Genomic DNA, 72,089 nt, shown 5'->3' with positions numbered 1-72,089 from the left:
GGTTAGACTAGGCTAAACACGTTATCCGAAACCCTCCTCTCCCCTAGCTACACTCGTGAGTGCATTTGGGCAGTGTGGAAAGTGAATGCTGATGTTATAGGGGAAGGTCTGATACTTAAGTTCAGAGTAAGAGACTGTTGGAGTTTGATACATTCTTGATACAGAGGACTACATATTCGGTTCTACTGCAGCGCAGAGGCAGACAGATTGAAAGACAGACACATACCGTGAGAGAAACGACACAGACACACACCCCACCGCTGACAGAGCCAGGCCACACTCCCCACCCACTCTACCCACCCACACCATTGCCTGTCAGCGTGTGTAATCATCTAGAAAGGAGCAAACACAGGAGAGTGAAAGAAGTGGTGAGGGGAATTCATCAAATCTCCAGGCCGGCCTCCCGAGTGGCGCAGCGATCCCGGGCTGTGAGGCAGCTCACAATTAGGGGAGGGTTTGGCCGGCCGGGATGTCCTTGTCCCATCGCTCTCTAGCGACTCCTTGTGGCGGGACGGGCACAATGCACACTGACTTTGGTTGCCACCTGTAGGGTATGTTTCCTCTGACACACTGGTGCGGCTAGCTTCCGGGTTAAGCGAGCAGTGTGTCAAGAAGTAGAGCGGCTTGGCAGGGTCGTGTTTCGGAGGATGCATGGCTCTCGGCCTTCGCCTCTCCCAAGTCCGTATGGGAGTTGCAGCGATGGGACAAGACTGTAACTATCAATTGGATATCATGAAATTGGGGAGAAAAGGAGTCAAAAAAAATATAATCTCCAGCCCGGAGACACACGTCTTTCCCAAAACCACCTTACCATACTACTCTCAGCTCTCCAGAAGGAATGCAAAGATAACTTTGGGTGCTTTTCAAACCATTCTTGGCACTCGTTCCCCCCACAGCCTGACAATTCCTTTAATTGTTTTCCCTTGGCCAGAGTAGGGCTTCTTTGAACCTCCAGAGTAGGATTGAGGCCTAAATGCAGAAACTCGCTTGCTGGATTCTGGATCCTCCATATACTGTACTTAGGGGAATGATTGATCATTGGGACACAAACACCAGCATGTCACCTGCGGGCACACATACACTCGCAAATGCATGCACACATACAGTGCATACACATGCCAATCCCTGTTGCAGTACACGCAAATGCACATTCTACACATATGTGTGCACACAGGCATGCGCATGTACACACACACACACACACACACACACACACACACACACACACACACACACACACACACACACACACACACACACACACACTTCCTAGAGGCCTGAGGTTTGTCAGGTGACACCATCATAAATCAGTAGTGTATGACATCTATCATGGTCACCGGGGACCATGAGAGAGATTAGCTATCTCCCATGTCCAAAGTCACAAAGCCAGATACACACACACTGCTCCTGCATGCAAATGTTTTGCACCCCGGGGGAGACATTGGCGTGTGTGTGTGCATGCGTGCGTGCGTGAATGAGATGTTTTTATAAGCCTGCTCCTATTCTTGGCACTGGGTGGTCACACAGGAGTTGTAGAGGAAAGCAGAGAAAGACTCCCCTCTCTCCTTGTCTCTTTTAGTTTGAACATCGATGGTTCGCATGTTTACTTTGGTAGGGCTGACTCTGTTGCGCAGCGGGACACTGCTCTCGCCATACTGACGTCACCATCATTTTCCTCCTGAGAGAGTAGAGGCAGAAATAGCCGATCCCTCTGCGCCTGGACCCCGACACGTCAGCAAAATCTAACAGGTCCATCTTCATGTCTAACAGTGTCCGCTCAGAGTGGAATGAATGGTAAAGACCCGATATTCACAAGTCCAGAAGTACAGTATATACAGATCTTGAGTGGCGCAGTGGTCTTAGGCACTGCATCTCAGTGCTAGAGGCGTCACTACAGTCCCGGGTTCGATCTCAGGCTGCATCACAACCGGCTGTGATCGGGAGTCCCATAGGGCGGCACACAATTGGCCCAGGGTCGTCCAGGTTAGGGGAGGGTTTGGGTGGGGTAGGCCGTCATTGTAAATACAAACTTCTTCTTAACTGACTTGCCTTGTTAAATAAAGGTCAAATAAATACAGTAGGCTGTGCATGGATCACAGTTGATATTTGACTAGAAGATCCCTATTCCTAACACTGTAACTGTTCCACATTTTGTTGTGCTAATCATTCAAAAGACATTTTCAACTATCTACACACAATACCTCCGAATGACAAAGGGAAAACATGTTTTTAGAAATGATTGAACATTTATTGAAAATGAAACACAGAAATATCTAATTTGCCTAATTATTCACACCCCTTCGTCAATCATTTGTAGAAGCACCTTTGGCGTCGATTACAGCTTTGAGTCGTTTGGGTCTGTATAAGCGTTGCACATCTGGATTTGGGGATTTTTTTCCCCATTCTTCCTTGCAGATTTTCTCAAGCTCTGTTAATACAGTAGATGGGGAGCGGCGGTGAACAGCAATCTTCAAGTCTTTCCCAAGATTTTCAATAATGGATTAAAGTCTAGGCTTTGGCTGGTCCACTCAAGGACTTTCGCATTCTTGTTCTGAAGCCATTCCAGCATTGCTTTGGCTGTATGCTTGGGGTCATTGTCCTGTTGGAACATAAATCTTCACCCCAGTCTAAGGTCGTTTGCACTCTGAACAGGTTCTCATCAAGGATTTGCCTGTATTTGGCTTCATTCATTGTTCCCTCTGTCCTTACCAGTCTCGCAGTCCCTGCCGCTGAAAAGCATCCCCATAGCATGATGCTGCCACCACCATGCTTCACAGTAGAGGAGGTGGTAGACGAGTGATGAGATGTGCCTGGTTTTCTCTAGACATCGCTTTTTGTATTCAGGCCAAAAAGTAATTTCTTGGTCTCATTAGACCACAGACTTTTTTTGCATTGTGCTCTGAGAGTCTTTCACTTGCCTTTTTGAAAACTCCAGGAGTGCTGCCATGTGCCTTTTTCTCGGGAGTGGCTTCCGTCTGGCCACTCTCCCATAAAGCCCAGATTGTTGAAGTGCTGCAAAGACTGTTGTCCTTCTGGCAGGTTCTCCCATCTCAGCCAAGGAACTCGGTAGTTCTGTCATAGTGGTCATTGGGTTCTTGGTCACCTCCCTGGCCCAAGATCCTTCTTGCTCGGTTGCTCAGTTTGGTCGAACGGTCTGCTCTTGGCAGAGTCTGGGTAGTTCCACATTTATTTTCTTCTCTCAATGATGTAGACCACTGTGCTCGTGGAAATGTTTAGCACTCCAGAAATTGTTTTACACCGTTCCCCAGATATATGCCTCATCACAATTCTATCTCGGAGATCTACAGACAGTTTATTGGACTTCATGGCATAGTTTCTGCTCTGACATGCATTGTCGACTGTGGGACCTTATGTAGACAGGTGTGTTTCTTTATAAATCATGTCCAAACAATTTAATTGGCCACAAGTGGACTCAATCAAGTAGTAGTGACGTCTCAAGGATGATCAAAGGAAATGGAATGCTCCTGAGCTCAATTTGGAGTGTCACAGCAAAGGGGTGTGAATACATATGTAAATGAGATATTTCTGTATTTCATTTTCAATACATTTGCAAACATTTCTTATTAAAATATGTCTTCACTTTGCCATTTGTGTAGATGGGTGAAAAAACAACAACATTTAATACATGTTTTATTCAGGCTGTAACACAATAAAATGTGAGAATAAGGAGTGTCAATACTTTCCAAATGCACTGTATATATGCCGGTCAAGCATCCACTACCCTGAGAATTTGATGCAAAATAGATGCACAGACAGAATATTCAGTGCACATGTCCCCCCATGCAGGAATTGAACCCACAACCTTGGTGTTGCAAGCAGCATGGTTTAACCAACTGCGTCATCAGAACTAAGTCATAAGGCCCAGATTTGTTTTGCTGACCACACGGCCTAACCAGGAAAAACTCTGGTGGGGTCCTAGTCAACCATGCACCAAAGCAGGCAACCAACCTCCTGTAGGCTCACCAGCAAACCACTACCCTAGCAACACCTTGGCCGAACAGCAATGCTGCACAATGCTTTGCCAGTGGCTCTTGACTAACTGCTAGTAACGGAGTCATCAGAATCACTATGAGTAAAGGCTCTGAATTTTGGTCACCAAACCATTAGCCTAGCAACACTTTGACTGTGCAGCTATGCTAAGCTATTACACTGTCTCTTGGCTAATTGCTAACTGCGCCTCAGATCTGGTCATGGCTAGATGGGATACAGCTTATGTCAAACTGAAGTCAAAAGTTGCATGTTCGGGGAGAATCTTTGCTTTTTAGCTAACCCTAATCCTTTTCCTAACCTTAACCCAATTATCTTAACCTGCTATGTTAATTCTCCTGACCTGCTGCCTAAGTTCTCCTAATCTGCTACGAAAAGTCACTTTTGTATACCATCTAGTCAAAACCCTTAGACCCAGGTCACCAGCAAATGCTAGACTACCTTCTCACAGTTACTCTTGGCTAACTGCTCCTTAGTTACTCACTCCTTACCCAGAAAATATTGGTGGGGGCCCAATCAACCATACACCCAATCAGACAACCAACCTCCTTTAAGGTCATCAGCAAACTGCTAGCTTAGCAACACTTTGGCTGTATAGCAACTATGCTATCCTATTTCAATGGCTATTGGCTAACTGCTCCATGGTTCCTTACTAATTCTCTGCTTTTTTATGAGATGTAGCAAGCTAGCTAGTTGCTAGCCTAGCAAAATATTAACAGTACAGCAACTATGCTATATTACCTCAAAGTGGCGCTCGGCTAACTGATCCTTGATTCCGCACTCCTTCCCAGGAAAACATGTGTGGGGTCCCAGTCAACCATACCCAAGCAGACAACTAAATTCCTTATAAGGTCACAAAATCCCTAGCCTAGCATCACTTTGGCTGTAGAGCAACTATTCTGTGTCTCTTGGCTAACTTCTAACTGCTTATTTAACCAACTGAGTCAACAGAACCACCATAAGTAAGGCTCTGAATCTTTATCACCAAACCACTAGCCTAGCAACACTGTTCATATAGCAGCTATGCTACTTTATCCAGTGGAACTTGGCTAACTTATAACTCACTACTCCTTTCCTCACTTTTTTCTTTTTCATGAGATATAGCGGAGCTGCAGTGTCAGCGTGCTGCCTTAGCACCCTGCCTGTAGTTCACTGGGGGCACATTTGGTCAACACATGTTCTCCCCTAGGGCCTTGTTCCTCGCTGGGCTGGGGTGAGGCTGGAACCCGAATCATCAGGACCACAGACCACAACAACATGGCAGCTCAGGCAAAGGGCTTTGGTCAGCAAAATACAACGTAAACCTACCTAACTACCCCATTCGTCTTCATCTAATGAAATACTGTCAATCTGCGTTGTGTTTGTGTGTGTGTTTGTGTAGGTGTACGGGTGTGCATGTTTACAGATGTAATATACACTAAGTATACAAAACATTAAGAACTCCTGCTCTTTCCATGACCAGGTGAATCCAGGTGAAAAGCTATGATCCCTTATTGATGTCACCTGTTAAATCCACTTCAATCAGTGTAGATAAAGGGGTAGAGACAGGTTAAATAAGCTTTGGAACAATTTAATAAAATGATTGTGTACATTTGCCATTCAGAGGGTGAATGGGCAATACACGAGATTGGAGTGACTTTGAACGGGGTATGGTAGTAGGTGCTAGGCACAACGGTTTGTGTTAAGAACTGCAACGCAGGCTGGGTTTTTCATTCTTAACAGTTTCCCGTGTGTATCAAGAATGGTCCACCACCCAAAGAACGTTCAGCCAACTTTACACAACTGTGGGAAGCATTGGAATCAACATGGGCCAGCATCCCTGTGGAACACTTACGAAACCTTGTACAGGCCATAGCCCAACGGATTGAGGCTGTTCTGAGGGCAAAAGGATGGAGCGGGGTGCAACTCAATATTAGGAACGTGTTCCTAATATGTGGTATACTCAGTTATGAGAGAGATCTACATGAGTCGTCTTGATTATGCAATCAAAACCTGATTAATGCTGGCGAACCACCTGAGTCTAGAGTCTGGCATGTGGACAGTCAATCGCGCTGACATTTAGATTGAGACACTGAACTGCAAGTGTGAGCATCTGGTTTCAAACCCGGGTCTAATGTATGCCAGAAGAGTGCATGATTAGCCTGTGAGGTCAAACAATATGGCCTTGGGCATTGTTCAGGAGCCAATGTAACTCTGCAGGTCTTATCCAAGGTTACTCGCCATGTATGTGTGGTCAACAAATCACCTGGAGACACCTATACATCTTCACTCTTTACATGTTGTCATCACTAATTGATGTTGTGGGCACAGCGAAAGATTTTTCACCTTGTCGGCTCTGGTATTCGAACCGGCTGCTGGTTCTACCTGCTGCCACATATTATTCAAATCAAATCAAATTTATTTATATAGCCCTTCGTACATCAGCTGATATCTCAAAGTGCTGTACAGAAACCCAGCCTAAAACCCCAAACAGCAAGCAATGCAGGTGTAGAAGCATCATGTGTGTGTGGGGAGTGGTGGTGGATTGTGTGTGTGTGTATCTGTCCGCACATTTTTCTGTGCTTGCACTCACGTGGGTGCACATATGTGTGTATCCTGTGTGTGGTAGTGTACCACAGCTCTGCCAATAAAATATTCTCATTGCTCCTGGCTCTCATCAGAGAAGGAATATCTAATTGTGTGTGTGTTTTAGGTACCATTTCCTCTCCTCCATTCTAAATTACACTCACAAGTAATGACTCAGCTTTTAATTGTAGCAGCCACAGTAACTTCTACTATTAAAATAACATGTGTTTGAAACATGTATATGAATCTCCAAAAATGACTCATGATTAGAATAACTACTTCAACTCCTTCACTTCTAATTCCTGTGTCTTCAGCAATATCTGAAAATCCTATAACGACCTTGCAATTTCCTTTTCCATTCTCTGGTATCCTTTACATTAGCAGTTTGACTTTGATCACACTGTAACACTTTATATTAAGTTGTGGTGTAAAATGTGCCAACTGCCAACGGAAGACCTTTTCAATGATAGCGATATTTACTCTAATCAGATCCTTCTTAGAATTTGTTGTCCCGAAATAGTAACCTACTAGTTATATTGAATACAGGCCTCAAATTGATCATGCATGTGCAACTGAGTTGTGTTGGTTAAATTCACTCAGGTTGAAATATCCCCACACTCTCGAATTGCTAGGTTTTCGGTGGCACAGCTGGCTAAGGTGTATCAAGATGAAGGTCACGTGTGTTTCCAAGACAGAGGATCCGAAACCGACTCCCGGGTGAGCTCTTGTGGAAGGAAGCTATATACTGTTGAGCAGCAGAATGACGCTCGGTTTATTTGTTGATGTTATTAGGATCCCCATTAGCCGACAGTAATGTGTTAGAAATTCCAACTTGTTCACATAGTCAACTTATACACAACACTGACACACACACTTACCCCACCAGACATTCCAACAGGGGTCTTTTCACTGTCCCCAGGTCCAGAACAAATTCAAGGAATCAAACAGTAATATACAGAGCCATGATTGCAAGGGAACTACCTTCCATCTCAATGGCGACAGCCAGTCTTACTGGGTTCCAACACATAAAGCAAAACGACTTGACAAGACAAAATACTTCACAATTTAAAAATCATAAACATATAGTGCGCATGTTTGTGCATCTATCAGATCAGCACATGCACGTCAGCACATACATACAACAAGTAGGTCGATAGGGGAGAGGCATTGTGCCGTGAGGTGTTTTATTCGTTTAAAAAAAAAAACAGGTTTGCGGGTTACTTGCGCAATATTAGATGGAAGGGAGTTCAGTATGTTACTGTTTGTTTCCTTGAATTTGTTCTGGACTGTGATAAGACCCCTGTTGGAATGTCTGGTGGGGTACGTGTGTGTCAGTGTTGTGTATAAATTGACTATGTAAACAATTAGGAATTTCTAACACATTACTGTTTCTTATTAAAAAAAACAAGAAGTGACACAGTCAGTCTTTCCGCAACTCTTAGCCAAGAGAGACTGGCATGCAAAGTATTGATATTAGCCCTCTGGTTACAATGTACATTAAAACTTGTGGCTCTGTTCTGTGCCAACTGCAGTTTCACTACAGTAGGTCCTTCTTTGCAGCACTTGACCATATGACTGCACAATAATAAAGATAAGAACTAGAGCTTACTGGACTTGCTTTGTGGGGTGTGGTGTCAAAAAAGCAGAGCATTTCTTTATCATGGACAGACCTCTCCCCATCTTTACAACCATTAAATATAGGGGCGGCAGCGTAGCCTAGTGGTTAGAGTGTTGGACTAGTAACCGGAAGGTTGTGAGTTCAAACCCCTGAGCTGACAAGGTACAAATCTGTCGTTCTGCCCCTGAACAGGCCGTCATTGAAAATAAGAATATGTTCTTAACTGACTTGCCTGGTTAAATAAAGGTAAAAAATATATATATATTTATTTTTTAACCATGAAAGTTTACAATCTAAGGTAACATTAAGTCATTTAGTTTCTTCAACTTCTTCAACTTGTTCAACAGCCACACCATTCATTACCAGATTCAGAGGTCTAGAACTTAGAGAAATATTTGTACCAAATACAATGCTTTTGAGATGTTCAGGACCAGTTTATTACTGGCCACCCATTCCAAAACTGACTGCGACTATTTGTTAAGGGCTTCAGTCACCTCATTAGCAGTGGTTGCTGATGAGTATATGGTTGAATCATCACACACGAGCTTTGTTTAATGCCAGTAGAGGGCATAGAGAGCTTCCCTGTGGTACACCACACTTTACATGTTTGACATTAGAGAAGCTTCCATTATTAGACAGATCGCTCTGAATCCATAATATGACAGAGGTTGAAAAGCCATAACACATACGTTTTCTCAACAACATGTTATGGTCAATAATATCAAAGGCTGCACTTAAATCTAACAGTACAGCTCCAACAATCTTCTTATTATACATTTCTTTCAACCAATCATCAGTCATTTGTGTCAGTGCAGTACATGTTGAGTTCCCTTCTCTATAAGCATGCTGAAAGTCTGTTGTTAATTTGTTTACAGAAAAATAGCATTGTATTTGGTCCACCAAAAATCCAACAGTTTGCTTAAAGCTGGTAGCAGGCTGAGAGGCTCCCTCCAGGCCTGAGGAAAAACACCTTCCTCTAGGCTCAGATCAAAGATATATGACAGCTCGGAATGGCTATAGAGTCAGCTAACATCTTCACTAAGTTGTCAATGCCAGGAGGTTTGTCATTATTGATTGAAAACCAACAAAAATCCACCTCTCCCACAATAACCTCTCCCACAACAAAATTCAAATTTGCAATGCTTTTCTTTCTCTCTTTTATTCGTTTTTGGTATGCATAAATACAATGGCGCACTGCTCGTTTGTTAATTTTACTCACTTTGCCAATGAAGTAATCATTATAAATAATTGGCAACATCAAATTGTTTTGTGATGAATAAGCCATCTGATCTGAAGAAAGATGGAGTTGAATTTGTATTTCTGCCCATAATTTCATTCAAAGTACTCCCAAGTTAAAATATTGATCTAGGCTTCAAATTACAGTTACTTCTTCTTTTTGTTGCGTTTAGTCACATAATTTATGTTTGCAGTAAGTCAGCCAGTCAGATGTGCAGCCAGAGTTAATTGCCCTCCTTTTTTCCCGTCTCTTTCATCCATACTGTTTTTAAATTCCTCATCAATCCGTGGAGCCTTAAGAGTTCTAATAATCCGTTTCTTAACAGGTGCATGTTAATCAATAATTGGAAGGAGCATACTCGTAAATTCGTCATGTGCAGCGTCTGGATGCTCCTTATTAATCACATCAGACCAGCAAATACTTTAACAACATCCAGATAAGAGTCAGAGCAAAATCTTTTTTTTATGATCTCTTATATGTCATTTTAGGCCCAGCTTTCAGAACTTTGGCTTTCCTGTATATAACCACGATACTGTGATCACTGCATCAAATGGGTACGGATACAACTATAGAACAAAGTTCTACAGTATTACTAAAAACGTGATCGATACATGTGGATGATCTTGTTCCTGTAGTGTTTGTAAACACCCTGGTAGGTTGATTAATAACCTGAACCAGATTACAGGCACTGGTTACAGTGAGAACCTTCCTCTTGAGCGGACCGCTTGATGAAAGCAAGTCAATATTCTGGTCACCAAGAAAGTAGACTTCTTTATTTACATCACATACACTATCAGGAATTTCACACACGTTATTTATATACTGACTGCTAGCAAAATAATAGGCTTTAGGTGAGGCAGGTATACCTGCAACCACAACACTCCAATAACACTTGACATGAGATCTAGGGTTATGGCTCTTATATACGGCAACACCTCCCCCATAAGCACCTGTCTCTTCTATAGATGTTATATCCTTGTATTGCTACTGATAGACAACCAGTTATATCCTTGTATTGCCCACTATTGGCCTGGGCCTGTCACCTGGGCCGGCGATGGGTTTTCCAGTCCTGTGGGCGTGCGCCACCTCAATTTTCCTGTGGTCCATCTTCAGTTTCTCTTAGATAATTTCTCCTCAGAATCTGTCCACAGCAATGTTGTTCCACCTTAATTGTTCTCTGTTTAGCTAGCTAAAGACTTACTACTGACCTAGTAACCTTTTAGTTTTTTTGTTTGGGGATAGATCTGCTATGAAAATAGCAGACAGATTAGTTCATCTCAGCCTATGCTGCCCTTCAGTCCCTTGATTTCTTGGCCCTGACGGAGACATGAATCACCCCAGCTAACTCCAGCTGCTCTTTTTCATCTGACTACATTTCCTCTCATAGTCCGAGAGCATCTGGTCGCCACGTTGGGGGCACAGGTCTACTCATTTCTCCTAAGTGGAGATCTAGTTTCTCCCTCTCTTACCCATCCATCTCCTCATTTGAATTATATGCTGTCACTGTCACTTGTCTACTCAAGCTTAACATTATTGTCATCTATCGCCCACCAGGTGCCCTTGGAGAGTGCCTCAATGAGGATGACACATTAATAAGTTAATTTCCTGACGATGGCTCTTTGTACTTGGCGACTTCAACCTACCGAAGTCTGCCTTCGATTTCTCTCTCTCCCCTCCTTGCCTCTTTTGACCTCATCCTTTCCCAATCCCCTCCAACTCACAAGGCAGGCAATACGATTGACCTCATCTTTACTAGTGGCTGCTCACCTATTAATTTCACTGCAACCCAACTCCAGGTCTCTGATCACTACATTGTTTCCTTTTCTGTTTCCCTTTCCTCCAACCCTAACCACTCAGCCCCTACCCAGATGGTCATGTTCCCTTGCAATCTTCGCTCTCTCTCTCCCGCTACTTCTCCTCTTCTATCCTACCAACTCTTACTTCTGCTAAATCTTTCTCTTGATTCTGTCTCTCCTACTCTCCTCCTTTTCCGCATTCTATGCCTTGCACTGTCCCCTTCCCTCCCAGCCTGGTCAGCCCTCCCCTCCTGCTCCGTGGCTGAGTGACGAGATAACATTGCGAGATAACAGCGCAGGGCTGCAGGCAGCCGAGTGAAAATGGAGGAAATTGAATTCTGGAGCACCTATCATCTCGTCACTCCCCCCTCTCTACAATCTCTTCCTCTATATCCACTGCTAAAGCCACTATCTACCACTTTACAAGCTTCTGCCTCTAACCATAGGAAATAATTTTCCACCTTCTCCTCCCTCCTTAATTCTCCACCCCCTCCTTCCTCCCTCTCTGCGGATGACTTTGTCAACCACTTTGAAAAAATGGTTGACAACATCTGCTACTCATTCACTGAGCCCAATGAGTCCTCTGGTCTCATTCACACAGAACTACCCAACGCCTTGACCTCTTTCTCCCATCTCTCCAGATGACATCCTGCGATTAGTGAGGTCTGGTCGCCCGACAACCTGCCCGCTCGACCCCCTTCTCGCTTCTCTAGACCATCTCTGGAGACCTTCTCCCATTCCTCAATTCCCTCATCAACTCATCCCTGACCACTGGCTGCAGTGGTCAAAATGGCCTGAGTTGCTTCCCTCCTCAAGAAACCAACACTCGACTCATCAAACGTCAAAGACTATAGACCTGTATCCCTTGTTTATTTTCTTTCCAAAACACTTGAGCGTGCTGTCTCTGATAAACTTTCTCGTTAACTCTCTGAGAACGATCTTCTTGACCCTAAACAGTCAGGCTTCAAAACAGGTCACTGAACCGAGACTGCTCTTCTCTGTGTCATGGAGGCTGTCCGCACTGCACAAGCTGACTCTTTCTCCTCTGTTCTCATCTTACTAGATCTATCTGCTGCCTTTAACACCTTGAACCATCAGATCTTCCACTTCACCCTCTCAGGGCTGGGTGTCTCAGGGGCAGCACACTTTTGGATTGCATCTTACCTGGCAGGCCGCTCCTACCAGGTGACATGGAGAGGATCTGTGTCTGCACTGCGTACTCTCAATATTGGTGTCCCCCAGGGCTCGGTTCTAGGCCCTCTCCTCTTTTCTCTACATACCAAGTCACTTGGCTCTGTCATATCTTCACATGGTTGCTCTTATATTTGCTATGTGGATGACACTCAACTACTTTTCTCCTTCCCCCCTTCTGACACCCAGGTGGCGACACTTATCTCTGTGTGCCTGGCAGTTATCTCAACTTGGATGTCTGTCCACTACCTCAAGCGTACCCTCGACAAGACAGACCTGTTCTTCCTCCCATGGGAGGCCTGCCCGCTCAAAGACCTCTCCATTGCGGTTGACAACTCCACGGTGTCACCCTCCCAGAGTGAAAAGAAGTTTGTCGTGACCCTGGACAACACCCTGTTGTTCTCTGTAAACATCAAAGTAGTAAGCCACTCCTTTAGGTTCATGCTCTACAACATCCGTAGAGTACGACCTTACCTCACACAGGAATACGGCACAGGTCCTAATTAGGGCTGTTGCTTAGACCGTATTACCGCCACACCGGCGGTCATGATTCACAAAGTCAGTCAAATTCCACGTGACTGTTTAGTCACTGTAATTAGGCTTCTCCAAGCTCTGATAGCCTACCAAACTTGCTAACTGCCGGGCACTCAGCACTCTATTGTCCTTCTAATTACAAGGACATCAATGCAAATGTTTTCAAAAATCTAATCAAACACTTAATGAGAGCCCATGAGCTCATGTTGCGCAACATTTCTATAGTCTATGCAATTGCGCAAGAAAACAGAGTGATGGCCTCAGAGGATCCCATCAGCTTTCTATAGGTTAGGCCAACTATATTTATTTCTCAACTTTCCTAATATTAAGCACATTGTTTGTCTTGTAAACATTATAGAATACACAACCCTTCACATAATACCATAGAAGCAATGTTCTGATAATATAACAATGTACACCTTTCATCTTTCATTCCCAGCCGATACAAATACTGTGCCCATCTGCATGTTGTCTGTTGGTAATGGGGCTGCCTTGGCAAACATGTCAGAGTGGGCATACCTTCCTGTGTGGTGTCCTGTAATCAGCAGGAGTTCCTATACCCCAAGGTGTCTCCCTCCCCATATTGACTGATACCATTCAATTCAATAATTTAAAAAAGACAATACAAGTAAAAGTTGTTCCTAGTAAACCTTTTCTATTACCAATGGCAGTTAGGATAGGTATTATCTGACACACAAACAGGTACTATGTTGAATTTTGAACAGGTCAGATTAAACCTACCCAATTATGGTCTCCCCATCAAACGACTGAGCCTGCCGTGGAAAAAGCATCTCCAGTCCATCTGTATAAATAGGCAGAGTTCAACAGTGACAGATGAAATGAAAAGGATGTTGCTATTACTGGACATTTGTGATGTACTGTATTATTAGTAATCACCTCATTGTGGATGTGTTGAGTGCCAGTTCTCTCTGCATCTCATGCATCTTTGAAAACATATTCACACACACAGTCACTGTTCTATTACCAACAACAGACTTGTGTGTGTGTGTGTGTGTGTGTGTGTGTGTGTGTGTGTGTGTGTGTGTGTGTGTGTGTGTGTGTGTGTGTGTGTGTGTGTGTGTGTGTGTGTGTGTGTGTGTGTGTGTGTGTGTGTGTGTGTGTGTGTGTGTGTGTGTGTGTGTGTGTGTGTGTGAGAGACACTGCAGAGAGTTGTGATCAGACCCTAAAGGAGGAGTGGAGGTGTGAGGTGATAATGCAGGAAAAATCTGCTGTTTGTTCTACACACTCCCACTGGTTGGCCACTAACTCCCATAACTCCCCAAAGACACACTGTGTCAGCTTACTCGGTCTCCCACCTTTGATAGTGATAGCCTGAGAACCACTTGGGGGTGATTAGGAGCTAAACAACTCAGTTACTGTTTTTATTGGTCATCTGGTGAATGTAGGCCACATTTTCTGTTCATGATAGCCCCCCCACCCACATCTCTCTCTCTCTTTCTCCTCCTCTTTTTCTCCTCCTCTCTCCTATCTGCAGGATAATGCAAGACTGACTTTAACTAGCTGCAGCTGTTCACTCTCCAGGAAACTCCAGGGAGACTGAGCCCATGGAGGTGGGCACGACGCACCTCACCCAGAGGAATGTCAACGCCGCCGTCAACAGGGTCTCTGCTCCTACTGCGGGGAGTCGGACAATCCCAGGGACACCTGTCCCAGAAGGAGAACCAGGAAGCAACAGGCAGAGGAGCGCTCCTGCACCTTCCCAGGTAGGCGTGGAAGTTCCTTGCTCCTCTCTGTCCACCCAGTCTGTCCTCCTCCCTGTGACCTTCCCTGACTATCCTGGCCCACCACTGAGTCCTGACCCAGTGGACTCAGATGCTGCAGCCAATTTCCTAGACCGGTCAGTGGCCTTATCATTATGCATTCCTCTAGCCCCTTTACAACTCCCTATCCCAGTCCTTGCCCTAGCCAACCGTCCCCTAGGAACAGGACTGGTGCGCCAGACCACGATTCTCATTTTCCTCACAGTTACTCACAACCACCATGAACACATCCCTTTCCTCATCTTAGACTCTCCTGCACACCACGTAGTTCTAGGTTTCCTCTGGCTACAGTTGCATAACCCCAGTATATTATGGACAGAGAGGATGTTGTTGGGTTGGTTTTGACGCAGGATTGTCAGGGGAGGTGTCTCTGTGTCAGATCGGTGCCACCTCCGTGGAAAGTCCGGAGCAGGCCACCCATATCCCCATCCCGGAAGAGTACCGGCACCTACAGGTGGATTTTTCAGGCAGACTCGTGCCACGTGCTTGCCCCCTCATCGCCTTCTCATCGACCTACTGTCTGGTTCTATCCTCCTGCGGGGCACATCTACCTTCTCTCATGCAGAGATCTAAGCCAAGGAGGCCTACGTCCAGGGGGCGCTGGCCCAGAGATTAATCCGTCCGTCCACCTCTCCAGCCGCCTCCAGCTTCTTTTTCATGAAGAAGAGGAGGGTGGTCTCCGCCCCTGTATCGATTACCGGACACTGAATAAGGCTACTGTTAAATTCAGTTATCCCCTGCTTCTCATACCCACTGTGATCGAACAGATGCACAGTGCTAAGTACTTTCCTAATGATTGGTACCGAGAAGGTATGGAACACCGTCTCCAGCGTGTCGTCCTCCGGCAGAAGGCGCAGGCCAATCGTCACCTCGGTGTGGCTCCGGTATTTCACTCCGGTGACAGGGTCTGGCTTTCTAGGAAGGACTTGTCCCTCCACCTGCCCTGCCGGAAGCTGAGCCCGAAAAGCGGTGCTGGGTTCCTGTGCAGGATGTCCTGGATCGTTCTCTCATTCGGGACACCCACAGGCGGCGTCATGACCGACCGACTGGCCTGCACCGTGTCTCTGGGGTTGTCCCCAAGGTCGGGGGGACAACTGTCACTGTCTCACCAGCCTTCGCTTTGGCTCCCCCTCTTGTCCAGCTCAGTGTCAGGCCTTCAAGCTGCTGCCAAACCTACTGCTGGAAAATGCCCTTTACTCATCATCAACCCCGGACTTGTCTCGTCATCATTACACACACCTGGTTCCAATCCCCAATCTATCACTGTATATATACTCCCTCTGCCATTTGTCTTTGTCGGTCTTTGTAAATGTTACTTGTTTTCCTTAGAGTGATCTCTCCTACTATTTATTGAGTACTTTATGTTTTGCGCTTTGGGTTTGTCCTGTGCCTTTTTGTTTATGAATATATATACAGTGGGGCAAAAAAGTATTTAGTCAGCCACCAATTGTGCAAGTTCTCCCACTTAAAAAGATGAGAGAGGCCTGTAATTTTCATCATAGGTACACTTCAACTATGAAAGACAAAATTAGGGGAAAAAATCCAGAAAATCACATTGTAGGGTTTTTAATGAATTTATTTGCAAATTCTGATGGAAAATAAGTATTTGGTCAATAACAAAAGTTTATCTCAATACTTTGTTATATACCCATTGTTGGCAATGACAGAGGTCAAACGTTTTCTGTAAGTCTTCACAAGGTTTTCACACACCGTTGCTGGTATTTTGGCCCATTCCTCCATGCAGATCTCCTCTAGAGCAGTGATGTTTTGGGGCTGTTGCTGGGCAACACGGACTTTCAACTCCCTCCAAAGATTTTCTATGGGGTTAAGATCTGGAGACTGGCAAGGCCACTCCAGGACCTTGAAATGCTTCTTACGAAGCCACTCCTTCATTGCCCGGGCAGTGTGTTTGGGATCATTGTCATGCTGAAAGACCCAGCCACGTTTCATCTTAAATGCCCTTGCTGATGGAAGTAGGTTTTCACTCAAAATCTCACGATACATTGCCCCATTCATTCTTTCCTTTACACGGATCAGTCATCCTGGTCCCTTTGCAGAAAAACAGCCCCAAAGCATGATTTTTCCACCCCCATGCTTCACAGTAGGTATGGTGTTCTTTGGATGCAACTCAGCATTCTTTGTCCTCCAAACACGACGAGTTGAGTTAGTACCAAAAAATTTTATTTTGGTTTCATCTGACCATATGACATTCTCCCAATCTTCTTCTGGATCATCCAAATGCTCTCTAGCAAACTTCAGATGGGCCTGGATATGTACTGGCTTAAGCAGGGGGACACGTCTGGCACTGCAGGATTTGAGTCCCTGGCGGCTTAGTGTGTTACTGATGGTAGGCTTTGCTACTTTGGTCCCAGCTCTCTGCAGGTCATTCACTAGGTCCCCTGTGTGGTTCTGGGATTTTTGCTCACCGTTCTTGTGATCATTTTGACCCCACGGGGTGAGATCTTGCGTGGAGCCCCAGATCGAGGGAGATTATCAGTGGTCTTGTATGTCTTCCATTTCCTAAAAATTGCTCCCACAGTTGATTTTTTTGGGGATCTTGGCCATGTTCTGTTATAAACTCCACCCGGCACAGCCAGAAGAGGATTGGCCACCCCTCATATCCTGGTTCCTCTCTAGGTTTCTTCCTATGTTTTGGCCTTTCTAGGGAGTTTTCCTAGCCACCGTGCTTCTACACCTGCATTGCTTGCTGTTTGAGGTTTTAGGCTGGGTTTCTGTACAGCACTTTGAGATATCAGCTGATGTACGAAGTGCTATATAAATACATTTGATTTGATCTGATTTTTTTCAAACCAAGCTGCTTACCTATTGCAGATTCAGTCTTCCCAGCCTGGTGCAGGTCTACAATTTTGTTTGTGGTGTCCTTTGACAGCTCTTTGGTCTTGGCCATAGTGGAGTTTGGAGTGTAACTGTTTGAGGTTGTGGACAGGTGTCTTTTATACTGATAACAAGTTCAAACAGGTGCCATTAATACAGGTAATGAGTGGAGGACAGAGGAGCCTCTTAAAGAAGAAGTTGCAGGTCTGTGAGAGACAGAAATCTTGCTTGTTTGTAGGTGACCAAATACTTATTTTCCACCATAATTAGCAAATAAATTCATAAAAAATCCTACAATGTGATTTTCTGGATTTTTTTTCTCATTTTGTCTGTCATAGTTGAAGTGTACCTATGATGAGAATTACATGCCTGTCTCATCTTTTTAAGTGGGAGAACTTGCACAATTGGTGGCTGACTAAATCCTTTTTGCCCCACTGTATATATATTTTTCCTTTATATAACCAGGTAAACTAGTTGAGAACAAGTTCTCATTTACAACTGCGGCCTGGCCAAGAGAAAAAAGCAGTGCGACACAAAACAACAACACAGAGTTACACATGGAATAAACAAGCATCCAGTCAATAACACCAAAGAAACAAAAATAAAGTCTATATACAATGTGTGCAAGTGGCGTGAGGAGGTAAGGCAATAAATAGGCTGTGAAGTGAAGTAATTACAATTTGAGCAGATGGTGATGTGCAAGTAGAAATTCGGGTGTGCAAAAGAGCAGAAAAGTACATAAAAACAGTATGGGGATGAGGTAGGTATATTGGGTGGGCTATTTACAGATGCAGCGATCGGTTACCTGCTCAGATAGCTGATGTTTAAAGTTAGTGAGGGAAATATAAATCTCCAGCTTCAGCGATTTTTGCAATTCGTTTCAGTCATTGGCAGCAGAGAACTGGAAGGAAAGGCGGCCAAAGGAGGTGTTGGCTTTGGGGATGACCAGTGAGATATACCTGCTGGAGAGCGTGCTACGGGTGGGTGTTGCTTTATTGACCAGTGAGCTGAGATAAGGTGGAGCTTTACCTAGCATAGATTTATAGATGACCTGGAGCCAGTGGTCTGGCAACGAATATATATTTTGAGCACAACAGGGGTTGGGTTTCGTCCCGCTTTGTTCTATTGTGCTTAAATAAATGTAGTAGTTCTAAACCCTCGACTGCCTCCTGCCTACTCCTCTCTACACCAGTGACAACATCCCTTTTAGTGAGCATTTATCCAAGATAATCCATCCCCCTGACAGGTGTGGCATATCAAGTAGCTGATTAAAAATAATGTTCATTACACAGGCACACCTTACTGGGGACAATAGAAGACTATAATTTGCAGTTCTGTCACATAACACAATGCCAAGTCAAGTTGACGGAGCGTGCAGTTGGCATACTGACTTCAGGAATGTCCACCAGAGCTGTTTCCAGATAATTGAATGTTAATTTCTCTACTTCGTTTTAGAGAATTTGGCAATAGGTGCAAACGGCTTCACAACCACAATAATGCACCATTGAGCGAGCGGTTTGCTGATGTCAACGTTGTGAACAGACTGTAACTCAGTTGTACTGTAAAATCAATGAAATTGCTGCATGTTGTGTTTATATTTTTCTTCAGTATATATAGGGAAAATGGGAAACAGCAAAACACATTTTATAGAAAAGGTTTTATGCCTAGTTCCTCGTTTAGAGCACATGGTCCTGAGCTTCAGGCTGTTAGATTTGGGTGTCATTTTAGGCAAAACGTTTTTTTTTTAAATGGTCCGATCCCTAACAAGTTGAGGAGGCGGAACACACCTCAATTCAAACTGTTGTTAGAAAATCATTTGAAATTGACCATTTGAAACATAGCCTTTAGATAACTAGCAGGCAGCGTGCCTTGGTTTGAGGGCAGCATGGGTTAACTGTCTTGTTGCGTAACAATCACATTTTGGAACACTGAGTGTGTTCTGACATAACACGCATTAAAAAAAACTCATACTGGGGCAACCGTTAGAGATATTTGAAACTCAGGTGTGAAAAGGTAAAAAATAAGAATCATCTGTCCGAAGGATACAGACAGCTGAAGATGTATCCATAGATATGCAGAAAAATAGGCATGTTTTTACATGGAATTAAGCATACTGTACTGCTCTAGATTGCAGGAAAAAGCTGTTTTGGGTTTTTTGAAAAATACAGAATTCTCCAACCACCCCAAGCTATCCTCATTTACTTTGTGACTCCTCAGAATTTTGGGGTGCCCGACGCCCCTTATAATGACCATCGATTGATCCAATAAATCTTCAATATAAAACTACCATTTTACTCCTCTGTACCAAATGTTACAATACATCCTCAGTTACACTGTGGTGTTTCACTGAAGAAAATAAATCCTTTGAAATATTTTAATACTGGTTGGTTAACAATAGTCGCCCCATGAAATACAACTTGAGTCACGTGAGAAGAGTGGGTAACTGGGTAACTGAAAAGTGAGTAACTGAACATTATGCAGTCAGTCCGAACATGCTGCACTGTATTAGCCAACAACAAAGCTAGCGATAGCCTCTTGACGCTTTGGCTGAGGGATGAAGGAGAACAATACTGCCAGTTGCCTAAGCTGGGCTAATCCTCGCTCATAAAGTTGTCAGTCAGACTTCTGAGGGAGAGCTGGAGGGGAATCAAAGTCTCAAAGATCTGAGCATACAGAGTTGGTTTTGTACCCATTAGCTTTAGTGCTAGAGGGAGCACTGCATAGGCGGCTCCAGTTCTGTTGTCTTTAAAGTCAATTAAATTTCCCTAGCATTGCTGGCATGACGAAGCAAGGATTACAGCAGTTTGGCCAAATCGTGACACAGAAATGACAGAGAAATAACACAACATTATTTTCAACATAGCCAATGCATGTGAGGATAGGTGATATTTGATGCAATAATAAGCCTTTATTACTTGTACATCTTCTAACTAACTGAGATCCTCACAGCTGACCCATCCACTATAGGAGAGGGAGTTTGTGATGTGCTGTCATAGACACTGAATGCACACATGCATAAAGGGTCAGTATGGTATATGTCAGTCCTCGTCTCCCCTTTTCAGACATGCCTTCTATGGTCACTGATAAGGTATCTCCTATGCTATGTCAGTTTTAAAAACATTCGATTTTTGTACTGATACCAAATTCCCCCCTAATGATTCATCCATACCAGGCTATACTTAGATATAGTCTAACAGGAAATGTATGGAGTAAAAGTTAAAGACCAATTGGTTGTGATTTGTGCTATACTGTGTAAGCTCCCTTGACACTCACCTCTTGATTTATACTTGGTATGCACCTGTAGAGAGTTTGTACTGGGGAATTCAGTGATTATCAAAATACACCCAACGAAGCCAGTATTAATACCCAGAGAGAATTAGATCTTCAGGAATGATGAGCAAACACTAAATCGGTGCTCCGAGTTGTAGGGAGTTTTCTAAGATGTCTGCCCCCACACACACGTTCACCTTGTGATGGAACAGGAGGGTTGGCAGAAAGCCATGAGGTCAGATTTGAGTGTTATCCTGAGATAAAGTGGGATGAATCCTACATAGCTATGGTTCCTATCAAGAAGCTAGTTTCAACGTTGTTATTGAAGAGGCCCACCTTTCTAACATTGGATTCGGCAACGGATAATAACCAGTAAGGTTAATGACATTAAAATGAAACACTTGCAAAACATGCTGGGTATTATTCTAATAAGCTATGCCCCCAAACAAATAGAAATGTGGTCGGTCCGGAACAGATCCAAATCTGAAAGAATGAAAGACGTCTAGGCAACAGTGCAGTCGGAAAGTATTCAGAACCCTTGACGTTACAGCCTTTTTCTAAAATAGATTAAATTGTTTTTCCCCCCTCATTAATCTACACACAATACCTGATAATGGTAAAGCAAAAACAGGTTTGAAGTATTTCTTGCAAATGTTTTAAAAATGAAAAACAGAAATATTAAATTTACATAAGTATTTGGGATGGTGCCAGGTTTTGTCCAAATGTGACGCTTGGCATTCAGGCCAAAGAGTTCAATCTTGGTTTCCTCAGACCAGAGAATCTTATTTTTCATGGTATGAGAGTCCTTTAGGTGCCTTTTGGCAAACTCCAAGCAGGCTGTCATGTGCCTTTTACTGATAATATCACAACAACAACTTGATGGCAGTAGCTACCGTAGCTAAATAGCCGGTTAACCTCTAACTAGCCCGCAAGCTAGCTAGCAAAGTGAAAGGGATTGCAAACAGGTTAGCATAACTCTAGCCAAACATTTTGTTCCTAATAAGCTAGCCAGCTAGCATTTATGAAGCCAGCAAACACATTCCTCAAACACTAGGAACGTATTTCCTCCAATGTTTAAGGGAAAAAAAGATGCCTTTCGCTCCCAAAACACACGTTTTCTGGAGACTTGTGGGCAGAGTGCTGATGATGCAGCCCACTGTATGTGAAATCAGCACACAATGTGTCACTGACCACCTCCTGAAGTGGCCAGCCAGATCTGAACAAAATCCGACCACATTTCGACTTTTGTGTATCTAGACCTGTCTTTTCAATGCAATCTTTGTACTGTAATAGAAGAAGTTGAATGTAAGTGTCAAGTGCAGACACAGCGATGGATGTTTATGATTGGTTCTGAACCAATTATAGACGTCTATGTTTAAGCTAAATCAAGGTCAGTTCGGACCAAATCTGAACATCTGCAGTATGTTTGGGCCAAATACAGTTGAAGTCGGAAGTTTACATACACATAGGTTGGAGTCATTAAAACTCATTTTTCAACCACTCCACACATTTCTTGTTAACAAACTATAGTTTTGTAAAGTCGGTTAGGACATCTACTTTATGCATGACAAAATTAATTTTTACAACAATTGTTTACTGACAGATTATTTCACTATTTTATTTCGTAATTCACTGTATCACAATTCCAGTGGGTCAGAAGTTTACATACACTAAGATGACTGTGCCTTTAAACAGCTTGGGAAATTCCAGAAAATGATGTCATGGCTTTAGTAGTTTCTGAAAGGCTAATTGACATAATTTGAGTCCATTGGAGGTGTACCTGTGGATGTATTTCAAGACCTACCTTCAAACTCAGTGCCTCTTTGCTTGACATCATGGGAACATCTAAAGAAATCAGCCAAGACCTCTGAACAAAAAATTGTAGACCACAAGTTTGGTTCATCCTTGGGAGCACTTTCCAAACACCTGAAGGTACCACATTCATCTGTACAAACAATAGTATGCAAGTATAAACACCATGGGACCACGTAGCCGTCATACAGCTCAGGAAGGAGATGCGTTCTGTCTCCTAAAGATGAACGTACTTTGGTTCAAAAAAGTGCAAATCAATCCCAGAACAACAGCAAATGACCTTGTGAGATGCTGGAGGAAACAGGTACAAACACATCTACATCCACAGTAAAACGAGTCCTATATCGATGTAGCGGTCTTTACCACAGGAGAACCAAGAAATGAAGAGCGACACCACGGCTCTTTTTGTCTTTTATGTCGATCTGCAAATGTATTGTGAAAAGACAGGACAGGAACACATCAGTTTCCAATGCACCATCTGAAAAGTTGTTCGTTCTCTCTCAGGGTTTTCTCGGACTCACACAATCACATTCATACATAAAGCCATTAATGTATAGTATAAAATAATAACCAGTCCTTAATACAAAGAATGTATAATCTTAATTACTAGACAATAGAACCATACCTAGAATAGTATTATGAAAAGACAGGACAGGAGCATGAAGAAAGGTAAAACTCATATCCTGTCTCACATCCCCAACATATTCCTAGGTGCTTTCAGTGTTGACAGGACCAAAATACAACAACATTAATCTCGGGATGTTTTATTTATTTCACATTATGGACTTCTACAAAAGGAGTAATCTGCAACACATCCCTTTCTCTCAGTGTTTTCTCGGACTGAGGAGAATGGGAGCTACGGGTAGTACCAGGGTGTTAGTAGGTGACGCAAGCACCCAGATGAAATAAAATACATTTAAACAAAACCTGAAGAGGTTAACATCATTCAGCTACTGTAGCTGCCTACCTAACGTCAACAGGCAGCACCAGTAGCGCAGCAATTAAAAATAGACACTAAAAGTAAAGTTCCTGGCAATCATAGCGATCTGACGACCCACTTCTGTCTGAACTTGGAATATTTCTCTTCGCGGGTTTGGTCCACTGACCTCTTGATTGTTCTGTGTTGTGTACTATTCTAATAATTTGAGGTTTGATGGAATAACCTTTTTACTCTCCTATATCGACATAACCTGAAAGGCCGCTCAGCAAGGAAGAAGCCACTGCTACAAAACCGCCATAAAAAAGCAAGACTACAGTTTGCAACTGCAATGGGGACAAAGATTGTACTTTTGGGAGAAATGTCCTCTGGTCTGATGACAGAAAATTAGAACTGTTTGGCCATAATAACCATCGTTATGTTTGGAGGAAAAAGGGGGACGCTTACAAGCCGAAGAACACCATCCCAACCATGAAGCACGGGGGTTTGGCAGCATCATGTTGTGGGGCTGCTTTGCTGCAAGAGGGACTGGTGCACTTCACAAAATAGATGGCATCATGAGGATGGAAATTTATGTGGCTATATTGAAGCAAAATCTCAAGACATCAGTCAGGAAGTTAAAGCTTGGTCGCAAATGGGTCTTCCAAATGGACAATAACCCCAAGCATACTTCCAAAGTTGTGGCAAAATGGCTTAAGGACAACAAAGTCAAGGAATTGGAGTGGCCATCACAAAGCCCTGACCTCAATCCCATAGAAAATTTGTGGGCAGAACTGAAAAAACGTGTGCGAGCAAGGAGGCTTACAAACCTGACTCAGTTACACCAGCTCTATCAGGAGGAATGGGCCACAATTCACCCAACTTATTGTGGGAAGCTTGTGGAAGGCTACCTGAAACGTTTGACCCAAGGTAAACAATTTAAAGGCAATGCTACCAAATACTAATTGAGTGTATGTTAACTTCTGACCCACTGGGAAAGCTGAATTAAATCATCCTCACTACTATTATTTTGACATTTCACATTCTTAAAATAAAGTGGTGGCTAAATTGTGGCTAAGGCGTATGTAAACTTACAACTTCAACTGTACAGTTCGAACCGGACGTCATTGGATGTATAAGATTGGTTCAGATTTGGTTTGGACTGGAACAAAAATCTATGTCAGTGGATTTTGAAATCAAGGCCAGTCCGGACCATACCAAAAACAAAAACAAAATATGGAACTAAAATGATGGCAAATGCTTATTGGGTAAGCACTACTTGTCCTCTTCCAATCCTTGCAAAACAGAGAAGAGCGAAAAAAAGTAAACACAATCTTGTTTTTCTTTGTTCACACACACACACAATCCATTTCTGGGTCAGTCTGTGTTCGTTTGTTATAAAGATCCATGCTGCCCTCCAGTGGCAATGGATGCTAAAATAACACTTTTTGAGGAAGTTCAAGAAACACCATCCTCAGACATTCACTACATATTTAGTTGCCCATAAAGGCATGGCAGATTAAAATATTGTGTATATAGAGTCTTCATATTGTGGAAAATGCTTACTTCCTAACTTTGCATTCTGAACCATTAAGTCTCCCAAGTCTGCGCGTGTTCTGAGGCATTTGAACGTGTTAACCCTCTTAAGGCTGCCGGCCCAAACGGCATCCCGAAACGCATCCTCTGAGGAAGCGCAGACCAGCTGGCTGGTGTGTTTATGGACATATTCAATCTCTCCTTCTCCCAGTCTGCTGTCCCCACATGCTTCAAGATGGCCACCATTGTCCCTGTTCCCAAGAATGCAAAGGTAACAGAACTAAATGAAGATGGACCCGTAGCACTCACTTCTGTCATCATGAAGTGCTTTGAGAAACTAGTCAAGAATCCTATCACCTCCACCTTACCTGTCACCCTAGATCCACTCCAATATGCTTACCTCCCCAATAGGTCCACAGATGATTCAATCGTCATCACACTGCCCTATCTCATCTGGACAAAAGGAATACCTATATAAGAATGCTGTTCATTGACGATAGCTAAGCATTCAACACCATAGTACCCTCCAAGCTCATCATTAAGCTCAAGGCCCAAGGTCTGAATTAGAGATCGACTGATTATGATTTTTTTCAACGCCGATACCGATACCGATTATTGGAGGACCAAAAAAAAAGGGAGATACCGATTAATCAGACGATTTTTGTACATTTATTTGTAATCGTGATAATTACAACAATACTGAATGAACACTTATTTTAACTAAACATAATATATCAATAAAATCAATTTAGCCTCAAATAAATAATGACATGTTAACATGTTCAATTTGGTTTAAATAATGCAAAAACAAAGTGTTGGAGAAGAAAGTAAAAGTGCAATATGTGCCATGTAAGAAAGCTAATGTTTAAGTTCCTTGCTCAGAACATGAGAACATATGAAAGCTGGTGGTTCCTTTTAATTAACATGAGTCTTCAATTTTCCCAGGTAAGACGTTTTAGGTTGTAGTTATTATAGGAATTATAGGACTATTCTCTCTATACCATTTGTATTTCATTAACCTTTAACTATTGGATGTTCTTATATTCACTTTAGTATTGCCAGTGTAACAGTATAGCTTCCGTCACTCTCCTCGCTCCTCGCTCCTCCCTGGGCTCGAACCAGGAACACAACAACAGCCACCCTCGAAGCAGCGTTACCCATGCAGAGCAAGGGGAACAACCACTCCAAGTAACTAGCCCTTTCACATCGGTTACACAGGCCTCATCTCGGGAGTTGATAGGCTTGAAGTCATAAACAGCGCAATGCTTGACGCACAACGAAGAGCTGCTGGCAAAACACAGGAACGTGCTGCTTGAATGAATGCTTATGAGCCTGCTGCTGCCTACCACCGCTCAGTCAGATACCTGTATGCTTGTATGCTTGTATGCTCAATCAGATTATATGCAACGCAGGACACGCTAGATAAACTAGTACTATCATCAACCATGTGTAGTTAACCAGTTATTATGATTGATTTATGGATTGTTTTTGTAAGATAAGTTTAATGCTAGCTAGCAACTTACCTTGGCTTACTGCATTAGCGTAACAGGCAGTAACAGGAGTGCAACGAGAGGCAGGTGGTTATAGCGTTGGACTAGTTAACTGTAAGGTTGCAAGATTGGATCCCCTGAGCTGACACAGTGAAAATCCGTCGTCCTGCCCCTGAACGAGGCAGTTAACCCAGCGTTCCTAGGCCGTCATTGAAAATAATAATGTGTTCTTAACTGACTTGCCTAGTTAAATAAAGATTAAATAAAGGTGTAAAAAAAATAATAATAATAAAATAAAAATACCCAAAATACTGATTTCCGATTGTTATGAAAACTTGAAATCGGCCATTCCGATTAATCGGTCAAACTCTAGTCTGAACCCTGCCCTGTGCAATTGGGTCCTGGACTTCTTGACGGGTCGTGCCCATGTGGTGAAGGTAGGAAACACCTCCACTTCACTGATCATCAACACTGGGGCCACACAAGGGTGCATGCTCAGCCCCCTCCTGTACTTCCTGTTCACCCATGACTCCGTGGCCATGCACGCCTCCAACTCAATCGTCAAGTTTGCAGACGACACCACAGTAGTAGGCTTGACTACCAACAATGATGAGACAGCCTACAGGGAGGAGGTGAGTGTGGTGTCAGGAAAATAACCTCTCACTCATGATCAACAAAACAAAGGAGATGATCGTGGACTTCAGGAAACAGCAGAGGGAGCACCACCCCCCCCCCAATCCACATCGACGGGACACCAATGGAGAAGGTGGAAAGTTCCTCAGCGTACACATCACCGACAAAGTGAAATGGTCAACCCACACAGACAGAGTGGTGAAGAAGGCTTGTCACCTAAAACCCTCACAAACTTTTATATATGCACAATTGAGAGCATCCTGTCAGGCTGTATCACCGCCTTGTACAGCAACTGCCTTGTACAGCAACTGCACCGCCAACAACCGCAGGGCTCTCCAGTGGGTGGTGCGGTCTGCACAACGCATCACCGGGGGCAAACGACCTGCCCCCCAGGACACCTACAGCACTCGATGTCACAGGAAGGCCAAAAAGATCATCAAGGGTAACAACCACCCAAGCCACTGCCTGTTTACCCCGCTATCATCCAGAAATCAAGGTCAGTACAGGTGCATCAAAGCTGAGACTGAGAGAATGAAAAACAGCTTCTATTTCAAGGACTGTTAAATGCCATCACTAGCAGAGAGAGGCTGCAGCCTACATACAGACTTGAAATCATTGGTGACTTTAATAAATGGAACACTAGTCACTTTAATATTGTTTACATATCTTGCATTACTCATCTCATTTGTATGTACTGTATTCTGTACTATCTACTGTATCTCAGTCTATTCCACTCTGACATTGCTCGGTCATATATTTATATATTCAGAATTCCATTCCTTTACTTAGATTTGTGTGTATTAGGTATTTGTTGTGAAATTGTTAGATATTACCTGTTAGATATTGTTGCACTGTCAGAACTAGAAGCACAAGCATTTCGCTACACCCGGAATAACATCTGCTTAACACGTGTATGTGACAAATAAGATTGGATTTGATTTGAATACATGACTAAGTGAAAATGTATCTTAAGTGAAAGTTAGGTTTTGCCATGTAGAGAGTAACATCCCCATTGATATCAATATATGACTAAGTAAAAATGCTTCTTATTGGAAGTTATAATTCCTTGACTCAGTGGAAATGTAGCTTTCGTGAAAGTTAGGATTCCCCTTGTAGAGAGTAACATCCTGCCTGAAGGTATGGGGAGGCAGCAACAGGAGGGTTACGCAAATCCAGGTAAGAGTTACAGGCAGTTTCCAGGAGGTCAGAGGTCACAGATAGGGAGGGCCATGGGCATAGGTTGAGCAGGATTAGTGACACGACCAGGTGGGCTCAACTCAAGCCAGGCACATTATCACTTTTCATTGAACAGCTCATGGTACACAGAAATGTATGAAAAGGGCCTATAGAGCCACCCAATCCTAACACTAGCGCCCTCGTGGCCACATCTGAGAAGAACATCTGAGCATAGGCCTGCAGTCTGTTATTCGTGTTCGGCCCATCTATGCCATGCCTTCAACACGCAGCCTCCATTTGGTGTGTTTTGGGCCCCTATTAATCCATGGCTCTCTTTGAGATTAAAAACAAGTTTGATTTATCACTCACCACTTGCAAAAATTACATGTTTTTACAGCCCTGTTTTTATTGGTCCCCGTTGTGTCTGTAATTCAGAGGGAAGGAGATCGTTAACGAGTTAAACAGCACATTTAATGTTCTGAGGCAATATGGCTGAGTGTTCTAGCTCTATATACTAGCTCTGGTCCAGGGTGTTACCGTTGAAAAGGCTCAGCATCAGCAAGCCACACTTGCTGATAGACATCCGGACGGACTTGATTTAGCCCAAACATAGACGTCTATAATTGGTTCAGATTTGGTCCAGACTGAACCAAATCTGAACCAGTCATAGACATCTATGTTTCACAGCACAGTACAGTAGAGCAGAGCAGAGTGCAGTACATTACAGTATACAGTACAGTAAAGTAGAGTATATTAAAGTACAGTACAGTAAAGAAAAGTAACCCACTTCACTCTAATGTACCCTACTCTACTGAACTAAACTGTACTGTAGTCTACTGTATTAAACTCTACTGTCCTGTACTGTGCTCTACTGTACCATAATGTGATGTCAAAACTTATGAAACATAGACTAGACATCCATGATTAGTTCAGATTTAGATCTGATCCCCACTGACCAAATTTGTCCTTGTTTGTGGGGAGGAGCTTATCAGAATAATTTCCACCATTGACATCAGGTGCATTTATATTTGCAAGTGTTTGGTTTTTACATGTACTTTTTGGTTATTCAGCAGACGTAACTTACCGTCAGTGCATTCAAACTCGGGTAGATCAACAACAGCATATCACAGCCATAGAAAGAAAACAAAAAGATGTAACCGTTACTGAGAATTATATTGTAGTTGAAGTGGTCTGTTGCTTTATTCTATAAACTGGCTTACTTTGAACATCATTGTGGCCTGTTTCAAAGCTTTTGAAAAGGTTAATATAAGTACATGTGACAGATGGGAGCAATAATAAATATCCGTGTTCAATCTTCAGTTTCCTCCTTCCTATAAGAGGCTTGAAAAAGTATTATTGTGACTTAATGTCGACACATATGTGCAGTTAAAATGTGTCTATAGATGTATTTTCAAAGTCTGTAAATGACATATTTTCAACTTCTGGAAATGCACCTGATGTCAATGTCTGGAAAAGACGTCTAAAAGACATATTTTCAATGTAATTTTGCTTACTGGGATAGGCCTATTTCATTCATATAGAAAGGGGAATGCTTGGAAGTAGTCTCTTTTCAGAATTTTCTGGTTCACTGATTCACCGGTTCACTCTGTCCCAAATGTCACCCTATTCCCTTTAGTGCACTACTTTTGAGCAGGGCCTACTGTATGAGTAGAATAGGGTGTCATGTGGTATGCAGCAGCAGGACACAGTGTTAACAAGGATGATCCCACAACCCGCCTGGTGCCTTCATGTCTGGTTATGGCGTGTAAACCCAACACTCTGGATGCATTAATATTACCAGTCTTTTTGGTTGTTAACCAACCCACATAAAACATAATGGCCATATGACACGCAGACTTGATATATACACGCAGACTTGAGGCTTCTGCTGATGTCCATCAGTACTGTTAGTTGACTCATTCTAATCTTACACTTCACTTATTTTAAAAAATCTCCCATCAACCCAGTCTCTCATTAATGATGCACTATATGTACAAATTAGCACAACGTTTTTATGTACTAATAACACAGACTCTTGGCGCATCGAACTCCAATGCCACGACCATTCTGAATCTCCCATCATTATTGTTGCAACGGTGTGCTAATCAGAACTACAATTCCCACAATGCACTGCACCAACCGGAACCAGGAAAAACATCTACTTAGTTACACGTGCGCCTCTTCATCGGCTTCAAACAAACGTATCATACCAAAAGCTTCAGGTAAATGTAACTTGCAATAAACATTTGATCTAACATTGTCACTTAGTGTCGGTAAATTTGGCATGTACATGCATTACATAGTGATAATGCAATATCTTTGAAACGCATTCTCGCAACCTAGCTAGCTAACGGGTAATTAAGCTCTCATCATCAAATTAGTCTACACCGACTAATGCTGCGTTCAAAACAACTATGAAATCTCCGACTTCCGAGCGTTCAAGACAACTGGGAAATCGGAAAAAAACGAGAGACAAGTGGGGAAAACCTTTTGAACGGCCGACTTTCCGACCTGAAGATTACTGAGTCATAATTGTATATCGTATTTTTCCGAGTTGTCTTGAACGCACCAATACCATCGGTATAGACATGTTTTAAATAATTTAACCAAGACATACCCCAACTTGTTTCCAATGGGAATAAATGAGTCAGTGGGCTGAACTGGAGTAGGCTCCTATAGGCGCATTTTTCCGTTAGAGAACACCTACTATGTGAAGTGCATGTGTGCAATAACACAATTCGCCTTTGCGCTCCTTTTAAATAACGCGATTTTAAAACGTTTACAAAGGTATAACGTTTACAAAACTTAGTCCACTCTGTTCATAGCATATTTTAGTTTTGGGGACAGAACTGTATTGAGATCAAATGTTTAATCGATGGTAGTGAGTGGAAACGCCAAGCGGTGAAATATGTCGTCTCATTGTTCTATTTGTGGTATAGAGCTCACCAGCTTGTAGTCCTAATTACTTCTGGGTTCTTCATCCCTATGGGAAAAATGTAATTAAATTGTTGCGTGTTGTTTATATTTTTGTTCAGTGTAGGTTATGCCCCACAGCTACTTAAATAGGTCTATGAACCACAGCATCGTGCTTTGCAGTTTATGAAATTGAAAGTTGTTTATGAGTGTATAATGGTCATCAGGCATCGTAAATGGCACCCAGAAAATGTACTTTTCTTAGCCTAATCCTTTTGTTGTTCCACACTTTCACATGGCTGCAGGCGTTTGGTGCAGTTAAAAACACTGCTTGTTAAAATGTCGAACATATGTGAAAATACTGTTGTGACTTTTTAACAGCTTCATGAAATTTTACAAACTTCTGTTGAACCCAGTCATTGGTGTGTTCCCTAAAAAACATTTATGCCAATGGCCAGTGGTCTCAGAATTATGGCCACCAAAGGCGCTGTTTGGGTTCATTTAGTGCAGTTGTTATTTATTCCTATGACCGTCCAATAACACCTTGACCTCTACCCATTGTCTGAAGTCTATCCTGTCTAGAGTTCCAGCACTTTGTATCAACCTTAGGATGACAAGCACTTACCTAATAGTTTTGTGTCCATCTCTGTACAGCTTCTAGTCGAGCACATCGCTGCCCCCTGCCTGACATCCTGTGTGTGTAAGTCAGTGGGCCAGATGTCCTTTCCCACCCCGTTGTACTCCCATGCGGGCCGCGGGCCTTTCACTGACGTGTACGAGCCAGCCGAGGACTCCTTCCTCTTGATAGATGCCCTTGAGCAGGATGCTGACAGACTGAAGAAAATGAGGTGAGCAGCTTGTCACAATACCTGGGTTGTGTTCATTATTGCTTACATAGCAAAACATTTTGCAACAAAAACGAGAGTTTCTTATTGGACAGGTAGTTCAGGTAGTCCCGTCCCGTTTTGATCCGTTTGGTATCTAGTGAAAATGACCCGTGGTTGTGTTCATTAGGCACCAAACAGAAGAAAACAGACTGAAAAGAGAGGAGCTCTCTGGACTGGTCCAATAAGAATTTTTGCTTTCTGTTGCCAAACTTCTTTAAAGGTTTTCTGTTGTGTGCCCTAATGAACACCACCCTGATACCTGCTACTGGTCAACAATACAGTTACTGACCTTTGACCCTCTTCTCCAGCCCCTCTGTGTGTCTAGAGGTGGGCAGTGGCTCTGGGGTGGTGTCCGCCTTTCTGGCATCCGTGATCGGACCTACAGCTCTATACCTGTGAGTAGGGGTGTGTGTGAGAGAGAGACTGACTGTCTGTGTTTGTTAGGATGTGCTTTAGTAACATGCCTATATCTGTGTTTAGGACGTTTTGTAAAAATAACTGTCTAGAGGGCTTGTGACTCGTATGTGTGTTTTAACGGATGTGTTTGACTTGTTGTGTGTGTGTGTGTCCTCCCCAGTTGTACCGACGTGAACCCCGAAGCAGCCCAATGCACTCTGGAGACGTCTCGCTGTAACGCCGTTAGTCTGCAGCCTATCATCACTGACTTGGTGAGACACACACACGAGGGATGTGCATCTTTCTCTTTCAAGATTTTTCGACACGTTGCTAGATACAGGAATGATATGTTTTGGTTTGAAGCGATTTGGTTTGAATCCATTCACCCTAACAATGGGAGTCGTTGTCCTCAAAGCGGCATGGCGGGCTGTCTAGCTCCCGCCTATCCTTTCTTTGGATTGGTGGATGCATCTCCTTATTGTAATCAGTTTTTGAATATTCGATGAGGGTTGTTGAAGTCAACCATCTGTATTCAATGGAGAGAGAGATGCTATGAATTCATGTCATGAATATGCATAGCCATCTTCAGACAACTCCGATATAAAGTGTTCTAAAAAGTATTCTTTCTCAAAGTTTCCAGGATTTCACGCGACCTACTTATTATCAATACATTCGTAACAACTTAAGCATTGCGAAACTTCGATTCGATCAAAATAAGCCATATATTTTTGGGTTGACCAAATATGACACTCATTGACCCCCATACAAAAACTCTGTGCATGGTGGGTGAAACAACGAAAAAACACCACCTGCTGGAGGGAGACAGATTTTCCACTGAGTTGGACCTCTTCATCTATGATGTCGGTGCCTGAGCTGAGCCATAAGGGAAACTGGACATCTACCACCCCACATGTCAGACATAGGGGGGGCAAGGTTAGCTTTTTCTGTTTTTGTTTCAACTGCTAGGGAAGGGAAGACAATGTTCCTACAAGTCAGACTCAATCTCACGGGCACAGACATGACTCTAGTCATTTAACCACAGTGACCACATATTCCTTAATGGGGCAGGTGGAAATTAGTCTCATCTGTGATGTTTTGGTTTAAAGACTCGGGTCACAAAAAATGCAATGAAATTAAACAATATACCACATTACTTCTTACTAGTAAAACATTTGTTTTTTAGAAACATTACAAAGCAGGCTCATCAGTGTAATTTGTCTGCAAATTTGTACTTTATTTTGGTTGGTAAAAAAAAATCTGAGAGTGACTGTCACAGTTGCTGATGGACCAACATGTATATTTTAGGCCCTGAGCCTACTGCTGCTGACGATGTTGAGTCTCATAGCAAAGGGTCTGAATACTTATGAAACTAAGGTATGTTACAAATTAGCAAAAATGTCTAAACCTGTTTTTCCCTTTGTCATTATGGGGTATTGTGTGTAGATTGATGAAAACATATTTTATTTCATCCATTTTTGAATAATGTTGTAATGTAACAAAATGTGGCAAAGGGAAAGTGGTCTGGACTGTACACTGATTGTTAAAAGCAAAACTATCTATAAACTATTGCTGATGGTGGACCTGAACAATGAAAAGAAGTAGCACACAATGTTCAGTTTGAATAGGCTTCTCTTATTGCCTGTTGTTCGCCATGCAAAAATGACTTGAGGATCAATAACTGTTCCCACAGTTACATGCTTTGTTCCACACTGAAGGAGAGGACAAGAGGTGTTTTCAGGAGGTAAAAATAAAGTAATATGAGCAAAGAAACGAGTTAACCTGCGATTCATACCGCTTGAATCGATATTCTGACCGATGCATGCTACATTTGGAACAGTTTGGGGTCCCGCAGACCGATGCACTCTCAATCTTAAACATTTGATCCAGGCACACACGGGTCTGATGAGAAAGACCCACACACTTCCTCTCCATTCGTTTACCCCAACTTTACATCTGTCCTTCTCCGTTTTAGGTGGACTCTCTCTTGCCAAGGTTGTGTGGAAAAGTGGACGTTCTTTTATTCAACCCTCCTTATGTCGTCACACCATCAGAAGAGGTAGAAAACTAAACTAGTGTTTGGTTGTTCTCCATACCACAGTGACGGAATTGTGTTTTATGGTGTGCATGTAATTTTTTGTCAGGTGGGTAGCCATGGCATCGAGGCAGCCTGGGCTGGTGGGAGGTGGGGCCGAGAGGTGATGGACAGGTTCTTCCCGCTGCTTCCAAAGCTACTGTCCAATCAGGGGTTGTTTTACCTGGTCACTGTGGCAGAGAACAATCCAGGTGAGCCTCCCACTTCCATTCTCTTTTGACTTCTTGGTTTATATTTACTCAGTCTACATTGATAAATTACATACGGCCTGATGTTATTTGGCACTGATGCATTTTTTACTATCTTTGTGAAAAGAGCAGTCTACCCTGTATAGCTTGTTTAGGTCCAGGGTTAGAATACCACTCCTTGGAATGTTTTGCCATTTGTGCAGAATGAGTGAGCGACACTGACTGAAGTATGTAGGTGGGATCATTAACATTTAATTACCACAACCCTGGTCTTTGCAACAACAAAAAAGACAGTTCCTCCCTGATTCAGTTCATTTCCTTCCATTTGATACCTAATGAACACTACCCTACTGTAACCTCTTTCTTCCACCAGAGGAGATCACCATTCTGCTGAGGAAGTTTGGTCTGCAAGGAGCGCCTTGTCTGTCAAGACGAACTGGGCCAGAGAGCCTGTCTGTTCTGCGCTTCCACAGAACAACGTGATCCTCCCTGTCCCACAGAGGAGACCATGAACCTGCTGCTCCGACCACAGCGGTTTCAGCTTCATCTCAACAACCATGAGTGATCACCTGAACTTTAACATAAATTGAGCGAAAGCCACTGTGGGTTCATGGGAGCATTGGTCAAATAAGTGACCATGTCTCAAGACTTTAACCCAATGCACTATACAAAGGCTAACAGGTTGTCCATGCTAATGAGTGTTCAAGTCTCCTTGAACTGGTTTGTATTGGGAGAGGATCCAGTCAGTGTCAGTATTGAAGACATGTTGTATAGGTAGAATTGACATGCAGACTAGACCGGGCACACGCATGTTGATTTTATTCATCCACACCAGACCCCATAAGGAGACGCAGGTTAAAAATATCTAAACGAACTCTGAACCAACTATATTAATTTGGGGACAGGTCGAAACATTCATGGACATTTAGCTACCATGCTATTGCTAGCTGATTTGTCTGGGATGAAATTAAACATTGGGTTGTTATTTTACCTGAAAAGCACACGGCCCTTTTTCCCCCCTGGATCTCAGTAGAATTCTGACCCATTGAGTCACACACAATTGTGTGTTCTCTACACTATTAATCCAGATAAAAGGGGAAACCTAGTTAGTTAAGTAATCTCTCCTCCTTCAGTCTTCTGTGGACTTTATATGGTGGTTGGCCACCAACTTTAAGGTGCATTACCACCACCGACTGGAGTGTGGAGCTCAGTTCAGCTTTCACTCACCCACATGGGTATATGCTCCTAAAAACCAATGAGATGGAAGAGGCGGGACTTGCAGCGCGTCACGTGTCAAAAATAGTTATTATAGTTATTTTAGCACCTAGCTGCGCAGACACTTGTGGAACAGTTTGGATGAAATGATTGATTAACGTGTACATTTATTTTGGAACGCAAGCGGTGTGGTCAGCAAGTGACTGACCCAAAGATTGTCTTTGGACTCATTTCTACTTACGGCTCGATTCAATCCATGACGCTTAAGATCTGCGATATACCGCAGTTCAAATGTAGAGATAATTTCCGATTGAGGCAACATGCAGCGTTTACTGTGAGTGGATTCAGTCCCGCGTACATGGGAACATTGCCTTTAAATTTCATATTCAGCGCTGCGGATTGAAACAAGCCTTTAGTTTATTGCAACATTGTGGTTTCCACAATCCTACCTGGGATGCCAACTGCAGTTTTAAAGGTATAATTTGGTATTTTCTGCTTTTTTGGATGGAGGGGAGACGGGTGAATGAGTTCTGCTGAAATAGCAATGGATTCAAACACATGCTGCAACGGAGCCAGCAGTTTAGACCAAAGATTGTTCACTCAGGCTGCTTACCATTCGGAGAAAAGTGTTCCCGTCCACTTAAGTGTGGCTCTCCCATAGACAATGCAGTAGCATCTGGATCTGGTCTGCTTAATTTCACTTCAATTTAAAAAAAAAGTGGGGTGTCTTGCTTCCTCTTTCTTCAGTCTCTGGTTAAGACTGCTACGCCACCTTAGGCCACTCCAACTGCAGTTTTGTGGATATGAAAGTAAAAAGTTGTTTAAAATAGATGTGAACAACTCAGTTTATGGCAGGGTTTATAGTGAATGCGATCTCTACGAACGTTGGAGTAATTGCCTTTAGTCGACAGTAACATTGAAGGTTACCTTTATTTTGATAAAGGGCACCAACAACATTCAAACGTGGCCTAGGCACTGGGATAGGGAATAGTCCACAGTGGCAACAGGGGGGGGCACCAATGTCAATGCTGCACATTATTAAAGCTGCTCAGTCAATTAGAACGTGATTAGATGTAATTCGTTTGGAAGGTTGGAAAACAAAAAGGTCGCAACCAGGAGTTGAACTGGGGACCTTGCGGGTTGCGTGTAATGAGTTTTCAAACTAGTTTTCATTGGGAAGGTGTATAAAGCAAAACGCAGAATCCTACTCCACGTGCTCGTTGAACATCTCACTCCAAAATCATAGGCATTAATATGGAGATGCCCCCCCCCTTTGCTGCTATAACAGCCTCCACTCTTCTGGGAAGGATTTCCACTAGATGTTGGAACATTGCTGCAGTCTCATTTAGCCACGAGCATTAGTGAGGTCGGGCACTGATGTTGGGCAATTAGGCCTGAACCGCAGTCGGTGTTCCAATTCATCCCTAAGGTGTTCGATGGCTTTGAGGTCAGGGCTCTGTGCAAGCCAGTCAAGTTCTTCCACACCGATCTTGACAAATCATTTCATACCAGTCATCCAACAGATTCCCATTCAGAGCGACACACAGAAGCATCCAGGGTCAATGCCTTGCTCAAGGGCACATTGACAGATCTACCAGCAGGCCAAAAAACTTTAACCTGAACGAACCCTCCACAGTTCCCCAATAGCTGACCCTCAACCATTCAAGACCGCCCCCTCCCCAAGAAGAAAAATAAAATGAATTCCATTCCCCCAAGAACCCCCCCCAATGCATCAACCATCATGAACTAGAGAAAAAAGGAAAAGACAGGAGAAAACAGCAAAACAAACATATACATTATAAACAAAGGACATCAAGGACAACGAAAATCATAACAGCAATGCTAACTATATGTTTGTGTGCATGTCTGGCACTATTACATGTGTGTGTTTATTTGAATGAGTGCACGGACTCAGCCTCAGGCAAACCGGCATTAGCTGTAAAAACACTGCCCCTCAGTGTCAGTAAAATGTACTTTTATGTTTAGACTTTAAAAAAAAAAACATTTATCTCCCATACAGCAACTCCACTCCCACTTGCCTCCAATTCCACATTCCAACCCATCCCATTGATCTCTGCTGGCCACCCACATCTTTCAACTATTCTGTTAGATTGAAATTGTACATTAAACATATCTAATTGAATAGAATCCACAGATTGCGAGTTGAAGATAAATATTGTTACTAAGAGTATTAGTAATTGACTGACCCTGTCTCTCCAGATCTAACAGTACTATTTCTAGGGTCAATTTTAGATCAATGCTATGCATTTTCTGCTATTTCTGGACCGAAGACCAGAAACAGGCTACCTGAGGGCAATACCAAAATAGTCTATTGATTCTGTATCCTCAAAACAAAATCTGCAGAGCGTCGATGATTTTATGCCACAAGAACTCTATATAATAATTTTTGCTGAAAAGCACAAAGTCTTGAATCTTGCGTTGTTTTAGATATCAACTCATATGCCCTGCACCATGGAATCAGTACATCACAAATCTCTTTCCAACTATTTGGCAGTTGTCAGCATCCTGGTCCTCAAATGAAACATATACTTTCCTATTTATGCTATTTTTATTCCTCTGCCAGATCCTTTATATTGGGCAGACAGACCAGTTCCCTACCTCCTCCCGCTGCCACCTGCCACCATTTTTGGGGTAATGCTGTAATCAATTGGTTATAGTCTTGGATTGAGCAGACCTTCCCATACAATTCTGATAACTCCACCATTCCAATTTACATGATCATTTAAGAACAAAATACCCCTTTCAACCATCTTTCCCATAAATACAGGTATTTTATCAACCAGCACATTTGAGTTCAGCCATAATATTTGTTCCATCTTTTAAGTGGGATGAAATTGAAGTCAGCTCTGCAATGCTTGTTTGAAAAAAAGTATAATTTTCAATTAATTGAAGATGAGACATGGCAATAAGGCCATTTTTAAACAATGGATGAGCTTTTCTTAGTAATCTACTTGAACCATTTAGGGTACAAATAAAACCTTGAATGAGTGAAGCTTTTAGAGGTTTAGTGCTTTTATGTTTAAATCTTCTCAACCCATCCAATTCATATTCATTATATGGATTCTGGTTTAGCATCCCAGATAAAGCAACATTTTTGCCGCATGTGATTTGAAAAACGAACCATCAGAAGTAGGCAGCGCCATAAGTGAGTAAACTGGGATATGACTAAGGATGTTAATCTGGGAAATTTTTCCATAGACAGGTATTTACCTCTTCATGGTTGTAGGATGTCATCTAATTTTACAAGTTTCCTATTAAAATTCATCGTGGGGAGCTTATTTATATTTTTTGTGATATGAATACTGGGTATGTCTACTTCACCATCAGCCCATTTTATATGTAAACTGCAGGGTAATGTAAAAGTTGTATTTTTTAAAAGATCCAATACGTAATATTGTACCCATCATAATTAGGTTTTAGTCTAGAGTACAGAAATGTTATCTAGATCTTCAATGAGACATGTTATATCTGGAGTACTTCTCCTGTCCTATTCGGTGTCCTGTGTGAATTTAAGTGTTCTCTCTCTAATTCTCTGTTTTGGAGGACCTGAGCCCTAGGACCATGCCTCAGGACTACCTGACATGACTCCTTGCTGTCCCCAGTCCACCTGGCCGTGCTGCTGCTCCAGTTTCAACTGTTCTGCCTTATTATTGGACCATGCTGGTCATTTATGAACATTTGAACATCTTGGCCATGTTCTGTTAATCTCCACCCCGCACAGCCAGAAGAGGACTGGCCAGCCCACATAGCCTGGTTCCTCGCCTTTCTAGAGAGTTTCCTAGCCACCGTGCTTCTACACCTGCATTGCTTGCTGTTTGTTTTTTTTTGCTGGGTTTCTGTACAGCACTTTGAGATATCAGCTGATGTACGAAGGGCTATATAAATAAATGTGATTTGACTCTAGCCGGGCAGAAATGTTACAAACTGACTCGTTGGAAAGGTGGCATCCTAAGACAGTGCCGTGTTGTAAGTCAGAGCTTATCATTAAGGCCAATGTTTGTCTAGTTGAGATTGCATGGCTGTATACTTGATTTTATACAGCCTTCAGCAACGGGTGTGGCTGAAATAGCAGAATCACCTTATTTGAAGGGGTGTGTAAATCACTTTTGTTTTGAGCCGACTTCAATCACCGCTAACCAGGTTCACCCGGGGCATTAATCGAATCCCCTCAAAAGAATAATGAAACCTCAACTGAGCAACATTTCCAGGGTTCATTCTCAATTATCCCGGTTTGTCATCAGCCCTCGCCTCCTAAAAACGCATTGGACGGAGCTTCTTTGATCCATTGTGCTTGGAGGAGATGAGAGGAATCAAGGGCATGCCTTAACGTAATAAGTGTTTCACCAGCTTTCATCTTTCCAGTCATTTTTAATCAGAGATTACGTCAAGGGATGCACTAGCTGAATGTGGCCCAGGTCTGCATCCTTTCTCCTGAAGTGTACACTTACCTCCTTTATAAATTTGAAAGTAAATGACCAGTATAAGTGGGTGGAAAATCCTTCTAACAAAAGCCTACACCAAGGAGGAGAGTGCAGGTAAAGTACAACAGAGCTAGAGAAAGGTCATTTGTTGTTTTCAGTTGTAAACAAGGGAATGTTGTGTGCAACCTAAATACGAACATTAAATGATTCAGTAAATTTGAAATATTTTATGTTGGAACGCTTCGTACACCTGTCACATAACCGATTTTGATTTGCAGGGAAGACTGTCAGAAGCCTTTCATTACATGTCTTTCTGGTTTGCCGATACACAAAATAAACAGTTGTTCAACAGCACAAGTTTAATGTAAGGACAGGCACGAAATAACAGTTTTGTGTTAAAGTATATGCAGAGAACAACCGTGACCCACTTCGTGATAATCATACTACGACTTGCTATGACTGGTCATGCAATGTTGAGGATATACCTAAAATTATAGGGCAAGTACTACTGTAATACTCTTACATAATAGTACCCATGGAATGTGCACAAGGGGAATTACTTAGTTATTTTGACATTGTAGCAATGGCACAAGGAATGTATCTGGAAGAAACCAGTTTGTAGCTACCCGAGATGAGGGAGGTATGGTCATGGGAGACATTGCTTACACTAAGGCAATCCATTTACTATGCAGGTCAGTAGAGCCACTGCTTTTAGGTGGGGCCCCAATGTATTCTGAGGTAGGGGGTTAAGGTATTTTGGGGATGGGGGCCAGGGTGTGTTGGGGCAGGTGTGGTGGTATTGTGTCGAGGTTTAGCCCTGTGCGTTGGGGTTCCAGATGATGCGTCCGTCATCCCCCAGCCTCACGCCGCCCCCGGCCACCAGCTCCAGGGCGGCAGGGAAGGCCCGGTGCTCTGCCTCCCGGATGCGATCTGATAGACTCTCCTCAGTATCATTCATCAACACCGGCACTGCCTCCTGAGCAATGATGGCCCCGGCATCAACCTCTTCCTGTGGACAAAAGGAAATTGAGAAAGCAGGGAAATATTTAGGTCCTCTCCATAGACAACTCTGTGCCCAAAAGCCTGTTTTAGCAGGGAATCACCATTTTGAAGTAGTCAACTGGGTGGGATTTCCTATAGGTTAAGAAAGGAAGGAACACATAATTCCATCCATCATGAGGTATCAGCCAATGAATTATACTTGTGATAAAACATTCCATAACTGCAGGTGTCAGTAAATCGCTAACATTGGCTTTATACCCAGGTATGCACCCTTTCAGTAGTAGATGACCTCAAACACCATAATGGGAAAGATAAGTCGTCTAAGTCTAGGGTCCTGTCCCGGAACAACCCCTAACCCTAGGCACGTGTGTATCTGAAAGGACTAGATAGGTGTAGGCAATGTGGCTATAATTCCACCTAATGTATCAGAGAAATCTGTTTGGAGCTTGTGCTTAGCCCTAGGGGTTTCTGGAAGCCTTTTCAATATCAAGATATGGATAACAAAACTAAAATGTGCATCCATTTTTCAAATGTTCTGCAGTAGACCAGGAAACACAGGATAAGTTTGGCTTTAAGATCAGATCCGAGCTGATTTTATACCAACATCTGGTTATGGTTAGTATTGGTGAGCTGAGGCGGGATCTGTTCTGAGTAGAGTACTTACAGCCACAAAGTGGACAGTGCAGCCAGAGACCCGTGCCCCCGCCTGCAGAGCCTGCTTCTGGGCATTCACCCCCTTGAATGAGGGCAGCAGGGATGGATGGATGTTCAGCAGTTTTCCTACAACACACAAAATATATTATTCTCACATGTGCACACAAACATTTCAAAGGATTATTAATAGAATGAAAGCATACCCAAATACACTCCAGACCAGCTCCATCAAAAAAGTAAATACTTAAATGTTTTAATCAAAATCGGATGAACATTTCAAAAAGCATTCCTTTCCCCATGTAATGTCAAGGGAGAGCAAGTGAAGTTAATGGACTTTTTCTGTGCGATACATTGTCATCACAGAAAATGCACACAAACCTACTATTGATACACACAAAGCTGGGTGGTCCTACCGTTCCACTTCCTGACGAAGGACCCCGTGAGGATCCTCATGAATCCGGCGAGACACACCACCTCCACATCAAATTCCTCCAGCACGTGGTCAATGGTGCCGTCAAACTCTGCCCGGCTACCGTACAGCTTATGGTCAACCACCCGTGTCTGTATGCCAGCCAGAGAGGCCCTTTTGAGGCCCAAGACCCCCGGCTGGTTGGAGATCACCACCACGATCTCTGCTGAGCTGGACGTTCTCTTGGTCTGCTCCATCAGCGCCTGCAGGTTGGTGCCTGACACACACACACACACAATACACTTAAGGCAGTGCACACTGATATAACGATTCAACTTAGCTATGGGGCACTAGTATCCACTTAACTGCAATTCTACACATATGTTGGCTCTACTTAGACAACTTTCACACTAACGAACCATCAAATTTGGGTGAACTATCCCTTTAACAATGGACAACAGCAGGGGTCTCCAACAGGTTGATCGCAAGCTACCAGTAGCTCGCTGCCCACCTATGAGTAGCTCGCCAAACGATTCTTAAAACAGATGCAATTTTCATGTGTTCCACTGCAAACGGTCATAAACAAGTATCAGACACCACAAGCCCACAGCTACTATCTAAGGAAGGCAACACTGATATTATCCCACCCCTGGTTAGCCACTATTGGCTTAGAAAAAGCCAAACCTAACACAGCATCTCCAAATTATTTACCAGCAATATTGCTTGTCGGTCTGTGTGGTGCACACGCTTGTTTATCGCTCCATGTGTAGCCTGATCACCGTCTTGTGGGTTGACAGAAATACTTTCCTTATTTAAAAATGTTAACTGCAAAGTAGACTTACCTGAGAAGTATATTTTGAGTAAGTATATAATTTGTATCTATTATTTGAAAACTGGCATGAGATGAGCAGCAGCATTACAGAACAGTCGCTAAACTGGCACATTCCTCACTTGCTAGATGCACAATAGAAAAAAAAACACTTTTTTTTTTTAAAGCATCGACATGGACTCAAAACATAGAATTTAGTTGTTTCTCCATGAACAATTGTAATTTTAAGAGTTACTAAAAAAAGTGAGAACATAATTTGGGAAAATAGTCAAATTTGGGGGGGAATCTCAGATTTTATAGGGCCCCTTTAGAGTTGTTTATTAAACATTATTTTTACAAGGCCCAAATCTGTCTTTGTGATATGCAGAGCAGGTGAACCGATGATCTCTACATGTGTGGTTCCCATCGTGAAGCGTGGCGGTGGTGGGCGTGCTTTGCTGGTGACACTGTCAGTGATTTGTTTAGAATTCAAGGCACACTTAACCAGCATGGCTACCACATTCTGCAGAGATACGTCATCACCATCTGGTTTGCTCTTAGGTTTTTGGTTACTACATGATTCCATGTTATTTCATAGTTTTGATGTCTTCACTATTATTCTACAATGTAGAAAATAGTAAAAATAAAGACAAACCCTTGAATGAGTAGGTGTGTCCAAACTTTTGACTGGTACTGTGTCTATTTCACTGCCGTTATCAGGCAGTAAGCAGGCTATTCCTGAGTGGTGGGGAGGGCCAGTGGTGCGTGTGTGTAGAGCAGCGCATGTCATAACTTACCAGTTGTAGGTAGGTTATTCATACTGAACAAAAATATTAAAATGCAATATGTAAAGTGTTCTGATTTTTCTTGAGCTGAAATAAAAAGATCCTAGAAATATTTAATACGCACAATTTACATTTACATTTAAGTCATTTAGCAGACGCTCTTATCCAGAGCGACTTACAAATTGGTGCATACCTTAAGACATCCAGTGGAACAGCCACTTTACAATAGTGCATCTAAATCTTTTAGGGGGGTTGAGAAGGATTACTTACCCTATCCTAAGTATTCCTTGAAGAGGTGGGGTTTCAGGTGTCTCCGGAAGGTGGTGATTGACTCCGCTGTCCTGGCGTCGTGAGGGAGTTTGTTCCACCATTGGGGGCCAGAGCAGCGAACAGTTTTGACTGGGCTGAGCGGGAACTGTACTTCCTCAGTGGTAGGGAGGCGAGCAGGCCAGAGGTGGATGAACGCAGTGCCCTTGTTTGGGTGTAGGGCCTGATCAGAGCCTGGAGGTACTGAGGTGCCGTTCCCCTCACAGCTCCGTAGGCAAGCACCATGGTCTTGTAGCGGATGCGAGCTTCAACTGGAAGCCAGTGGAGAGAGCGGAGGAGCAGGGTGACGTGAGAGAACTTGGGAAGGTTGAACACCAGACGGGCTGCAGCGTTCTGGATGAGTTGTAGGGGTTTAATGGCACAGGCAGGGAGCCCAGCCAACAGCGAGTTGCAGTAATCCAGACGAGAGATGACAAGTGCCTGGATTAGGACCTGCGCCGCTTCCTGTGTGAGGCAGGGTCGTACTCTGCGGATGTTGTAGAGCATGAACCTACAGGAACGGGACACCGCCTTGATGTTAGTTGAGAACGACAGGATGTTGTCCAGGATCACGCCAAGGTTCTTAGCGCTCTGGGAGGAGGACACAATGGAGTTGTCAACCGTGATGGCGAGATCATGGAACGGGCAGTCCTTCCCCGGGAGGAAGAGGAGCTCCGTCTTGCTGAGGTTCAGCTTGAGGTGGTGATCCGTCATCCACACTGATATGTCTGCCAGACATGCAGAGATGCGATTCGCCACCTGGTCATCAGAAGGGGGAAAGGAGAAGATTAATTGTGTGTCGTCTGCATAGCAATGATAGGAGAGACCATGTGAGGTTATGACAGGGCCAAGTGACTTGGTGTATAGCGAGAATAAGAGAGGGCCTAGAACAGAGCCCTGGGGACACCAGTGGTGAGGAGACAGATTCTCGCCACGCCACCTGGTAGGAGCGACCTGTCAGGTAGGACGCAATCAAGCGTGGGCCGCGCCGGAGATGCCCAACTCGGAGAGGGTGGAGAGGAGGATCTGATGGTTCACAGTATCGAAGGCAGCCGATAGGTCTAGAAGGATGAGAGCAGAGGAGAGAGAGTTAGCTTTAGCAGTGCGGAGCGCCTCCGTGATACAGAGAAGAGCAGTCTCAGTTGAATGACTAGTCTTGAAACCTGACTGATTTGGATCAAGAAGGTCATTCTGAGAGAGATAGCGGTAGAGCTGGCCAAGGACGGCACGCTCAAGAGTTTGAGAGAAAAGAGAGAAGGGATACTGGTCTGTAGTTGTTGACGTCGGAGGGATCGAGTGTAGGTTTTTTCAGAAGGGGTGCAACTCTCGCTCTCTTGAAGACGGAAGGGACGTAGCCAGCGGTCAGGGATGAGTTGATGAGCGAGGTGAGGTAAGGGAGAAGGTCTCCGGAAATGGTCTGGAGAAGAGAGGAGGGGATAGGGTCAAGCGGGCAGGTTGTTGGGCGGCCGGCCGTCACAAGACGCGAGATTTCATCTGGAGAGAGAGGGGAGAAAGAGGTCAGAGCATAGGGTAGGGCAGTGTGAGCAGAACCAGCGGTGTCGTTTGACTTAGCAAACGAGGATCGGATGTCGTCGACCTTCTTTTCAAAATGGTTGACGAAGTCATCTGCAGAGAGGGAGGAGGGGGGATTCAGGAGGGAGAAGGTGGCAAAGAGCTTCCTAGGGTTAGAGGCAGATGCTTGGAATTTAGAATGGTAGAAAGTGGCTTTAGCAGCAGAGACAGAGGAGGAAAATGTAGAAAGGAGGGAGTGAAAGGATGCCAGGTCCGCAGGGAGGCGAGTTTTCCTCCATTTCCGCTCGGCTGCCCGGAGCCCTGTTCTGTGAGCTCGCAATGAGTCGTCGAGCCACGGAGCGGGAGGGGAGGACCGAGCCGGCCTGGAGGATAGGGGACATAGAGAGTCAAAGGATGCAGAAAGGGAGGAGAGGAGGGTTGAGGAGGCAGAATCAGGAGATAGGTTGGAGAAGGTTTGAGCAGAGGGAAGAGATGATAGGATAGAAGAGCAGAGAGTAGCGGGGGAGAGAGAGCGAAGGTTGGGACGGCGCGATACCATCCGAGTAGGGGCAGCGTGGGAAGTGTTGGATGAGAGCGAGAGGGAAAAGGATACAAGGTAGTGGTCGGAGACTTGGAGGGGAGTTGCAATGAGGTTAGTGGAAGAACAGCATCTAGTAAAGATGAGGTCAAGCGTATTGCCTGCCTTGTGAGTAGGGGGAAGGTGAGAGGGTGAGGTCAAAAGAGGAGAGGAGTGGAAAGAAGGAGGCAGAGAGGAATGAGTCAAAGGTAGTCGTGGGGAGGTTAAAGTCGCCCAGAACTGTGAGGGGTGAGCCGTCCTCAGGAAAGGAGCTTATCAAGGCATCAAGCTCATTGATGAACTCTCCGAGGGAACCTGGAGGGCGATAAATGATAAGGATGTTAAGCTTGAAAGGGCTGGTAACTGTGACAGCATGGAATTCAAAGGAGGCGCTAGACAGATGGGTAAGGGGAGAAAGAGAGAAAGACCACTTGGGAGAGATGAGGATCCCGGTGCCACCACCCCGCTGACCAGAAGCTCTCGGGGTGTGTGAGAACACGTGGGCGGACGAGGAGAGAGCAGTAGGAGTAGCAGTGTTATCTGTGGTGATCCATGTTTCCGTCAGTGCCAAGAAGTCGAGGGACTGGAGGGAGGCATAGGCTGAGATGAACTCTGCCTTGTTGGCCGCAGATCGGCAGTTCCAGAGGCTACCGGAGACCTGGAACTCCACGTGGGTCGTACGCGCTGGGACCACCAGATTAGGTGGCCGCGGCCACGCGGTGTGGAGCGTTTGTATGGTCTGTGCAGAGAGGAGAGAACAGGGATAGACAGACACATAGTTGACAGGCTACAGAAGAGGCTACGCTAATGCAAGGAGATTGGAATGACAAGTGGACTACACGTCTCGAATGTTCAGAAAGTTAAGCTTACGTAGCAAGAATCTTATTGACTAAAATGATTAAAATGATACAGTACTGCTGAAGTAGGCTAGCTGGCAGTAGCTGCGTTGTTGACACTACACTAATCAAGTCGTTCCGTTGAGTGTAATAGTTTCTACAGTGCTACTATTCGGGGGCTAGCTGGCTAGCTAGCAGTGTTGTTTACGTTACGTTGCGTTAAAAGAACGACAATAGCTGGCTAGCTAACCTAGAAAATCGCTCTAGACTACACAATTATCTTTGATACAAGGACGGCTATGTAGCTAGCTATGTAGCTAGCTACGATCAAACAAATCAAACCGTTGTACTGTAATGAAATGAAAATGTGATACTACCTGTGAATGCGACCGGGTTGTTGAATACTATTCAGTAGACGTTGGCTAGCTGTTAGCTGTTAGCTGTAGGCTAGCTAGCAGAGTCTCCTACGTTAAGGACGACAAATAGCTGGCTAGCGAACCTCGGTAAATTAAGATAATCACTCCAAGACTACACACTCTAAACTACACAATTATCTTGGAAACAAAGACAGCTATGTAGCTAGCTAACACTAAACTAATCAAGTCGTTCAGTTGAGTGAATAGCACTACAGTGATGCTAATCTGTGGGCGTTTGCTAGCGTATGCTAGCTGCTGGGCGAATAGCAGTGAAGGCTACGTTAGGGCGACGAAATACGATAATTATGCAATTATCTCTGATACAAGGACGGCTATGTAGCTAGCTAAGAAGAAATTGCTAAGATTAGACAAATCAACCGTTGTACTATAATGAAATGTAAAAAAAAAAAAGCGTATTTCTCTTAAATGTTGTGCACAAATGTGTTTACATCCCAGTTAGTGTGCATTTCTCTTCTGCCAAGATAATCCATCCACCTGATGATGATTAAACAGCACGATCATTACACAGGTGCACCTTGTGCTAGGGACAAAAGTCCACTACTATAAAATGTGCAGTTGTGTCACACAATGCCACAGATGTCTCAAGTTGTGGGAGCGTGCAGTTGGACATTCCTTCAGTCAGCATGCTAACAGATATTTTGCCAGACAATTTAATGTTCTATTTTCTACCATAAGCCGCGTCCGTCGTTTTAGAGAATTTGTCAATATATCTAACCAGCCTCACAACTGCAGACCACATGTATGGCGTTGTGTGGGCAAGCGGTTTTCTGACGTCAATATTGTGAACAGAATACCCCGTCCCGTGGTGGTGGTGAGGTTATGGTATGGGCAGGTATAAGCTATGGACAACAAACAATTGCATTTTATTGATAGCAATTTGAATGCAGAGATACTGTGACAAAGTCCTGAGGCCCATTGTCGTGCCATTCCCCCACCACCTTATGTTTCAGCATGATAATACACAGCCCCATGTCACAAGGATCTGTACATAATTCCTGGAAGCAGAAAATGTCCCAGGTTTTTCCATGGCCTGTATACTCACCAGACATGTTCCGTTTATATTTTTGTTCGGTATAATAAATGGCACAATAGCCTAACATTACTTAAAATTTTAAAACGTTTTTCAAAGTGTTTCTTGCACAGAGATCCTCTGGCCAACTTTATCACTCAAACTCTCATGTTGGATTTCTCTCTAGTTACGCACATGCGCAAAAGGGATTTATTTAAGTAATAAGGCCCGAGGGGATGTGGTATATGGCCAATATAGCACGGCTAAGAGCTAATCTTACACGCGGCGTGCCTGAGTCGGGGTATATTGGCCATACATCAAACCAGAGGTGCCTTATTGCTATTATATACTGGTTACCAACGTAATCAGAGAAGTTAAAATACATGTTGTGTCATACCCGTGGTATACAGTCTGATATACGATGGCTGTCAGCCAATCAGCATTCAGGGCTATGTACAACAGGTATGACAAAAAAATAGCCCTTAGTTGTAATATATTGACCATATACCACACCTCCTTCCTCCTTATTGCTTAATCATAGCAGTCAAAACAAGTTAACTCGACATCCATTGATGGAAAATGATCTGACATTCTTAAGCTCACAATTATTATTTTGATGAAAAAAACATTTTGTTTCTTAGCCTTGGAAAAACACATTTAGTTTCTTAGCCTATGTTACAAATTAAGCAGATATTCCTTCATAATTTGCTCGATAATGTTATGGAAAAAGTGTTCATTGGATAAATGTGGCAACTTCTCTTGCTGCGATAAACTATTGGGCGGGGCTAGTTTTCAGGCCTTGTGGGTGGGTTGAGGGGTCATTGGGGCTAGAAATGTTTGCTTGACCTAGCAACCCATCAGTATATAGCCAATTCTGCTACTGAGATCTGATGAGAGCATGCACGCGCATCACTTGAACATGTTTGCTTGTAATAAAAAAAAAAACAATGTTATACACATCTGTTGACACATGGCAGTGTTTTCAATTTCAGAAAGTGACACACACCATACACAACACTAACCTGTGCCTGAGATGAGGACGCCCACCCTGGTCCTCTTGCGGGGGACGGTGCTACTGCTGTCCCCTTGAGATGCTCCGTTCTGCATGGGCCCCAGGTCTACTACACAGGGAGAGGGGCCTAAACGCAGGCTGTGCTTCAGGTTCCTGATCACCACCGGCTCGGCCCCTTCACACAAACAAAACTCAGTAAAATTACAAAGATGAATACCACCAAGCGCTGTGTGAGTTAACTGTGTGCACGCACGCGTTTGAACCCATCAACACAAAAATGACATTTAATGTGAACATCTGAAGAGCATTTCCTCATTAACAAGATTGATTCTATGCAACATACAGTTTGTTTCCTTATCGGCCTGGGAGTGTACAGAACCCATCATTCCTGTAGCATCGTTATGAGTTTTACTACGCATACTTTAGCTCTAGTCTCTCACCAGGCTGCTTGTGGGCCAGCGAGCCCACGATCCACGCATCCTCGTGGGCTTGGAGCTTCCTCAGAACACTCTGGGCATCCGGAAAGGCCACCACCAGCACGGCCCCAAGGCCACAGTTGAAGGTGCGCCCCATCTCCTCCTCGCACAAGCCCCCCTCCTCCTGGAGCCATGAGAACACAGGAGGGATGATCCAACGGGAGGCGTCTGGGTGGGATAAAGCACACAGAGCAGCTCACACACGCATTCAATATGAAGTAAATACCAACCGCAGTTTAGGGCTGACCCCAATTAGTCGACTGGTTGATTGTTTGGTCGTTAGGCTGTTGGTCGAACAAGATTATTTAAATCGAGCAGTAACACAAAAACATATTTACAACCATCTCAGTGAACTAATCGATTGCGGGGGCCTAGACTAAAAGACAATTTATGCTTGAGCTGAAAGTGTGGTCGGAGGCTCAATTGCAATTACGGAGCCTCCAGAGGCATGCATTGGCCAATTTGAGCTCTGTACCGCATCGCCATGCACCTCACAAATTCTTGTAACAATGTTGAGGGCTCTGTATAGCTCCACATTGACATGATTGGTTGAAGGTAGGTGGGGGCGGTACTTCCTGTATAAATACAAGCTCAATTCCTTGACCACAACATGAAGCGCAAGAAGCAACTTCTGCTGAGGCCATATCACTGTAAATGCTGCATGCCCACTGTAAATGCTGCACGGCCCATGTAAATGCTGCACGCCCACTGTAAATGCTGCACGCCCACTGTAAATGCTGCACGCCCACTGTAAATGCTGCATGCCCACTGTAAATGCAGCATGCCCACTGTAAATGCAGCATGCCCACTGTAAATGCAGCATGCCCACTGTAAATGCTGCATGGCCAATGCAGATGTTAGATTGACCATGCACCCAGATGAACAATGCACTTTTCCCTCCAGAATGCGCTTTCCCCGTCCATTTTTTTAGGACTTCATTGTGTGAATTTGTTTGCCTATAGCAATTCCCCATGACATAAAATCACTAGTACATTTACCGTTAATTCCTCATCTACAATCTTACAGTAATTAATTTCAATGCGTTCCATATTAATATTCCAGTCTTCCTGTTATCATTGTCGGAGTGGACACATTGTTTGCAGAGTGCACAACCTATGCTACACTTGTGAGAAACAAGTTAAGGTTTATTTCATTCTATTTATGAGTTTTAGTCAGTGTCTTTCGTTTGGTGCACTCCTGTCAATGTTGAGTAAGGACGCGCACACAAAGGCTTACAGGCTACCTGGCCTGTGCGTAAATGTAGGCAAATAAATGTGCCGATTTGGGGATCTGATAGTATTTCTGATTGGCTTAAAACGCACCACCACTAATGATCTGCGGAGCTTCTCAAAGTAATGTTTTCTTCACCTCAAAACAGCAAGCAAACAAAGTCTGTAATTCTCAAAGGATGTAAAAACAATAGTTCCTCAATGGATTTGAAAAATCTTTCCTGTGCTCTCTTTCGATAACCATGTCATGCACTGAACCAATGGAAACGTCATAAAATAGGCCTACCTAATTACTTCTTATTAGTGCTCGACTGAAATAGGTATGATACTCATTTTGGGCACTGGTACCGTTTACATTTTAGGTGCAAGAGCTCCACAATGCTTTTGAGCTAATATTCTATAGGAGTAACTGGAGCTCAAGCAGTAGAATATTTGAGGTGTCGGTACTCCGCTCCAGTGAGCTCCTGTCCAAGTCAAGCGCTGCTTCTTATCCTTTGCTTTGCGCAAATAGCCTGCAGCTGTGTCTGTCCCGAGCTCACTGGCGCTGGAAACTGAGGCCCCAGAATATTATACAGCGTTTTAAGTTTGCGAGAGCAAGTTTCAGGCCAGGCCCAAGTTAATAGATGATACAATGTTTCAAGTTTGTTGCAGTCAGGTCATGTGTAACCAATGTGATTTATAGGATTTTTTTTAAAACCCTGATATTTTCTACCTGCAGGCTGCAATGTTTATTTGTTGGCTTTATACATGGTTACATATTTGTACATAGTTGGCAATAGATATACAATTTTTAGTTTTGTATCATTTACATAGAATTTTGATTAACCACATGACAATGACTGAGATAAGACGATGATACAAATTAAACTGTTTCACAAAAATGTGCATATGAAAACCATAACTGGGGCACAGATAGGTAAAAATGGTAAGATAAATTGGCATTCCACATGAGAAAAGTTTCCGACTTCTCTTGTAGCCTATTACTGGCACTTCAGGAGAGTAATGGCAGAATCTGCAAAAGTCAGCAGGAGCGGGAGGGGAATAGTTGGTTCAGGTTATGGTTTTTTGCCTTCTGGTTATCTAGATCTCTGGCACTCGAGGCATTTGTCTTATTTCAAACGGTAAGCATCAGACAATCTCAATGCATATAGTTGATTTAATTAAACCAAATATGGTGTGTCTATATACAGAAAAATACATGTTAAAACATTTTAACTAATCGATTGGTCGAAAGAACAGACAATTTTCAGTCAACTAAGATAGTTTTGTCGGAGACGGCCCTACCACAGTTAGTACAATTCAAAACAGCACCAGGTATCCGATATGGACAACCGTTTCATCCTCATATACATTGTTTACCACTACACTTTAAAAAGCAAACATGGGCAATAAGAAGCGTGTTTCTCTCACCCAGGTCAACGGACAGTTCCTGAGGCAGCACTCGGGGGATGTTCTCCAATAGGCCGCCCCCAGTGATGTGGGCATAGGCCTTGATGGCGCCGCTGCGCAAGATTGGCAGGAGCAGGCGGCTGTAGATCTTAGTAGGCGTCAGGAGAACCTCGCCTGACAATTAACATGGGGAAGACTTTAGACGGGGAAAGGGGACATCTACAGGGAATTACTTTAATTATGATACATTGGATTCATAGAGCACTTTTCTAGGACCCAGATAAACTCTACAATAATACAATTGAACAGTACAGTACAAAATAAGACCAATAGAGGCTGGGATAAGACCACTAACAGGCAGGAAGATAGTACAAGGTAAGACATCTTACGCAGATGAACCCTATTTAACGGAAAATATAAATGACCACAAAACTGTCCATTTACCTCCTTTCAAGAGAAAGTACAGGAGAAGAAAGATTGGGCAGACACACCCAGAGAAATTCTCCCTCAAAGAAACATGCGTAAGAGCTTGTATGATCTCATTAACCTACCCACGGTTTGTCCAGGTTTCCCGAAAGGTGCAGGGGAGCTGTAGGTGACTCCTGCCCTCTCCAGGACCTTCCGAACCAGGCTGAATCCATTGCTGTGCACCCCCGAGGAGGCCACCCCAATGAGTAGGTCCCCCTCGCAGATGTCCCCCAGCCTGGGTAGCAGGGCGCCCCTCTCCACCGCCCCAACACAGAACCCTGCCAGGTCGTACTCGCCGGGGCCGTACACGCCAGGCATCTCCGCAGTCTCCCCGCCTGGATGAACGAATGGAAAAACGCACAGTTGATCAAACACACATACATGCAGTTGCAAATGTGCACGCACACACAATGTAGAACCCAGAAATTGATGTGCACACACACACACCCCCATCCTTGCATCTTAATGATGACGTCAGATTGCTCCCCCCCCCCCCTCCTCACCCAGCAGAGCGCAGCCCGCCAACCCGCAGGCCTCGGCCACGCCCCTGATCACAGCGGAGGCCACGCCCACATCCAGACGGCCACAGGAGAAGTAGTCCAGGAAGAAGAGGGGCTCCGCCCCCTGGGCCAGCACATCGTTGACACACATGGCCACCAGGTCCTGTCCCAGGGTGCTGTGCTGCTGGCATGCCTGGGCAATCTAGAGAAGGCAGAGGTGAAGTCATGAAGAGGTTGTAGGATCTTAATGTCTTTGTGATTCCTGGCATAAACTCTCCTCGCCTGCTTAAAACACATTAGCGAAGGAGGTCTAAGGGTAGGGACCTTGGACCTTCTCCGCCAACACAGCAGAGGCGGCAGCAAGAAGATGGGATGTGAGGAATCACAGTGTAATTGAGAGACAGCTAAAACATATGCACACGATCCTACATCTAACTTTGCAACGCCAAAAAGACGGATAAAAAAAGAACAAAAAGCCTGTACCTGGAATATGATGCTCCCTAGCTTTATTCCAGCACCAAAACATGCAGTGTGGCTGGCTGCAATGTTTCATATACAGTTTCTGTTTTGAGAAGTTATGCATACCGTGAGCTTGGTCCCTACTCCGTCTGTCCCAGACACCAGGATGGGGTCGATGAAGCCTGCAGCTTTGAGATCAAAGAGCCCGGCGAAGCCCCCCAGCTCAGCGTTACACCCTGGTGGACAGGAGGGGAATAAAAGCAACTGTTTACACACACTCCCTGGTCTTTTACAACTGAAGAACACATCGGGGAAAAAAATAATACACCAATTAAAAACATGTAAAAAAAGAAAAAAGAAACATCTGGTTGATATAAAGGTAACTGGCAAAATAAAGGAAACACCAACATAAATTGTCTTAATAGGGTGCTGGGCCACCACGAGACGCCAGAACAGCTTCATTGCGCCTTGGCATAGATTCTACAAGTGTCTGAAACTCTATTTGAGGGATTCAACACCATTCTTCCACAATAAATTCCATCATCGGTGTTTGTGGGTGTTCAATTGGGTTGAGATCTGGTGACTGACACGCACACTTTAAACCCCCTATGTTCCTTTGAGACCCCTCTATCAAAGTCACAGATCCCATGGTTTGAAAATTTAAATGGGCAACCAGGCATTTTTATACATGACTATAAGCATGATGGGTTGTTGATTAACTCAGGAACAACATCTGTGTGGAAGCACCTGCTTTCAATATACTTTGTATCCATCATTTACTGTGTTTCCTTTATTTTGGCAGCTACCTGTATGTCTTAAATAATTAACTAAAATAATCAATCCATCAATCCGTCCGTCCACCCATAGGTAAACTCAGGAGAAAAAAAGAAGAAAGAAATGTCCTCTGTCAACTGCATAGATTTACAAAATCAAAAGCAAGTATCTGGTGTGGCCACCAGCTGCATTAAGTACTGCAGTGCTTCTCATGGACAGCACCGGATTTGCTAGTTCTTGCTGTGAGATGTTACCCCACTCTTTCACCAAGGCACCTGCACGTTCCTGCGTTCCTGGACATTTATGGGGGGGTCCAACAGGTCCTAGATGTGCTCAATGGGATTGAGATACAGGCTCTTCGCTGGTAGGAAATCAGCCATACTGCTCATTCTGTGCGTGGTGGCATTGTCATGCTGGAGGGTCATGTCAGGATGAGCCTGCAGGAAGGGTACCACATGAGGGAGGAGGATGTCTTCCTTAGTCCTCGGTGACCTTCATTGCCTACCGTCTGTAAGCTGTTAGTGTCTTAACGACTGTTCCACAGGTGCATGTTCATTAATTGTTTATGGTTCATTGAATAAGCATGGGAAACAGGGCTTAAACACTTTACAATGAAGCTCTGTGAAGTTATGTATTTTACGAATTATCTTTGAAAAACAGGGTCCTGAAACTTATTTTTTTGCTACGTTTATATTGTAGAAAACTAATTAAAGCTTCCTGTAGCAATGTGTTTGTAGTTCAAATCAAGAAAACGGTTCCAAATTCTGTTTTAGTAAAACTGTAGCGATGGCACTGTCTACAGGTACAGTATTTGTTAAAGCCCTGGGCACTACAATAAATCACTTTATCATCGAACACCCAGATAAAGTAGACAAGACAAATAACCTAATTTCTTTCCTCAGGTTCATTTCACAAGGGAAGGAAAATAATTTACCTTCTTGAAGCTTTGTAATTACTTGGATGAGGTGAAACCATGATAGGTTGACTGAGAGACTGCTTTGGTGCAGAGCATGTAATGAAATGCCCAATCCCAAACTGACCCCAAGCATCTTGTCACTCTAAAAAGAGGCTAGGCAGAGGTTGCCATAATGCTTTTACCAGTGTTGCCCAGCCATTCTACTTATTTGTTCAATTCCAGTACCAGAACACCTGATTTAACTAATCAGAGGCTTGATGATTAGTTGACCTGAATAGTTCAGAAGGTGGAATTGGAACAGGCAGTGTACTCAGCGAGATTTGGGAAACGAATCATATATCCAATCTTACACCGATCATTACAAGTAGATAGGTATGAGTTTGGGAAAGCACTGCAGCTCTCCAGGCTGTCTAGCTAGTGGCTCAGCTGTAGCTGTTCTGATTAACAGCAATGAGAGGGGGTTGACGTCATTACCTGAGCGAGAAGTGGCCTTGGCAAATGGCTTGATCATGTCTACCAGTCGATTTCCCGCGGCGATGTCCACTCCGCTGTCCTTATAAGTTAGGCCTCTGCTGGGGGAGCGACACACAGCAAGGGTCATTGGGAGGTCGTCTCACCATACCCTATCAGGCTAGAGCTATTTGCCCTCTACCAATGGCAGAGTGACGCAACAAGCTATTGTCGGTCTATGTCAAATCAGGTGGTCCCTCAATTCTGCTTCTACCTCACATTACCAGATAGAGTTAACTCATACGAATGTAAAAAAAAATACTGTCATGTATAAGAATGACTTTGGGTTGACTATCTACAAATGTTTCTCTTTCCGAAGTCCATCGACCCATTCTTAACAAGGGGTACAAAAGTAATGTGCTAGCTAGGCCAACCTACAATTTGATGCAGGTTACAAGGATAACGTCAGCCAAGGCGTACACCAATCCAACATAAATATCTAGGAACGTTCTTCAAATACGAAAACAAAAAGTCAGACTGGAATTCTACACGATAACAGTATACAGAATGAAATGAGACTAAACTATCTATTGGAATGTGAGAGTTTAGGCCAAATCTACATGTACAGTTGAATTCGGAAGTTCATATACACCTTAGTCAAATACATTTAAACACAGTTTCACAATTCCTGACATTTAATCCTGTCTTAGGTCCGTTAGGTCCGTTGTTTAACTTGGGTCAATTGTGTCGGGTAGCCTTCCACAAGATTCCCACAATAAGTTGGGTGAATTCTGGCCCATTACTCCTGACAGAGCTGGTGTAACCGAGTCAGGTTTGTAGGCCTCCATGTTCGCATACGCTTTTTCAGTTCTGCCCACAATTTTCACAATTGAGGTCAGGGCTTTGTGATGGCCACTCCAATACCTTGACTTTGTTGTCCTCAAGCCATTTTGACACACCTTTGGAAGTATGCTTGGTGTCATTGTCCATTTGGAAGACGCATTTGCGAACAAGCTTTAAATTCCTGACTGATGTCTTGAGATGTTGTTTCAATATATCCACAATTTTCCATCCTCATGATACCATCTATTTTGTTAAGTGCACCAGTCCCTCTTGCAGAAAAGCACCACCACAACATGATGCTGCTACCCCCGTGCTTCACGGTTGAGATGGTGTTCTTCGGTTTGCAAATCTCCCCCTTTTTCCTCCCAACATAACGATGGTCATTTTGGCCAAACAGTTTTGTTTAATCAAACCAGTGGACATTTCTCCAAAAGGTACGATCTTTGTCCCCATGTGCAGCTACAAACCGCAGTCTGGCTTTATTGCAGTTTTTGAGCAGTGTCTTCTTCCTTTCTGAACGGCCTTTCAGGTTGTCAATATAGGACTCGTTTAACTGTGGATATTGATACGTTTGTACCCATTTCCTCCAGCATTTTCACAAGGTCCTTTGCTGTTGTTGTTTTCACTCCAAAGTACGTTCATCTCTAGGAGACAGAACGCGTCTCCTTCCTGAGCGGTATGACGGCTGCGTGGTCCCATGGTGTTTATACTTGCGTACTATTTTTTGTACAGAGGAATGTGGTATCTTCAGGCGTTTGGAAATTGCTCCCAAGGATGAACCAGACTTGTGGAGGATCGACAATTTTTTTCCTGAGGTCTTGGCTGATTTCTTTTGATTTTCCCATGATGTCAAGCAAAGAGGCACTGAGTTTGAATGTAGGTCTTGAAATACATCCACAGGTACACCTCAATTGACTCAAATAATGTCAATTAGCCTATCAGAAGCTTCTAGTCATGACATTATTCTGGATTTTTCCAAGCTTTTTAAAGACAGTCAAACTTAGTGTATGTAAACTTCTGACCCACTGGAATTGTGATAGTGAATTATAAGTAAAATAATCTGTTTGTAAACAATTGTTGGAAAAATGACTTGTGTCATGCACGAAGTAGATGTCCTAACCGACTAGCCAAAACTACAGTTTGTTAACAAGAAATTTGTGGAGTGGTTGAAAAATGAGTTTTAATGACTAACTTAAGTGTGTATTTAAACTTCCGACTTCAACTGTAAACATCAGACAGACAGAGGTAGACTTCGTCTAGGGTGAGCCAATACTACCTCCTGTCAATATGTACTCAAACAAAATGTTGGGTTCTAACATTAAGATGGTCAAACTATTACAGTGAAATGAACGAGGAGTGTTTGTGTGTTCAGTGCATGTCCACCCACACACACCTGTGCTGGGTGAGGTGGGCGATGCCTCGGTGACCGATGTCACGTCGGTACACGGCTCCCGGGAACCCCACGGCAGCCACACCCCGATTGGCTGCGTGCAGGGCCATCTCCAGAGACGACCTAACAGCAGTGACAGTGAGGACACGCCCCCCGCTGGAGACAACACCCCCTTCCTTCAGCGACGTGCCGGCGTGGAACACCTGCACCCCTGTCTCCTCCACCTGAGACAGACCTGAGAGAGAGTAGAGTGATGGAGAGAATGAGAAAGACAGAGGGAGTGTGGATGAGAGGTAGAGAGGGGGGGAAGAACACAGGAGATAAGAGTCCCTAATCTCCCCCTACTTTAAATCAGTTTTATGCGAATATTCTAAAAAATCTGCATAAATAAAACCATGCATTTTTCCACCAGAGTTACATTACCATAAAAAGCTGTGCATTATGACAGTGCACGTAAAAGTAACTTCTGCGGTCAAATTCCCAAGTACCAAATAGAAGTTAAGAGTTTCCATTGCATTTTCAACTCAATTGATGGTTGTGTCACAATAAAAGTGTATATATCGAATGGGCGCACACTGGTCTTGACACAGATACACAGATACAGTGCTGGTATAACCTACACAAGATTATGGAGGAGAGAAAAAAAAAAAAAAAAACGCATTATTTTTGTCGTACAGCGGCCAAGAATCAATTATCATGTTAACAGAATATAATATTTATTGGAAAGGAGAATCAAGCTTATCACTGTGCACTTTCACCACCCTGTGAAGTTCATCACTTATTCCAACTTTTTCACTCAGGGGTCCCCCTTCCGGCATTATTGATATCTGGGCTAAAAAACACTGGACATTTTTGAAAAGTTATAAAATCGCTCTAAGGTATGCAATGACTGACAAGAGGAACTGATGATGCACTACCCAATTTCCACCTTATGCATTCTACTACAACTTTCAAGAGCAAATTTAAATCCGGACTGAGTTCCTTAAATTATATACAGTACCAGTCAAAAGTTGACACCTACTCATTCAGTTACTTTTTTATTTATTATTGTAGAATAATAGTGAAGACATCAAAACTATGAAATAACATACGGAATCATGTAGTAACCAAAAGAAAAAGTGTTAAATTAATATATTTTATATTTGAGATTCTTCAAAGTAGCCACCCTTTGCCATGATGATAGCTTTGGACACTCCTGGCATTCTCTCAACCAGCTTCAAGAGGTAGTCACCTGGAATGCAATTCAATGAACAGGTATGCCTTAAAGTTAATTTGTGGGTTCTTTCTTTTTAATGCATTTGAGTTGATCAGTTGTGTTGTGAGGGGTGGAATACAGAAGATAGCTATTTGGTAAAAAAAAAAAAACAAGTGCATATGAAATGGCAAGAACAGCTCAAATAAGCAATTAGAAACTACAATTCATCATTACTTTAAGACATGAAATTTAGTCAAACCGGAAAATTTTAAAGTTTCTTCAAGTGCAGTCGAAAAAAACCATCAAGCTCTATGATCAGGGATGCAAACTGGTGAGGGCCCAAAAAGGTGAGTTTGTTTTTTTGCATTGAAAAATACAAAACAAATCCCTTCTAGGGGGAAATGCAGTTTAACTAATCAAACAACAAAGAATATGATCTGCCTGATCAGTCTGTGTGTAAAATAAAAAGTGGTTAATGTGAACCTGACTCACTGCTAAAAATGGTAAAGAATGCAATCCAATGTTATTTGTTCCCTCGACTTCACTGCCAATGACACAAGTCTTGAGAGTAAAACACACTGATATTGAAGTTAGCCATGACAGCCTTTATAATAGAACACTTGTGACTACACACACACCTAAATATTGCACTTGGGAACAATACATACTAAATTGAACGAAACAGACATTCTGTTTTATCTCTATTATATAGTGCCCAGTATAGTAGACATCGATCAAGTGCACAAGGCTACATGGTGAACGTTGTTTTTGCCCACAGAGTGAAGAATTAAATAATCCCCCCCCCCGCCCACACACACACGTGTTACTGTCAAGTTCAACACAAAATATCTTTAGGCTACACTGCACATTGTACACTTTCTGACTGTGGACATCTGCTCTACAATGTGCCAGCAGAGTATGATACACTTTGTTGGCATAATTGATCTCTTTCAGGCAGAAAGTACACCTGGCATACCCTTTATACCACTGTATTGAAAAAGTGAGAAAGAGGGAAAGTGTGGTGTTCCTCTCAACTCTATAGTGGCATCCAGCTTAACCTCTTTGGGATAGGGGGCAGTATTTTCACGTCTGGATGAAAAGCGTGCCCAAAGTAAACTGCCTGCTACTCAGGGCCAGAAGCTAGGATATGCATATACCATATATGGTAGATTTGGATAGAAAACACAAAAGTTTCTAAAACTGTTAAAATAATGTCTGAGTATAACAGAACTTATTTGGCAGGAGAATCCCCGAGGACCAACCATCCAGGAAGAAAATAATTTGAGGGGAAACTATTTCTATGGGAAACGTAATTTATGAGGCAACTTGTTGCAGTTCCTATGGCTTCCACTAGATGTCAACAGTCTTTAGAAATTGGTTGATGTTTTTCCTTTGAGAAATGAAGAAGTATGGCTGTACTTTCTAAGTGTCAAGCCAAGTGGACTCTTGTTTGGTGCGCGCGACCTGGAGCTTGCTCCACTTTGATTTTATCCGCTATTGAACACAGTATATTCCGTCTTAAATTGTATCGATTATTTACGTTTTAGGATACCTAAAGTTGGATTAGGAAAGTTGTTTGAAATGTTTGGACCAAGTTTACAGGTAACTTATTAGATAATTTGTAGTCATGTTGGGCGAGTTGGAACCGGTCTATTTCTGAATCAAACGCGCCAAAATAAAATTGACATTTTGGGGATATAAAGATGAAATTTATCGAACAAAATGACCATTTGTGATGTTTCTGGGACATATTGGAGTGCCAACAGAAGAAGATCTTCAAAGGTAACGTCTAGCAGTAACAGGTGTAAGCCAGGCTCGGCTCCAGCTATACTTGTTTAACAAGCAACGCCTCATTTCCACCTACGGTAATTCTCTCATTAACAACATACTGTAAAAGGAAAACATTAGTTCACAGATAGTAGTTTGTTAGCTAGTTAACATTTCACACAGATTGTTATATCTTGAAGAACGGCAAGGAGTCGTATAACGTTACAGTACCAGGACACCTACAGGACCCGATGTCACAGGAAGGCCAAAAAGATCAGCAAGGACAACAACCACCCGAGCCACTGCCTGTTCACCCCTCTATCATCCAGAAGGCAAGGTCAGTACAGGTGCATCAAAGCTGGGACCGAGAGACTGAAAAACAGCTTCTATCTCAAGGCCATCAGACTGTTAGCCAGCACTAGCACATTAGATGCTGCTGCCTATAGGAATAGACTAGAAATCTCTGTCCACTTTAAGGAATGGAGCACTAGTCACTTTACTGTTTACATATCTGGCATTACTCATCTCATATGTATATACTGTTTTCTATACTATTCTACTGTATCTTAGTCAGTTCAGCTCTGACATTCGTCCATAGGTACACAACCGTTCAAAAGTTTGTGATCACTTAGAAATGTCCTTGTTTTTGAAAGAAAAGCAATTTGTCCATTAAAATAACATGAAATTTATCAGAAATACAGTGTAGACATTGTTGATGATGTAAATGACTATTGTAGCTGGAAACGGCAGATTTGTTATGGAATATCTACATAGTCCCCATTATCAGCAACCATCGATCCTGTGTTCCAATGTCACGTTGTGTTAGCTAATCCAAGTTTATCATTTTAAAAGGCTAATTGATAATTAGAAAACCCTTTGGAATTATGTTAGCACAGCTGAAAACAGTTGTACTAATTAAAGAAACACTCAACTAGGTTAAAGGAGGACAGTTTTATTATCTGGAGCATCTGCATGTGGGTTCGATTACCGGCTCAAAATGGCCAGAAACAAATAACTTTCTTCTGAAACTCGTCAGTCTATTCTGGTTCTGAGAAATTAAGGCTATTCCATGCGAGAAATTGCCAAGAAACTGAAGATCTCGTACAACGCTGTGTACTACTCCCTTCACAGAACAGCGCAAACTGTCTCTAACCAGAATAGAAAGAGGAGTGGGAGGCCCCAGTGCACAACTGAGCAAGAGGACAATTACATTACAGTGTACCGTTTGAGAAACGATGCCTCACAAGTCCTCAACTGGCTCCTTCATTAAATAGTACCCGCAAAACACCAGTCTGAAAATCAACAGTGAAGAGGTGACTCCGGGATGCTGGCCTTCTAGGCAGAATTCCTCTGTCCAGTGTCTGTTGTTTTTCTTTCTTTTTATTGGCCAGTCTGAGATATGGCTTTTTCGTTGCAACTGCCTAGAAGGCCAGCATCCCGGAGTCGCCTCTTCACGGTTGAAAAATATCCCAACTTGCGTAGCGCATTTAGTTTTGCCAACATTTGGAAAGTTCACTGACAAATGTGCCGTTTCCATCAGGCCTGCTGTAACAGTTTTTCATCCTACATGTACTTCACTCACATTAAAGGGTTGGAAGGAAACCTGGTTAATGTTATGTAATTAGTTGATAGTCGAAACCGATGCTGAACGACCAACCGGACAGCAAATCTGTTCCAAACGGGAATATTCACTAGGATAAAACGGGAACCATTCGAAAAGAAGAGGTAAACGGAATGAAGCGTGGAGGAATTTGTCCAATGGAAACGTATTTCCGGTGCAAAACACTTTGCAACAGTGGGATTAATGAATACACCCCAATCAAGTAGCAATCGACAGAAGCGTACCTACCAGTGATTGCGACACCTTTCTTATAGGAGCCGGGGTAGCCAGGGCTGGCCATGACCACAGTAACTGCAGACATGTCCTGGTGCCACTCAGGTGGACTGGATGCCAACTTCCCCTCCAGGGTGCTCTGGAGAACCTCATACAGGTCACTCTTCAGCAAGGGCATCAGCACCTGGAAAAAGGTCACGTTTAATAGGAAGAAAATATTTTAATTTAGAGTGAAGAAAATATTTTAATTCAGAGTGAAACGGGAGGTAATACTGGAATTTCCGTTTTCCCACTACAAAATGGTTAGGTACGGTTTGCCCAACTGAACATGATTCAGGCTAGATCGAAATTGTCCCAATAGGCACAGATTAAGGACCAATTCATACTGCATTTTTCTTAACCTTACCCATTAGTGCAGTACAAGTGCAAAACTTGACTTATCAGCTCCATGATGATAACATAGAGCAGTGACATACCAATAACACATGCTCACACACAGTTTTACCAACCTGACACTCTGGGTCGCCGAAGCGACAGTTAAACTCCAGGACCTTCAGCCCCTGCTTTGTCAACATCAGCCCAGCATACAGCACACCTTATAGAGGATGACAACATGTAAACGAGTGAGACAAATAAAAGAGAGGGGCACTATTTTGCACCCCTTTCATTTCCACTCAATAACCAGTGTGCTGCCTGCAGTTCATTACTCACCCACATAGGGGGTTCCCTCCTCCTTCATGCCATCCACAGTCTTCTGGAGGACAGTCTCTCTGATCTGCTGCAAAAGCTCCTGAGTCACCTGGACACAAATGGATGTTTGATTGACAGACAGAAGAGAAACAGATGGACAGACAATAGCATGTTGTGCACAGGGAGAGCGAGAGAGTCGTACACATTCAGAGCAATGTGAGACAATGGTCGGTGGTTGTACCTGGGGGGTGGGGCAGTAGGCCCCCATGCCGCCCGTGTTGGGGCCCAGGTCCCCGTCCTGCAGGCGTTTGTGGTCCTGGGCCGGGGGCATGGGGGACACACTGCAGCCATCACTGAAACACAGACACTACACAGGGAAGGAGACAGAAAGAGCAAGTAGTTAGTAAATGCCAATAATGGAACTGCATATTGAATTGTCGTCAGGGTACATACAGGCCGACATTTTACACAACCAAATGGCAGTGAGCAAAAATAACCATAACATTTTAAATAGACATGGAAAGCACATAATCCAATGTATTCTTTGCATCTGTGCTATTTTGCATGACGAAATGTTGCCCACTGTGCATGTAAACGTGGGTATTTCACAAGAAAAAGGACCGGACACTCACAGACACTTCTTCTCCCTCCAGTAGTTCCTCCACCACCACAGTCTCCCCGGCAGAGCCAAATGTTTTGTCCTGCAACACACACACACAAACCTTCTTTAAAATGGGAGCTGGATTTGTCAAGTCGTGCCGAATACAACTGGTGTACAACTGCCTGCTTACCAGACCTTCCCAACGATGCAGAGTTTAAAAATATAAAATAGTAACACAAGAGGAATAAAATAAAGTACACAAGAACAGAGCTATATAAAAAGGGAGTACCAGATCAATGTGCAGAGGTACGAGGTATTCCAGGTAGATATGTACATGAAGGCAGGTTAAAGTGACTAGGCATCAGGATAGGTAAGAGTAAAATACAGAACAGAGTATCAGCAGCAAATTATGAGTGTAAAAGTTTGTGTTGTCGGTATGCGTATGTAGTGTGTGAGAATATATAGTCTAGTGAGTGTGCATAAGTGACATCTCTCCCAAAAGAACAACATTCAAGGCTGAGCAACATTCTTATGAAAACTGCTGTACTGAGGCACACACACATACCATTTGTGACAATCAAGAGAGGATAGACTGTGGTATTCTAACTATTAGGGTAGGAAATGCAAAACTAACTTTGGGTCACTTTGAAACTATACCTTCATTATGTCCAGCACAGCCTGGCAGGCCTCCTCCTGATCCTTGGCCACAATGACACCCTTCCCTGCAGCCAGGCCGCTGGCCTTCACCACCAGAGCAGGAAAACTGGCCCTGGGGTTAGGGGTTAAAGGTTAGAGAGCCACAGAGGCAGGGTCAATTATATTTCAGTTCAGGAGATGGGTAGAAATTCATCTCACATATAACACATTGATGAGATGACAGACTACCTGGACTTGTCCAATTAGAAACACTGTTTTCCATGAACATGACCCCATCTCTCCAACAACTTCCCCCCACCCCAGTACTGACGTGCGGATGTAGCTGCAGGCCTCCTGGGGGTCGGTGAAGGAGCACCAGTTGGCTGTGGGGATGCCGTGACGGTCCATAAAGGCCTTGGAGAAACTCTTACTGGCCTCCAGCTGGGCAGCCTTCGCCGAGGGGCCGAAACACGGGACCCCTGCCGCTTGCAAGTCATCTACCATGCCTGGGGGGGCAGAGAAGAATGATGCCTCCTGTGTCTCCTGACCCCTCCTGTCTCAGCCTCCAGTATTTATGCTGCAGTAGTTTATGTGTCGGGGGCTAGGGTCAGTTTGTTATATCTGGAGTACTTCTCCTGTCCTATTCGGTGTCCTGTGTGAATCTAAGTGTGCATTCTCTAATTTTCGCCTCTCCTTTCTCTCTCTCTGAGGACCTGAGCCCTAGGACCATGCCCCAGGACTACCTGACATGATGACTCCTTGCTGTCCCCAGTCCACCTGACCGTGCTGCTGCTCCAGTTTCAACTGTTCTGCCTTATTATTATTATTATTCGATCATGCTGGTCATTTATGAACATTTGAACATCTTGGCCATGTTCTGTTATAATCTCCACCCGGCACAGCCAGAAGAGGACTGGCCACCCCACATAGCCTGGTTCCTCTCTAGGTTTCTTCCTAGGTTTTGGCCTTTCTATGGAGTTTTTCCTAGCCACCGTGCTTCTACACCTGCATTGCTTGCTGTTCGGGGTTTTAGGCTGGGTTTCTGTACAGCACTTTGAGATATCAGCTGATGTACGAAGGGCTATATAAATAAATTTGATTTGATGACGGTCAACTTGGCATTTCCTTTGTACCTGTACTGTTTCAGAAGGCTGAATATGAAATGGGGAAGATAAGGATGTGTGCCACTCACCTGCTGCGAGAGGCACCTCGGGCCCTACCACCACCAGCCCCACGCTATGCTCCTTACAGAACTGAGCCAGGATGGAGTGATTACTCACAGACACCTCTGTGCAGAGGGGGGAGAAGAGACACACACAAATTTCAGATGGAACGGAGTGGCTAAGAGCTTTTCTTGATCATACGATTCCTGGTAATGTCAGATGACCATAAAAGACCTCAAGACAGATCATGATATGAAACAACAGTTATGCGTGTCCTTCTCACCAGAGTTGGAGATCTTTCCACAGTTGGCGGTGCCAGCGTTCCCTGGTGCCACCAGGACCTGCTGGATGTGTGGTGACTGTGCCAGCTTCCATGCCAAGGTGTGTTCCCGCCCACCACTGCCAATCACCAGCAACCGCACTGCCATGGCAACTGAATGACAGGTAGATGGAAAAAGCAATCACACAACATACACACGTGATCAAATCACATCACCGAACCAGGAGGGTGCTCAGTAAGACAACATCGGGGAACTTTCAGACATAAATATATTCTGAAGAACAGACATGCTTCTCTAACATGTAGAATAAAGAAACTTATCAGCTCTATACAACATATTTCTATCTGCACCCTTCTGATTTCAACCCAGGTTAGTCACTGGGCACTAACAGCGACAGTAAATAAAACAGCTTCTCAAATGACTAATTTATCATCCATAAAGGAAGCTATTTAATTGCATGTGAAAATTGACCTATGGTGCAGGGAAACTGCAAATGAGGACCTTACCCAAGGCCTCATCACCAGGCTGCTGTGAAGGATCGGTGACCTTTTGCTGGGGCCTAGCATTTAAATCCCTGATTCATACATCACATTTGTTGGGACACTGCCACCCATAAAAATCTGTCTCCAATTAGTTGTCATTGTCCAAGAGCCCATTCTGTGTAGGGACCCATTAAAAACGGTGTAATTTGCATTAAAAAAAAAAACATTTTAAGCAACATATCATGTATCAGTGTGTTAATGACAGTAGAAACAGGTTGGGGGGGGGGGGACTAACGTGTACAACCCCGTGCTCAGAACAGAAAGACATAGATCAGGGATGGGCAATGGGCAGCCCAAGAGCCTCGGATCAATTTCCAAAATGGGGAACTATGTCGGGGTCTCAACTTACTGTTGCGAGTTAGAATAGACAAGGTGCAATACCCACATTTGGTTATGGATCAGCAGCTTTTTCTTCTTACATCAGTCACTGATAGTCAATTAGACCACGTCAGCAACATTTTTTTTGGGGGGGGATTGCTGAATTAGAAGGCCGCTAAAAACTGTCGAATTAACAGCCAGTGGGCCCCCATTGATTTTGTTGGTCAGTCTCACTCAGATTTCATATAAAAACAAATCTGCAACCATTTCTCTCCACCGTCAACAGGGGAGCCGGTGGGGTGGGTACGGGTATGCAGACCGTCGAGCAACTGTGCCCATCATTGAGTTTTTGGTGGCCCCCCACCCGCATCTAAGTTTGCTATCACTGTTGTAGATGGCCAGTATTTGGGTTGAAGAAGTGATGGGCATGCCTTTGCCCCAATCAATACTCCCCACAAACAAACAAACCAGGGGCTCAGAGTTTAAACCAGTCCTATCTCCCATCTTACCGGGCAATGTTCAGCTGCCAAATGAACGTTGCAGATAGAAATGTGTGAATAGAGCCAAGGTGCTTTCTTATTCTACATATCAGAGAGGCTGTTTGATCTACATTGACTATTTCTATCTTAACTTTCAATTAGGGATCAGTTGCCAAATTAACGTCAGAATTTACTTTTCATGGCAGGTTAGGAGAACTTAAGCCGCAGGCTTGGATAATTAACTTAGGTGTTAAGGTTAGGAAGAGGGTTAGGGTTAGCTTAAATGAAATAAATAACATTTTTTACGTTACATTTCACAAAAGCTGGATCTTTTCTAGCCATGACCCCCTGGAATGGCCTATACGCCTACTGATACAATTCCCGAGGAGTATGTACATCAGCAAACTATCAAATATGAGCTTTCACAGAGATAATGTGTGTAGCATGACGCGCGTGGTTCCCAATTAGTCGACGAGCTCCCTTTGATTGGAAACACTCACTCATGTGACTCACGAGGCAATGGGGCTATGCATTTACAGAGGTTTGAGAACTTTTGAAGAGATCATTTTATACATTTTAGTAAATTATTGCCCGCAGCGCATCGCTTGAAAATCAGCACAATTGATGCAACCAGTACTAAAAACACAGGGTGGACAAGGAACTTTTTGTTACAAAGTTTGCTGACCAGTGATGGCAGAATGAGCCCACTGACAATTTAACATGAGGGTGGAATGGCTCCACAAGCTAAGTTAAAATACGTAGTCAGATAACTAGCTGCAGTTGTAGCTAACTACAGCTTTTGAGTTTCGCCACACAATCGATTGCTAATTTCATTGACGTAGTGAAATATTTGCAGCCACATGCAAAAATACGAAAAATCACCCTCTTTCGCAACGAGCCGTGTTCTTGTAGTTTTACCGAGGTACTGAAGCCAACTCCCCCAGTTGATTCCAAATTGTAATTAGCATCACGATGGTAAAACTTCGACTCGGTGACCACACGCGCAACACTTCAAGTTCTCATAAAACAACTTAGATGAAGTCTATTAAAGCAAACTCACATGTATCTTGTGTAGTGGCGAGTTAGTATTTTTTTGATGACAGAGCCCACGTCCAGATGTACTTTCCTTGCCCACAGCAAGGGGAGACTACCCTGTGTGCACGCGGGCCGTAAGCACGCGGGGTATTGCAGCGTTAAATTACTAGTCGAAACTAGCAAACTCGTACATTTTCGACTTTAAACTGGTCTGGCTATACAGGCGCCGCAGTCAACCTGTTAACAAGACGGACTTTTCCTAGTTGCAACTAGTACTTGAACGCAGCATATCAACTCTCAAATCACGTGGACCCAATATGATACGCAACTGTGTTTGTTTAGCTTTTAAACGCGGGTCAAATAATATATAGATGTAACTTCTATAGGCATTTATTTAGGCAGTGTCTAGTAAAATGTCTTAAGATAGTGTATAATGTGCATATCAAGTTTTGTTTCTGTAAAACATGTGTTAACTTCCTTAGCCTCTTCATTCAAAGAATCATGGGAGTTGTAGTTTTGGGTCAAATCTATATTTTAAGCATGTCGAGCAGGGGTATTCACCTCTTAGAGGCGCTGCATGGTCAATCTGAATCCTGCATTGGCCGTGCAGCATTTTTGACGATATGGCCTTTGCAGAAGTCAGGGCATTCATACATCTTTGTTGAGCAGAACTGTTGTGAAGGAAGTTGTCAAGGAAGTACATTTTTGTTTATTTAGGACCGCCCACCCTCACCTACTGTCAGCCAATCATGCCAATGCAGAGCTTTTTGGACCCCTCAGCATGTTCAAATCCAATTTATGCTTGATCAAACAAATGTGGTCAGAGGCGCCATATGGATGGTACGATGCAATTGGCGAACCTCTGGGGGAATGCAGAGGCCACATTGAGCTAATTACCGCATGGCAGTGTTCCTCTCAAATGTGTTAATAATGCAGATGACTCCATATAGCTCTGCATTGACATGATTGATTGACGGTAGGTCCTGTATAAACACACTCATTTCCTTGATAACTTCCTTTTCAACAGCTCTGAGCTGTGCTGCAAAGCAAGAAGTATGAATGTCCCTAGGCGCACACCCCGATACAATTATTTTGTGTAGAGGTGCTGACTAATGGCAAATAAACTGTAAGCTCTGAGAGAACCACATTTAGAGCAGAAAGTTAATTCATACCTCCCCCCACAGGCATGTGCATCCATGGAAACCTGCAGGATTGTTGAAGATGATGTAAGTGACCTACTGAAAGACAAACAGAAACACAAATCCTATGATAACCTGAGTAGAGACGAGAGAATGGCTCTTAAGGACTTTACAATCAGATCCTTCAATTATCATTAAAAAAATGAGACCGGAGGAATTTGTATACAAAACAAATGTGACCATGTGAATGAATGTCACCAACAACAATCTAAATGTGACTTCTATCATAAACTGAATTATGACCCTACCCTAGAATTCCAGCATAATATCACATCCACAGTGGAAAGCTGTTTGGAATCAGGACAAATCACAAAACAATAATGTGAATGTGTGAAATTTCCTTAGATAAACTTTTTATATAGTCGCTAAAATACTCAAAAAATGATCTCCTCCCCCAGGTAGACCCATTGTAGCTTCATTTAACGCTGTGACGTCCAATATTTCTAAGTCTGGAACACCACATTAAACCGATGGTTGAGAATCTACCATCTTACATCAAATACAAGAGACTAGTCACATGATCTCATTGATAGAGGGCTTAAGGATACCAGAGGGCACCTTGCTGGCCACTTTTGATGTGGAGCTTGTACACTAATATTCCACACACTGGAGACTTGCAGGCGCTGCAACACTTCCTTCAGCAGAGACCCTTCACTTGCTTCATCCATTGATTGCCTTGCAACTCACTGAATTGGTATTATCCAATAATGACTGTCTTGGTGTCAGAATTTTTCCTTCAAATCCTGGTTGTAGCCATGGGCTTCCACTTTGCCCCCAACTATGCAAACCTGTATGTGGGACAAATTGAGGAAGCACTCATTTACAAAACAGAGACACACACCCTACTTTGTAAAACACTCCTATGGAAGAGATACAAAGATGTCTTTGCGCTCTGGGAAGGAAGTCAGCAGGAACTAAATTAATTCCAAACTCCGCTAAACAAGAGCTCTGAATACCTCAAATTCCCCATGCAGACTGATGAGAGAAAAATAAAACTACCTGCATTTATGGATCAAAGAGAGTGATGCATTACACACAGAGTTATACACAAAAGGCCACAGACCGCAATACCCTGCTGCGTGCGGGTAATAATAATAATAATAATATGAATACCCTTCCCCTCAAGAATGGTCTACCATACAGCGAGCTACGCAGGGTTAAATTCATCCGTGGCCACCAGTCAGATTTTGACAGCAATGCTAAGAAAATGACAGATACATTCAAAATGAGAGGCTACAAGGACAAAACCCTTGATGCTGCAATAATGAACATCTCAATCTCTCAGTTTGCTAAAAAACTAAACCGAAGAAGAAAAACAATTCACCAGTCTGTGTGTTCAGAGAAAATGAAAGCGAGTAATCTATCTCATCACCTGTTCATGTGAGAAAGCCTACGTAGGACAAACGAAAAGACAAGTAAAATAACGCATTGCTGAACACCGCAGCTCAATCAGGTGTAAGAATACTGACTATCAAGTAGCAGCTCAATTTGAAGCTAAACATCCTCTCCCATCAAATACACAGGCATTGAGCATGTTCATCTACCTAGGAAAGGAGATAAAACTACAGATCCTACTA

The 72,089-nt window shown here is 43.5% G+C and overlaps 2 protein-coding genes across 5 annotated transcripts; one reads left to right on the top strand and one right to left on the bottom strand.

Moving 5' to 3' along the window:
* Positions 1–14,499: 14,499 nt before the first annotated feature.
* Positions 14,500–40,013, top strand: n6amt1 (N-6 adenine-specific DNA methyltransferase 1). Its single transcript, XM_052498982.1, has 7 exons — positions 14,500–14,673; positions 31,966–32,159; positions 32,507–32,593; positions 32,776–32,866; positions 34,567–34,650; positions 34,736–34,877; positions 35,248–40,013. Exons 1-7 carry the CDS (start codon positions 14,515–14,517, stop codon positions 35,355–35,357), a joined length of 867 nt encoding a protein of 288 aa, XP_052354942.1. The 5' UTR covers positions 14,500–14,514; the 3' UTR covers positions 35,358–40,013.
* Positions 40,014–40,833: 820 nt separating this feature from the next.
* Positions 40,834–69,994, bottom strand: gart (phosphoribosylglycinamide formyltransferase). 4 transcript variants are annotated; one of them, XM_052498979.1, is made up of 21 exons: positions 69,875–69,994; positions 66,942–67,091; positions 66,688–66,783; positions 65,827–66,001; positions 65,517–65,628; positions 64,891–64,959; positions 64,500–64,625; positions 64,280–64,367; positions 64,078–64,163; positions 63,584–63,752; positions 58,776–59,007; positions 56,564–56,661; positions 54,526–54,635; positions 53,944–54,142; positions 53,524–53,775; positions 52,994–53,146; positions 50,319–50,522; positions 49,889–50,053; positions 42,601–42,873; positions 42,198–42,313; positions 40,834–41,540 (listed from the first exon to the last, which is right to left on the bottom strand). In XM_052498979.1, exons 1-21 carry the CDS (start codon positions 69,963–69,965, stop codon positions 41,343–41,345), a joined length of 3,162 nt encoding a protein of 1,053 aa, XP_052354939.1. In that variant the 5' UTR covers positions 69,966–69,994; the 3' UTR covers positions 40,834–41,342. The 4 variants fall into 4 exon arrangements, with proteins under 4 accessions (XP_052354939.1, XP_052354941.1, XP_052354940.1 ...); XM_052498981.1 differs by lacking the exon at positions 69,875–69,994 and adding an exon at positions 69,161–69,271; XM_052498980.1 differs by having other exon boundaries at positions 40,837–41,540; positions 56,564–56,658; positions 69,875–69,993.
* Between the last annotated feature and the right edge of the window lie 2,095 nt (positions 69,995–72,089).

Source organism: Oncorhynchus keta, chromosome 37 (genome assembly GCF_023373465.1).
Source record: "Oncorhynchus keta strain PuntledgeMale-10-30-2019 chromosome 37, Oket_V2, whole genome shotgun sequence".
Taxonomy (NCBI): domain Eukaryota; kingdom Metazoa; phylum Chordata; class Actinopteri; order Salmoniformes; family Salmonidae; genus Oncorhynchus; species Oncorhynchus keta.
Note: the sequence above shows the minus strand (reverse complement) of the source record. Positions and strands in the feature narration are given on the sequence as shown.

What these genes read in the sequence shown, in the direction of transcription:
- n6amt1 (XM_052498982.1), top strand. Translation starts at nt 14,515, where the DNA reads ATGGAGGTGGGCACGACGCACCTCACCCAGAGGAATGTCAACGCCGCC. An exon ending in GCGCTCCTGCACCTTCCCAG is followed by an intron (nt 14,674 to 31,965) that starts GTAGGCGTGGAA and finishes ATCTCTGTACAG; the next exon opens with CTTCTAGTCGAGCACATCGC. An exon ending in GGACCTACAGCTCTATACCT is followed by an intron (nt 32,594 to 32,775) that starts GTGAGTAGGGGT and finishes TGTCCTCCCCAG; the next exon opens with TTGTACCGACGTGAACCCCG.
- gart (XM_052498979.1), bottom strand. Translation starts at nt 69,965, where the DNA reads ATGAATGCCCTGACTTCTGCAAAGGCCATATCGTCAAAAATGCTGCAC. An exon ending in GCCTGCAGCTACATCCGCAC is followed by an intron (nt 65,629 to 65,826) that starts GTCAGTACTGGG and finishes CCCTAACCCCAG; the next exon opens with GGCCAGTTTTCCTGCTCTGG. An exon ending in GCACTGTCCACTTTGTGGCT is followed by an intron (nt 41,541 to 42,197) that starts GTAAGTACTCTA and finishes TTTTGTCCACAG; the next exon opens with GAAGAGGTTGATGCCGGGGC.